Below are 60948 nucleotides of genomic sequence, written 5' to 3'. Positions count from 1 at the left end.
AAATCGGTGCTCCCGAGAAATGAAGAGAGAGAGGGAGGGTGGAGGAGAAAGAGGGGGGGGGTGGAGAGAGGGGTGAGTGAGGGGCAGAGGGGTGAGTGGGGAGGAGGAGGGGGAGAGTTGGGGGGAGAGTGAAGGAGGAGGAAGAGAGGAATGAGTTTTGGGGGGGGAATGGAAAGATGGGTGGGTGGGAGAGAGGGGTGAGTTGGGGGGGGGGTGAGAGAGAAAGAGGGGTGAGTTGGGGGGAGAGGGGTGAGTGGGTGGGGGGTGTTCACGGAGGGACGGCAGGGAGATTTAATATTAGGCTTAGTAGCGGTTACACTTATCCATATTTAAACACCAGAGCGTGGTGAGTGAGAAATGCGTCTGTGTGTGTTGTGCATGCGCCGTGCGTGCCGCGTGACATCCGCCCATCAGCGCAGCCATGTGCATATCAATTATGTACAGTCGAGGTCACGTACACATACAAAGATCCCCCGTATAGCCCTCTTCACTTTCAACTGTTGGGTCAAGTGCCCTTTTGAGAGCACCCATAAAGGCCGGCACGAGTGGGGTGGGTGGCCAACACCACGCCCGGCCGCCTTTGTCTCCCCAGTGCTCGCCTAGTCGGTAGCGCAGTGCGCTAACCACTGCGCCACCGCTCCAATCCAATAAATCCAATAGCGGCCAAGCACCACGAAGTGACGGGTGACGTCACCACGGCGCTTGTGCCAGGCCAGGTGCACTTTCAGGCCACGTGATGTTGTCGAAAGCTCCCTGACAGCAGGTCACGGGGCAGAGCCCAGGTGTTCGGGTTGACTGAGATGACTGGCAGATGCACCACCACACACACACAAGACAAAGATCCCCCGTGTAGCCTCAACAGACTTTTGTGGGCAAGTGCTGTTCGCGAGCACCTATGAAGGCCGGAACGGCACACGAGGGGGTGTGGGTGGTCAGCACCACGCCCGGCCGCCTTTGTCTCCCGAGTTTGCGATGTTTTTAAACATCACACCAGATACTCAATTGAAGCTGAGTCGACCTAGGGGAGTCCCAGGACCGGTTCATTTAATCGTCAATGGATGTTGGTGGCCGTGAGCGGGCATCGAACTCGGGTCTCCGGGGTTCGTGGCGCAGCGTAGCGCTAACCGCTACGCTACCGCTCCAGCAAAGACAAAGATCCCCCGTATAGCCTCAACAGCCTGTAGGGGCAAGTGCTGTTAGCGAGCACCTATGTAGTGTAGACACACCGCTCCCCACACGTACACTCACAACACCGAGTTCTCGGCTGGGTGGCTGAACTGATGACCGTGAGGCTTAGCCCGGATTGGAGTCACTCTCTGAGTGGATTCCTCTGGGAAGAGGAGACCGGAAATTGGTTCCACTTTCAATTTATTTACAGGGCAGAGCAGCGGAGATGACTGATGTGGCAGCACTTCGAATCTTCGCTCTCTCTCACACACACACATGCACTCACTCGGATAACACACGTGCACACACATACGCACGTGCTCACACACACACACATACACTCACTCGGATCACACACATGCACACGTACGCACGTGCATACACCCTACTCACACACACACTCGGATGGATCAACAACAACAATCGCCGTTCACCACGAAGTGGCGGTGACGTCACCACGGCGCTTGTGCCATGCTAGGTGCACTCTGAGGCCACGTTTAAGTGTCGAAGACCTGCTGGCAGGAGGTCACGGAACAGACCTAGATGGCAAGGGTTGACTGAGATGACTGGCAGATTCTGCGTTTTAGATGCCCGGCGCTCTGCTCGTTGTTGTGAGCGTTCATCCTCTCCGCCCTCCGTTGTTGCTGGAGGGCGACTGCCTCCAACTCCCCACTCCAGTAAGCGTCCTTCACGAACCTCCTCCACAGAGGCCGATCTTGACACCGCTGATTCCAGTCGTCGGCGAGTCCACTCAGCTCCACGTCCTCCTGTACCGCATCAGTCCATCTCTTCTTCTCTAGCCCCGTGCGTGACACAATATACACTCACGCAGATCACGCACGCTCATTGATGTCACACCGATTCAAAGGGAACGGCAGAGACCTCCCGTGAACAGCACGGCACACAAGGGAGCGGGGGGGGGGTGATGTGGCTAGCACCACGGCCGACCGCCTTTGTCTCCCCACTGGTTAATTTACATACTGCAGCAAGTACTAATTTGAGGCTGAGTAGACCCAGGGTAGACCCAGAACCAGTTCAGATATTCGTCACTAATGTTGGCCGTGAGTGGGAATCGAAGTGACATCGTCAGCGCGCTAACTGGTGATTACACGCCGCACCAGGTACTCATCATGTAAGACATTTGTGTGACTCTGAACTCGAACTCCGGAAACCTCTCTGGCCGTGCGCAACCTCGACTCCGATCTGAGCATCCCCACGTCCACACAAGTCACCCCGGCTGCTGCTGGGATCCTGGCCCATGCTTTTGTGACACCCACGCAGGATTTCTCCAATGCCCTCCTCTCCTCCCTGCCACACTGGGATCGCAACCGCCCCTCACCCTTCGTCCTGCGGATGGTGGACCACAGGACGGCGCCACGTTGGGCTGGGCCCCACAGGGTTACGTGGGGGGTCACCCAGCCACCAGGCGCTTGCCGGCGAACACCACTCCCAGGCCTGGTTCCAGGGGTGTGTCCCGGTATCCCTTGTCCGGGCGAGATTCTCTGATTTTTTTTTACTTATCACGAGGGGGCTTCTTTAGACCGTTATTTGTCTGGAACTTCCCCCCAGACCTATTTGCCAAGGGAGACCCTACCAGGAGTACAAGACTCCAGGCGACATAGCTCTGAGGGTCATTGGAACCCACAAACCCAACCACCACGATATGGTCTCAGACGGACTGGACCTTGGCGATGGACACTCGCTATTGGGACGTGGAATGTCACGTCACTGGAGGCGGGGGGAGAGGAGCCAGAGCTGGTGGAGGAGATGGAAAGGTACCGACTAGATGTAGTTGGTCTCACCTCCACACACAGCATTGACACTGGAACCAAACTTCTCGCTCGGGGGTGGTCTCTCTCCTATTCCAGAGTAGCTCCTGGAGAGAGGCCTCAGGCGGGTGTGGGGATACTCACAAGCCCCCGACTGGGTGCTGTTCATGTGGAGTTTGTCCCAGTGGATGAGAGGGTCGCCTCAATGAGACTTGGGGTTTCAGAAATGAAAACTCTGACTGTTGTCTGTGCTCATGCACCAAACAGCAGTTAGATTATTTGGCCTTCTTGGAGACGGTGGGGTGCAGGGCTCGACAGAGTGCCGCCTACCGACTCCACAGTCTTACTGGGCGACTTCAATGCTCACGTGGAAAACGATGGAGATAACTGGAGAGACGTGATTGGTAGGAATGGCCCCCCAGATCTGAACTGCTAGTCACGGAATGTCATTAACAAACACCATTTTCGAACACAAGGATGCCCATAAGTATACTTGGTACGAGAGCACCATAGGCCGAATGTTAATGATTGACTTTATAGTTGTATCATCAGATCTAAGGCCGTATGTTCTGGACACTCGGGTGAAGAGAGGGGCAGAGCTGTCAAACTGATCACCACCTGGTGGTAAGTTGGATCGGATGCTTGGGGCACCGACCAGATAGATGTGGAAAGCCCCAACGAATAGTGTGGGAATTCTGGGAACGTCTGGTGGAAGACCCAGTGCAGAAAGATTTCAACTTCAACCTCTGGGAAAACTTCTCCAACACTCCAGGAGAGTCCGAGTGGACGATGTTCAGGACCTCGAATGTGGATGTAGCTGCGAAAATCTGTGGCCTGAAGGCAGTTAGAGCCTGTCTTGGCAGCAACCCGAGGACCTGCTGGTGGACACCAGTGGTGAATGAAACTATCAAGTTGAAGAAGGAAGCTTTCTAAGCTATGCTCAGAAACAAATTCTCTCGACTAGATTGAGAGGTACCGGCTTGCCAAGAGGGTGGTAACTGCAGCAGTTGCTGAATCGAAAGCCCGGGCATGGGAAGAGTTTGAAGAGGCCGTGGAGAGAGACTACCAGGCGGCCTCAAAAATGGTCTGGCAATCTTAATTTTAGAACTTTCGTGACTGCAGGAATTATTATTTGGTTCTTTCGGTTAAGTCACGTCTAAAGATAAAATAATAAATTAAATTAAATAATAGAATACGACGTTTCGATTGCAACACAAGCAATCATCATCAGGTAGAATGAAATAGCGACATAAAATCTAACCAGAAAACTATAGACAGACATATTAGCAGACAGATATCACCAAGATACATGGTCTGGCAAACCACTTGCACATGCGTCTCATCCAATCACAACCTACTCTTCCTGATTGTACATCTAGGCTTCTATTCCCACTGTCCTATTCGGAACCTCCAGGATGCTAATACCCTACAGTGTTGATTGTGTTCGCAAATCTGTCAAAACATACGCACATATGATGAAACAAAAATTAAACTTTATTTAATAGTAATTATTAATGGAATAGTGTCATTTATTTTTAATTCATAGTATAAACATTGTCTTTAAGAGGCATACAATTAACGCAAAACATCATCACGCGTTATATTTTTATATTTTTGTTTTAATAATAGTATAACATGAAGGGTTGCATAAGGAATTTAACTCTACTGTACAGTGGACTCTTTCATCCATTTAACTGTACAGTTGTACAGTGTGTAATACAGTGCATCGTGCAGTGCGTTGTGCGGTATTGTGCAGAGTACAGTTAACCGTTCAATGTGTACAGTGCATCATTCGGTGTGGTATTTCGCACTTTATAGTGCAATGCACAGTGAATTGTACAAACCACTATCTCATGTTGTAGCCAGTGCGTCATACAGTGGGATGTAGAGTGCAGCGGGCCATGTTTTTTTCCAATAAAACGAAGGAAAATGTCTCATCACGACTGATATGGGACCGAACTCCACACACGATTGGGCTTAGGATGGGTGTCACCGATTTAGATCGTGCTCATGTTAAGAGTTACGGTTAGTTCTAGTTATCGAGTTGTAACCTTCCACATGGCCTAGCCTGGACATATTTTCCAGTCAGCCTACGTCTAGCAAACCTGTGCAAAAAACACTGTTGGGCAATTCAACTCAATACCACCACCAGATCTCGGTACAAATCAATTCTTGCCACATGAACACGGATGCCAATATTTGGACCGTCCAGGTGAAAACCCGGACAGATGGCGACCCGAGTTAGGGATAGCGATAGGAGATTGGCGCTAGTGTTATAATTTTGACCAACGTTCATGCTGTTGTGGATGGTGTTAAGTCGTGGTCCGCGTAGCTCTCGAGTGTACACGTGTTGAACTTCTTTCACACCGTATGCTGTGCTAACCGTGCTTACCGGAGGTGCGGGAGGAAGAACAACAAACTAAACACACCAACAAACTAAACATAGAGCCAGTGGTACAACTGCATCTTGGCCCAAGGGATGAAGGGACCCAAGTGGTGGACTTCAAAGAAGGGGAAATTGGACAGGGGGTCCCCATTTAATTTCGTGCACCAGGGTCCATACCCATCTACTCTATCTCATTGTGTAGCTTAGTGTAAGGGTAGCATAATAGGTTTTTGTCTAGGCTTGAGCTATAAATAGGGTATTGATTAGGCTTACAATACAGTAGTTTTATGGTTCGGTTTAGTGACAGCTTCAGGTAATGAGACAGAATCAATGTATTGTTTGTTATAAGACTCAATTTAGAATTCGTTTTACGGATAGTTTTGATTGTATCTATGGGACCTTTTTTCCAGTATTCAAAATTATGAAAAATAAGATTAGGTTTTACCCTTGTTTGTGTTTACGTTATACGGTTGGTGCTGTTATACAATACTACAGTAAGTGTATTGGCAGTGACAAGGTTAGAGTTAGTATACAGGTAGCTGGCCTTAAAACTAGGCACCAACCCTAACAAACCCAACTGCAAAACATTTTCAGTGCGGAGTTCAAATCTCATCGCGGTAGTTGGAGCAAGTGGATCCATGAACACATCTACAAGGCCCTCTCAGTGTTAAGTCATCTTACGTGTATGTTCTTCAGTTTTCTCTTATTACCCCCCCCAAAGCATTTTTTTGAAAATAGAAATGGCCAAAAATCCCGGTATAGAACCCTTTCAAAAAGAGTCTTGAGATTCAGAGAAGCATTCCAGGAGAAACAAATGTGCCTTATCGTTACCGTTGTATTAGTATTTGATATGCACGTATCGATTCAACTTCCCAGCGATTCGTTGAGTTGTCAAAAAATGGGGGCCAGAATTCGAATCTAATCTAATCTTTTCCTTTGTCTCAAAATCTTGTTAGTATCGTCTTTTACGTACGTCCCGTCCCATTTGTCTTGTCTCGTTTGTTTTGTCTCGTTTGTTTTGTTAGCCTGAAGCAGAGGGGTGGGGAAACTTCTACTTCCCGTGTGTGGGATTGGACTTTGAGATACCATTGGCGGCCCACACGTTAACACGCCTCAATGTTATCGAAAAATAATAATATAGAAAGAAAAAAAATACTTATCGGCTCACCTTCACGGAGGGCGCGTATTTTTAACGCAACGTTGCCAGGTCTGACATTCACCCCGAGTACCCGATTGGTCCGGCCAAGACGCTTGCGGCGATGGATCAATGTCTTTTTAAGGCCGTTTAGAAGTGAACGGGCCTAATGTTGCCGTGAGCCATATGATGTGAAGTTGCGGGCCAGATGCTGCCCATGCGCCATAAGTTCCCTACCCCTGGCCTAAAGGTAACACAAATTACAAAAACACAATGTTCAAGATGCAGCCGTCCAATTGCTTATCACACCACTTGCTGGTAGAAGGGTCTCCACTACGGTGGAGCTCAAGAGAGCAATGTAGATATTTTTTCTTTGTTTCCTACACTCTTCCATGCTGGGCAGACGTCCTCAGGAGGTGGTAGAACCCACAACTCATCCCACCAGGCCCGGGTCGACTAACTGTGGTGTACCGGTTTATACTGCTGGACCGTCAGAGGTGGAGTTAGCGGGGGGTGGGGCGATTAAAAGAAACACTTGGCCATTGTTTCATCTGCCACGCCGGGAGATTGAATCGGATCGAACCGGGGACCTCTGGATTGCTATTCCAGCGCAACTAACTTTAACGCCACGGCAGCATTCAATTTACAAGTCATTTGACAAAAAAAAACGATCTCGAACAACAGCGACGCGATTCCGCACACGCGTGCGTCGAGATCCTATAAGAACCGACATCGCTCCACGCCGATTATTCTCCTTTGAAACCACGGGGACCACCACCGCCGCCGCCACCACCGCCGCCACTTTTGGATGAAGCGGTAGGTGGGGGGGGGGAAGAGGTACCGTTTGGCACAGCGCGTCCCGCACGATCATGCACGACCGAGTCTCCACTCGGGTTTGCCACCTGTCCTGCTCGCCACAGGATCTTCCTCTATTTCAGGTTTTCATTTTGTGTCAGTCCCGTAATAATACCACCCCTCGATATAACGCATTCATTCATATGTAGTTTTTGCACCCCCTTTCGGTATTGAGACATCCTTCCTTCCATGACATTTGGCCGTTTTTTTTGTTCTTTTTGAAAATGTGTAGCTCAGGTGACAATCCCAGTCTACGCAATGGACAGCAAATGATGAATGTGAACCGTGAGCCTCCCCCGCATTACACCAAACTCCACAAACACCCCCATCCCGCCCCCCATTGTCTCCGTGACACCACGGCAAAGATCGTGGTCCATTAGATGAAGACAGGTGATTGGGTGAAAGGATGGACTGATGGATGGACTGACAGTATCGGCTCAAGGGGTGGCTGCTACATGGACACCGTTGTCTAGGAGAAAGGCTAACGTTCAGGAGAACATGTCCTCGACGTGAGTCTTATGAAATGCGTCTCTGGCCTATGAAGGGCATGTCCTCCGACGGTTACATACGCTGCGTGTGTACAAATATAGCGTGCAGTCGTTTCACTGGGGAGACTGATCCCCAATCCCCTTCACCGCTTCCCACCATAGGAAAGCGGAATTTCCACCTCCGGCCCAAGGGCTGCACAAGGACGTGAGCGTTCGTCCGACAATTGTCTGACTGAGCTCGGAGGCGCAGTCGGCTCTTGTGCAAGTGGCGACGATCTTCAAGCGAGGGGTGCAGTAACGGCAGTTCAGTCGGCGGAGCCGCGGGGCCCCAATTCATGTCGCGGGTTCATAACCCGAGGGCGGTCGACTCGGTCCTCTCATCGTTGCCATCATCGTGACCACCGCCGCCACCATCATCATCGTCGTCGTCGTTGTCATCATCGTTACCATCCTTCTGGGGTCGGTAAAATATTCACATTCTGGTGAAGGCTGCACCGAGCACCGCGCAAAGCTCGCCAGAAGTGATCGTTGTTATGACAAGGGGAGCTGCCATAGCGATGTGGACATTCTCACCAGCTCGGTAACAATCAACTCATCGCTCGCTTTACGGAACGCGAGGAATCCGTGACATCGCATTTTCGACATCTCGATAATCACCTCCGAAAACCCCGCGCAGCCTTGCGGTTTCGTCGCAATTCGCAATCACAGCACGTACAGCCGTCTCTCCCTCCTCCTGCTGCTTCCACCCCCCCACCTCCACCACGGATACCCCCAGAGAGAGTCGAGCAGTGAGACGAGAGAGAGAGAGATATGTGGGGGTTGTGGGGGTTGCACCGAGCCAAAATCAATGCAACGCTTTCGGGCTGCAATCATTACACGAGGCATGCGGCAAAGTGTGGAGCGGATAAAGAGGGGTTAGCCCGAGCCAAACTGCCCTTGCCGGCCAGAGGTTCCAGTTGGGTCCACGATGAGGATTTAGCGGTGGTGGGGGGGGGGGCTGCGTGAGATAAGGCCAGAGCAAATGTTAGTCTTAAAACAAGGGGTTACGGATTAAAGGTTCAGGACGGGAATGATGTGCGGGATTATGGTTGAGAGCAGCGCTAGGCGGAGGCTGTTAGGGGAAGAGGTTTAATTGGATTAGGGGTGGAGGGACCGTGGTTATTGATGGAATAAACGGTGAAGTTACGGCCGACGTTTTGGTGCACGCGAACGTGGCTTTCGCGTTTGAGGTGGCCGATGATCGTGGTGTTAATTACATTACTGTGAAACGTGTTTATATGGTTGTACACCTTTCGTGTTAGTGGAGAGGAGGGGGGGGCAAAAGGTTAAGAAATAAAAAAAACGCAACTTTCCTGCAGGTCGTGTGATGTGTTATTTAAAATGTTGCAGAAGATCCACATTGGTGGGGTTTTGTTTGTTTAAACGAAAAATTGCAGATAAACCAAGCCACTGAAATCAGTCAAGGATGATGACTTTAATAAAGTAGAGGCTATCAAGTCCAAAGTACTGACTCCCATGCCCTCAACTCTCACCTAGATGGCCTAGCCCACTGGAACCTGGCAGAGGATCGAGGCGATGAAGGATGCCTTACTTGTCCTATGAATAAAACCAATCACAAATGTACATTGAACTTATTTTGCACCGTACGTATCCAGCCATTTTGGATACAGCATAGTCACAATCCACGTGTCCCTATCCCACCAATCAGAGCACTGTTCCGTGTGTAAATGAAAGGTCGTTTTGAATAAAGTTGCATATCAATGCAAAACAAAATTTATCAAACTGTTGTATCCCATGTTAAGAGGACCAACGCGGACAAAAAACATTTTTTTGGTTCGTAACGCAGATACACGATCGGGCTATTTTTCTTGGACCGTCTAACAACAACTTTGAAGCATCATCGTTTCATTGATAACTGTGAACTTTCTCAACCGGCATCGTAACTTTTTGTGAGGAGTCAGTTTTTTGTTTTGTGTTCAGCGCTGTCAAGTGTTTGGGAGCTCCTCTGAGTGCGCGACTTGACACAGCGCCTTTGGTGAAATGCGACGCAGACGTTTTATGGGAGAAGGAATATAATGTATGGCTTAGGATTGGCATTTACACCCACGCATTTGAATCACTTTGCAGTTGGCCCACATTTTACAACTTAGCGCAGTGGTCCATAGCCTGGCAACCTGAGTTCGATTCCCAGCCACGGCTAACATCGATCAATGGCGAGAGTTATTTCTGAACCTGTCCTGCGCTTTCCCCCTTCACCACATCCACACCGAGCAGCAATTGTGATGGCTTCATCCGGCAGTGGAATGACAATGGCAATTGTTTTTTTTATAAACCATTGTTTTTTTTATACACCACTTGACTCACGGTCCAACCCAAACAACCAATCAGAGCAGCACGAGAAGCCATCCCTCCAGTCATCGTCATCTGCCCCCCCCCTCCCATTCTGAGCCCTTCGTTCGAGTTCAAGGAAGCACAATTGTCGAGTTAATTAAGTGACCTAATTAAAAAAGAAAATCACTCGCCTTGATTTTCGTCGCGGTATCAAGGTGGGTTCACGCGGGATACCCTAACGCACGTGACATAAACGGTCACTTAGGCTTCGCTTGAGTGGCGCTACCTGGGTGTAACGTCGACGGGTTGAACTATACAACGTTAAATTAAACACCGAGTGAACTATACAACGTTAAATTAAACACCGAGTGAACTATACAACGTTAAATTAAACACCGAGTGAACCGACATCAAGGCCAAGGGTTAGGGCGAAGCCTAATAAGGTCTCCGAACTATCATCACACAACCGTCTGACCCGAACGCGAGGTTCCAATTCAGCTGCGGTGGCGTGAACACGTTTTCACTTAACGTAACGGCAGATATTCAGTGTGAACCCAGCCTGATAGCGGATGTACACAGATACGACCGTGGAGTCAGGGCCAGATGCCTTCACTTTGTCGGTACCACCTGAGGTGGCAAATCTTTATCGGCGGTTCCAATGTCCTCACGTGGCCAATGACAACCGCTTGACTTGAGTGTGGTTTAGGAAGTAATTCACTCTTCTTAGCCGTATAAATAAATCAGCAGGACTAAAGATTTTGCTCACCAGAGGCGGTACCGATGTCTGCTCTGGCCCGTGGACTAAGGGAGAGCTGGTGGGTTATATACACAGTGCATCCACGTGGTGGTGGTGGAGGATGCGGGAGACGCCAGCGACATATTTCAAGCAAACGACGCTTAACTTTGGTCGGAAACGAGGAGAAGAGGATAGCAGTGACCCAGATCACTTTGCGTGTGACGGATTTCCACACCACCAAAAGTCCAGCCAGCCCTCCGACAGATACAGCTGTCTATTGGCCCTTTTCATACGTAAACTAAAAAAAACACGAATTACTCTCGATAATTATTTAAAACGTTCATCGCATGGCCGCAATTGTTGCTGCACGGCTTGAGTTCACGTGACAGGGAACAAAGGGGGGTCCGGGCGCGTGAACGTGCGGCTCTCACCCCCACCCCCTGTCATCACCACTCAACAGCGCGCCGCGTGGGTTACGCTTTGGAATAAGTAAAACGGGAATTGTGTTATTTATTAATTTTTTTGCAAAAAAAAAAAACCTCATTAAACGATTTTCATTGAGACACATTTCTCCGGCCTCTGAAGGGCCGAGCCGTCGTGCGTTGGTTCGGAGTAACGCTGCGGTTAAAATGTAATGCCGCGGTTATTAGATTGCCTCTAGATACCGTAACGGGTAACCGAGCATTGAAATGACTCTCCTCTTGAAGCGCAAATATCGAAGATACGTTCCGCCAACAGTGTCGACATTTGGAGGGTGAATTTCTCAACGATTCCAAAAAAGAAAACCCCTTATCCGGAGCTCCGTCTGCCGCGTGGAATACGCGAGCGACACCGCTGCTCTTTGCCGGCTGCATTGGTGGCACTGCGTTTCGCGCACGGTGCCGTGACCCCGGCCATGGCTAACATCACGTGGCAAGTGACAATCTGTGCATACCCGTTATAGATTTAAAGTTTTCGTGACTGCAAGGATTCATACTCTTTGTTTTTTTCGGTAAAGTCACGTAGGTAAATTTTTTAAATAAATTCAATCACGACGTTTCGGGTGAAATACAAGCATCCTTCTTCAGGTGGGGACGACTTAGTGAAAGCACACCGCTTAAATGTGTCACACAATGTAGCGAAACCGCGTAAGTGTGACACACTTAAGTGTGACACACTTAAGCGGTTGTGCTTTCGCTACGAAAAAGGACGCTTGTGTTGCGCCCGAAACGTCGTGATTTAATTTATTTAAAAACATTTACTTACGTCACTTTACCGAAAAAACCAACGAATATGTGCATACCCGCTTCACCAAAACCGAAGCGTGAAGTACGGCTAAGGCAGCGCTTGCACATAATTGCACAAGTCATCTGGCCAAGGTGGCTCTGCTGTGGTCGCGATTTATCATCCTGCTCAGGAGGCAACTCGTTTTATGCGCTCGGCGGGTGAATAAAATAATGAAACGTTTTTGTGATAGGTCAACAGCTGTCTCCCCTGCTTGTGGAAAAGACAGGTACTCGGCGTGACAATGTGGAATTTCCATCACTGGTTCAAGGGCACCCAACAATATACTGCATCGCGCGCTTTCAAATGCACTTCTACGGCTGTCTGGAACGCTCTTTCTTCCGATATTAGGAAGCCACTGGAGCAATGCACGTTTAAATCATCGAGACTGAAAGCTAATTTCTTTAGAACTGCTGTTTGTGTTTAGTTTGTTGACCTATCCCCGCACCCACGATTAGCACGGTTGGACACGTACGGTGTGAAAGAAGTTCAACATACATACGTACAATCGGAGACCTGGCCCCAGGACTTGAACCGAGGTCCCAACATTGCCGGCGCAGTGTCTCCGACACGGCCACTCTGAGCCAACTGGGTGCATCAATGTACATCGATGCTGCCGACAAATCGGTGATTTACCAGCGACCATGAACCACAGTTGATTACTCTTTCAATTTTAGGTCAGATAATTAAACAAATTAAATATTGTCGAATGCAGGGCGTCCATAAAGATATCATCATCTATCGTTAAATAACTAGAATTCAACAGCGGGTGGATCGGCGGTGCAGTGGTTAAGCCCACTGTGTTATGAAGCCATGTGGCCTCGGTTGGATTTCCGGCCACGGCGAGCATGAGACGCGCGTGATATTCGAGAGCTCCTTACTGTGGGGAGCGGTGGTGCCGCAGTTAACGCGCTGCGCTACAAACCCGACGACCCGAGTTCGATTCTCGCTCACGGCCATCACCAGTGACGATTACCTCAACTGCTTCCTGGACCTGCCCCTAGTTGGACTCTGGTGCGGTGTGTAAACATCGCCACTTAAGGAGACAAAGGCGGTCGGGCGTGTTGCTGGCCGCCCACCCCCCTCGTGTGCCGTGCCGGACTTCATAGCTGCTCGCTAACAGCACTTGCCCCAACAGTCCGTTTAGGCTACACGGGGGATCTTTGTCTTTTGCCCTGGCTGCCCTCCACCCCCCCCCCCCTTCATCAACATGCACCGGTGAAATATGGCCACGTAATCCCCTATGACAGACACGTTAATGGGGGGGGGGGGGGCTCCCTTCACCTAGCAGTAGGTGGACAAACGGCTGCATGTTAACAACACGCGAGGTGGCGAAAAGAAGTGCACGCACGCGCACGCGACGGGGTTTGAAAGGTTTCACTGCGCGAGTTCCACGTGCACCTCGACGCGTCTGCCGCGTGGCAGGTGCCCCACACGATGCGTTCGTCTCGAGCTTGTGAGGCTTCGTGCACACGAAGCCGACGCCTCTGTTTCTTCTATGAGACATCTCCTTTACCAGTGGCAAAATATATTAATAGGTTTTTACCCTTTCAACTGGTACAAAAACTGACACCTTTATACAAGGCATCATGTTTGCAATAACCACAACACAAGCAGTCAAAATGCCAAAAAAAAGAAACAACTCTGATAATGATAATGATATGCACTGTCCTTGAAGTTGATTGGTCCACACACGGGACAGCTTTTCTTAGAGCCTAGTCTCTGTTTCTTGTTTATATTTCCAAGTTTGGATGACCGACGGATCTGCCGTCCTTCAAAAACGAAACAAACCCAGCGGCGTGGGTGAAGTGTGGCAATGCAGGCGACATCGGCGTGGGGAGGGGGGTGAGTGAAACTTTCGTTTATCCAGCAGTGGATTGGCAAAACAAAGGTAGCCTTACGAAATTAAATTTAATAAAACGCATAATACCTTCTTTACGGTCACCGTGTGTGTATGAAACGCGGGTTGGTAAAAAAAAAGAAAACCGTGAATTTACGTACCGCGGTCAGTGTTAGTCAAGGTTGTCGGCTTATTTAGAGAACGGGGGGGGGGGGGTGTTGGGGAAATTGGGTATTCACCGTTAAATTATTTACACACCTCGCGACATATTTATGTACACTTAACGTGTATTCATTATTCATTACAGCCGGAGAGGGCCGGGAGAGGGGGAGGAGGGTGGGGGGGATGACAAAGCGTGGCTGGGTTGGAGGTATGGCACCGATGGTACGGTCCGGTGACTTTTTGTAATTATCTGCAGATCGTACCATTATATTTCGTAGGGGTTTGGCGTATATATGCATATACATTTAATTTACAATTTCAATTACAGCGCGTATTATAATTCGCAAATGGGTAAGTTTGGTAATTAATCGGATCTTAAATCTGCAGATTCTGCAAAAAACGCATTCGAAATTAAAAGTAATTCGTCTGCGATTAAAGGGAACAATATATTTCGAAGATATTATTAACATATGTTTGCACATGAATGATGTTGCGTAGGAAATGGGTTATCTGCAATCGTGCAAGTGTGGGGCGCAGTGGTGGCGCAGTGGTTAGCGCACTGCCCTACAAACAGCCGTGAACTCAATTCGATTCCACACCAAATGTGAGAACTGGTTCCGGGCCTCCTCTAGATCCACTCAGCCTTAAAATGAGTCCCAAGCGTTGCAAGCGTTGTCAACATCACCACTGGGATGAGAGCGGTGGCTCCTATGCCACGCCTGCCTTAATAGGTGCTCACTTTTCTAAGGGTTTTTCGGTAAAGTCACGTAGGTAAAATATTAAAATTAATAAAAGTAAAATAAAAATAAAATACAATTTTTTATTTTATTTTATTTTTATTTTACTTTTATAAATTTTTAATTTTTTACCTACGTGACTTTACCGAAAAAACCTTAGAATATGAATCCTTGCAGTCACGAAAGCTTCAAATCTAGAATTAGATGCTCACTAACAGCACCTGCCCTCAACACGTCTGTGTAGCTATATAGGGAGGGGAAGGGCGGTGGGGGGGTGACAGTAATTCACACACTGCACTACAATCCCCGAGTTTGACTCCTATACGTGTTGGGCCACTTGGTATTTATCTGAACCTGACCTGCCCCTCCACTCTAGGTCGACTCAGCCTAAAGTGAGTTGTACAGTTTAAGTATGGCTTCACGGCTGGGATTATGGTGGGATTAGGGTGATATTTTTAGGGGCTTTGCGATGAAGGATGTGTTTTTGCTTATTCCAAAATCTTCGTTGTCAATTGCAATCATAGTTGTGCGTTCGCGTCACCGGGCGAAGAACAGGGCACCCACTCTGTGTGCGAAAACATCTCCCGCGGGGAGACGACATCAAAGAACTACTCATCCTCACGGTAGACACTTTGCCCCCCCTGGCTAACGTGCCAAAGTAATAGGATTACCCCGGCTAACGTAATTTGACGGTTACCACTTCGGGTTACACCGCTATTATATCGCGGAAGGATTCAGAGGGATTAGACTGGCTCATGCAATCCAACGCCATAGTTAACCTACTTAACACGACCGACGGTTTTCAGCCTGGCTTACACAATCCCCCAGTATTTAAATGCAATAGGATTCAATATTAACACCTCGAAGCAAGTAATCTGGCTCCAGAGTTCACTAATTCAACCCTGCGGCGTTACCCTAACATCGTCCGCTTTCTCTGAACACAATAGGATCCAACGGGATTAGACCAGTTAGCACATATAATCTCACTCCGAAGATCCAGTCTTTGAATACAATAGGATTTAATAGGATTACACTGGTTAGCACATAATCTGACTGCATGAATCCGGAATTTAAATACAATAGGATTGAAAGGGATTAATCCCACCGGTGGGAAAATGTTGGGGTGCTGTTGGCAAGCCGACCTTGGTGTGTAAAGTCACACAACACGTACATCCTAAGCAGAAAAGCAATTCATCAATGTGCACTCTGCCTACGAAAACAAAGAGTTCAGAAGCATGGTCATTGTGGTTTTTTTTGTTCCGAAAACTTGAAAGTGCAACGAGAAGTGTGGAGATGTGCATGTTTGAACTCACGTTGAGACATAGAAACAGGAACACTTGGATGTGTCAGGTGATGATATCATTCAAACCAGGGCTGGACATTGGAAGACATGATTGGGGGAACTCATAAGTGATTCCTACAAAAGTAACTCATAAATAACCCCCTCACCACCACCGCTACTAGATCTGGGACCATACACTAGATTTGAGGGGGGGGAGGAGAACGAGGAAGGGGGGGGCTTTGCTCTGCGTGTCTGTGCTCGTCTGTGGATATCTATATGTGGGTCTATGGGTCTCTATGCATCTGTGGGTACCTGTGTGTGTCTGTGGGTCCCTGTGTGTCTCTGTGGGTGCCTGTGTCTGTGGGTATCTGTCTGTGGGTCTATGGGTCTCTATGCGTGCCTGTGGGTCTCTGTGCATCTATGGGTTGTGTGTGTGTCTGTGGGTCCCTGTGTGTGTCTGTGCGTGTCCGTAGGTATCTGTATGTCTGTGGAGCTGTGTCTGTGAGTCCCTGTGCGTGTCTGTGGGTATCTGAGTGTGTCTGTTGGTTTCTGTGCATGTCTGTAAGTTTCTCTTCGTGTCTGTGGATTTCTGTGCATATCCGTGGGACTTTGTACGTGTCTGTGGGTTTCTGTGCGTGTCGGTGGGTCTCTGTTAGTCTAGGGGGTCTATCTGTGAGTCATATAAAACAAGATGAATCCTTGATTCATTCTGGAACGCAGTTGAGGTTCAAATGTTCACTCCCAACCACGACGTCCCATTCCCACAACTCATTCAAACTGTAAAGATAAGATGGCTTGGGCAGGACATGTCACAGCTTGAAGGGATGATAGCCGAAAGATCACGACGGAGTGACGACAATGGAACAGAACGTGTGCGATGGCACGCCCACGGAGGAGATGAAGCAACTAAATCACCTCGTGTTCAGGTGCTCGGCGGATCGTTACATTTCAGGATCTTGAGAGATGGAGGTGGCTTGGGTAGGCCTCCATCCAGCAGTGGCTTGACCATGGCTGATGATAACAATAATGATGATGATGACTATTATCCTTGAGTGAACACCCAATCTCGGCCTTGGCATTGGGAATGTGGAATTAACACCGCAGCCTCGGGGGCCAGAAAGGGAAATGCGCAGGGAGACGTTGTGATTCTTTATCCCCTGCGTGTATGTAACGTACGTTGAACTTCTTTCGCGCCGTACATAGCCAACCGCGCTAATCGGATAAATGGGAAGAACCTCCATTTGACAGAGACACGTGCTGTGAGCGAGCGCCTGTCAAGGCAAGGAACAGCACCAAAAAACCGACCACCGTGGTGCATCGCCCAGCTGGCTTCATCGCGCGCAGGGCAGCCCGATGTTCATTCCCGGCCCACACCACCCACCCACCCAGTGTGTGTGGGGTGCTTCAGCTCTTCACGAGCGAATGAATGCATTAGCCGGGCAAAAGTGAACTATTTGTTCCAGTGTTAACAGCACTTAAAAAAAACATTAGTCTTGACCATTTCTTTTCTTTCCGAACTTACTTTTTGTACGAGTAACACTTTCCCCGCTCATCGGACAACTGCTACTTTTTTAAAGAGTTACGCGTGCGGCTAACGAGTCAGTCGACGACGAGTGAACTTTGTAAACGTTTCGTTCGGTGCTGATGAAAGGTCAAGGGTCAGATTGCAAACGTTCAGTTGATCGCTGTGGTCGTAAAAAGTCGCATCAACACGTCAGTTGTCACCTTGCAAAATAATCAATTCTAAATAGTTATTTGGTGTGGTTACTAAGCGGTAACTAGTCAAAACACCAGTTATTATGTTAATGGTTTAGCATTAAACTGTAGAGTACGATTACATTCTGCTTTGTGTATATTTGTTTATGTACTCACACACAGGACATCAATACTGCATATGTGTGTATGTATGTACGTGTGCGTGTTGTGTGTTAATTCGATTTTTGCTAAAGGAACATTGTAATATTGGGGACTGCAAATTTTACCTACATTTTTGATAGAGAGTTGACACAATTGTTGAGGGGGGGGGGGTGTAACTTAACATTTTATATTTTAACCTTTTTAAACTTCTGCAACCACACCCCAGGTGAGATATCCATGTTCCTATCGAGTTAACCAACGTTAGGCCCAAATTAAAACTGTCCGCTGCTGGTTGTTATAACAGCGACGATGGCAACAATGACGGTGATGGTGATACGGCATCACGAGCAAGAGTGAAAATCAGATTGCTATGGATCGTCGCGTGTTACGCTTGCCACTGCACCAGTGCCCAAACACAATCACAGTTGCCACCTACCTAGGGTTAGTTAGGCCTGGCCGTACCTGGACCTCTACTATTCTGGCCCATTTGCAATACAATTAAATGTCCCCCACTTCTCTGGGACCATTGGGAGAGTCTGGTTCTCTTTTCTCAAAGATCAACGCCACGCACTCGGTCAATGGGCCAGAGCACAAACTGGCACCACCCATGGTATCAAAGCATCAGTCATGCCGATTTATGTATACAGCAGATAGGAGTGAATTTTTGTAATAATTCCACATTTCACGTAATTTACTTGACCACATCGAGCAATTAGAAAGCGATGCCACTGCAGGCTATGGTACCAAACAAGTAAAATATCTGGACCTAGCTCATGGACTGTACCCAAACATGACCAGATGTCCAAAAGCAGCCATTTTGTTTGTTTGTTTAGGCCTGTGTGGTTAAACAAAAACTTGGAAAACCTGCCTCGTCTTACCTACACTCCTTGCCGTTACATTATTGGAACTCTTTACCCTTCACTGTGTCCTCCCGCCTGGTTTCCACCTGCAATATTTATATAGGGGTAAAGCTCTTTTCCACACCTTACTTAAAAATCGGGCCTTTAGACGAGATGGCAAACCGTGCACCACACACCCTCCACATCCGTCACCAGCTTGGGTTGCCACCTGTCCTGGTTTTCCCAGGACATCCTTTGTTTGAAGTTGCTGTCCTGGGAAATATGTAAGTCTTCCCAGGACATTTAAAAGACCCAGCTTTTGTAATAATACAGCACGCAAGACAATCCATTTACATGTAGTTTGCCCCTCCTATGGCATCGTGAGATATCCTTGATCCTATGATATGTTCTGGTTTTTATACCTCAAAGGTGGCAACCCTACCACTACCTGCAGCCTCCACCAGTACCGCCACTTCCATAACCACCGCCCACCACCATAATCACCCCCAAACCGCCACGATCATTACAACCGCCAGCCTCCACCACCACCACCACATCCGCCACCACCACCACCACCACAGCCCTCACACTCAACAATGGCGGACTTTGTGCTGCTCCCCAAACCCGCCTGGCAAAGCCTGCCCGACCGGGCCGTGCTGGTACTGGAGGCCCTGCTGGCCCTGTTGACCCTGCTGGGCCAGGCCGCCAGGTCCCTGGGCCACGTTGGCCGCGTGCGGCGCCAGTCCCTGATGGTGATGAAGGTGGTGGTGCCCGTGGCCCCCCTGGTGGTTGAGCCCTAGACCCAGGCCGAGGCCCAGGCCCAGCGTGAGAGGTAGGTCCTCGGGCGACCGGCGTAGCGTGAGCGCGTAGTCGCGCGGGCACTCGAACGTGTCCGGCACGGCCACCACGGCCACCTCGTCGGGGAAGTAGTCCACCACGCTCTGTGGCGTCATCGTGGTGGTGGTCGTCAGCGACCTCCTCTTCCTCATCATGGCTGCCGCTTTGCGCCGTGGCTGACGCTGCTGCTGCTGCGGCTGGTGCTGCTGCTGCTGGTTGTTGTTGTGGTGGTGATGGTGGAAGAGCAGCGAGGAGGTGGCGCCGGCGCCGTTGCGGAATTCCTCGTCGTACTCGTACTCCTCGTAGTCGTCCTCCTCGTTGTTGTCGGCGACGCCGCCGTTGTCGACGATGACATCGTCATCGTCGTGGATGAGCACCCGGCATGCGCTGGCACTGTAGCCACCGACGCACAAGCCGCCGCCGCCGCTGCCTTCGACGTCGAGCGGCGAGGGCAACACCCCCTCATCGTCGCTGTCGCCCCACAGCGCTCGCCGGTGCTGCTGCTGCTCCTGCAGATGGTGCTGATCGTCTCCCAGATTCGGCTCACTCTGGTGGCGATGAAGGTGCTGGTGGTGCGGGTCCACCATCATCTGCTGCTGGTGCTGTGGCTGCCGGTGGTGGCGGTGTAGGTTGCTGCCGCCGCCGTGATGATTGTGCTGCTGGGTGCGGTGGCTGCCCACGCTACTCACGCTGCTAGCGAGGCTGCCCCCTCGCTGGTGGCCGTGCCGGCATGGGTAGAGGCCCGCCTCCTCGCGCCGCCGCTTCTCGCGCTTGTAGCAGAGCGCGGCAAAGGCCAGCACGTTGAGCAGCAGCATCGACGTACCCACCGCGATGGTGACGCTCAGCTCCGTCGAGTAGTCACGCCGTTGGCTCGCGTCACCGTCCCGCCCAGCCTCGTTGCCGCCTTCGATCCCGCCGCCGGTGCCACCCTCCTGCCGCCGAGTCGAGCCTCCACCACCGCCCGGTGCGTCCACACTTCCCTTGTCCTTGCGGCTGGCGCGGTCCGGCCCCTTGGGCCTCCTCGTCGTGCCGTGGCCCGTGCCCGAGGGGCCCCGGCGGCCAATGGCCCCCGGCGGCCTCCGCGTGGCACCGAAGCCCGTGAAGTGGCGGCCCTCGTACGAGGTGGACGAGGAGGAGGCCATGTACTGCAGGTGCGGCACCAGCTCAAGCCAGAAAGCGACCTTGTTGGCGCGGTAGTGTTCGCGCAGGCGCGGCCGTGGGCCCAGGTGGAGGTAGTGCTGCTCGCGGGGGCTGTAGCGGCGCCAGGGGACCTCGACGAAGACGCTGGAGCGGGCGCCACCGTCGACGCCGTCCTCGCCGCCGGCGCCACCGCCGCCGCCATCGATGTCATCATCGTCGTCATCCGTGATCTCAGGGCGGTTGGGGTCGCTGCATTAGGAGGGAGAAAATGGGGCACGTAGGCATCTGGGTGTCAAGGTCTGTTAAGCTGCTCTTACAACAGCCAGCGTGACGCAGCAAGAGTAAAGTTGTCCATAGTGATGTGTGTGTGTGCGTGTGACCTCGATGAAAAGCTTCAAAGGCAAAACGATTCGTCACGCTCAAATCCTTGCCCTGGCTGCCCTCATCATCAGTCAGTCTACAGCAGTGTTCCCCATTGCAAGGCCTGCGGGCCACTGGCAGACCCTGGTGGCCTTAACTGCGCCCCCCCCCCGACGCACCCCCATCATGCTGTCAAACCCCAATGGTTTCAAATGTGTGGCGGGCGTCACACTGATGATGTCTTATCAGCGAAAGCGCCCCCACCCCCCTCCCTCTGGTCTTCAGATTCAGTTCAAGATGGTCGCCCTTCGTCACTGTTTTCTACAGCCTTCCACATTATCTGGCCGCCCCCTCCTCAAAACACAGTCAAGCCCCGGACACTACTATAGACCTCATCCCTCAGCCCGCTTGTTGTTCCCCTCCCTCAAACCAAAACTGTGCTATTCACAGAGCAGCATTCCCAGAAGCAGCAACAACAGCAACAGCAGCAGCCGCGTCCAATCCAGCACCACTTTTAAGAGGCAGATGAAGGCTGCCTCTCACCTGTTCTTTTCGGTCGTATGAGGAAGAACCCCAAGCCTGGCTGCACAGAGTCTCTGAAACTGTCCTTTTCGTGAAAATGTGCTCGTTATAAATATTTCTTTGTTCATTAATGTGTAAATGCACTTCCATTCTTTTTGGCTAACCATCGGACACAAATGTGCTCCTGCGGCCGCCTAGAACGCTCTTCCTTCCACTATTAGGAAGTCACTGAAAGCTATGCACTTTAAATTCTACTTTGAATACTAATTTATTTAGAACTCATTGTTGTGTTTCGTTTGTTGTTCTTTCCCCGTACCTCCAATTGGCACAGTTGGCTACGTACGGGGCGAAAGAAGTTCAACGTTCATACATACATACACAGGTACATCAGACGGTTGTGTGCGGGTGCGTGCGATGCAGGTCAGTGGTGCAAGGGTGCATGAAGCCTGGTCACGTGACCACTTCACATTACTACTTAAGTGCGCCTAGGGCAAGCGCTAGAATGACACGGGTTGTCAGGGCCAGTGCCAATATGGCAAGCGTTGGCGCTGGAGTAGAGGTCGGCAACCAAAATAACAAGAAGAGTGATGTTTTTTCCCAATTCGGTATTCCCAGGGCCACAAAGCGCTGTGAGCACTAAGGCGGCGATCCTAAATGAATAACGTCACGAAGCAGTCCTGCACAGCCCCAGGTTGCTGACCCCCGTGCGAGAGCTATTGTGGCTGGGGTTAGAATCGGGGCTAATTCGCAAGCGGAGCCGAAGCTGCCGGCGAGGCGCCTGCTCACCCGCTCTTAGCGAAGTTGCTCCAGTAGGCGATGACGGTGGCGCTGAGCGCCGCGTCGCCCCGCGAGAAGTTGCACGCGAACATGCGGGAGAATCGCGAGGACGGGCGCAGGAAGGGCGCGCCCAGCACGTAAGGCAGCTCATCGCCGTGCGCCGCGTCCGCCCAGGCCGGCCTCGCCGCCGCCGACGACGCCGCCGCTCCTCCTCCCCCCGCCGGCGCCGGCGGCGCCAGCACGGCTCCTCCCGCCCGCGTCGACGGCGCCGACGCTGCCGTCAAAGTCTTCGAGGCCACCGAATCCCCCCCGCCTTTGATCAACGGCGAGAGAACGACAACAACGACCGCGGGAGGCGCTGAGCGAGTAAAGTGCGAAACAAGTTAAGGGCTGCGATTGGATGGAGGTGTATGGGGGGGCAGCAGTCACTCCCCTTAGCCAATGGTGAAGGGGGACAAAAGCAGTCACGACAAGGAGGGCATGTATGTTGATGCACCGTACGTTGAACTTCTTTCACACCGTACGTAGCCAACCGTGCTCATCGGCATGAGGAAAGAAGGCCACAGTTTAGAGTTGGGATATCCCTTTATTTAAGTAATCGATTACTCTACCGACTATGGGTTCGATTCAGCAACAATTAGTTGAGTGAAAGAAAAATCACTTCGGGTGACGGGAGGCGATGGGCGGGGCTTTGGTGGCGACGTCATCGGCATCATCAGCACGTGTCATGCTTGGCGTGGCATTTTAGGGGGTTTCCTGCCTTCGTGAGGCAGGGTGCCAACCGCCACGTTTAATGGGGCCCCATGTAATCGATCACATAGGAAGCAGTCCATTAGCAAACGTGAACGATTAATCGTGTCCCCTGCTCTAGCTCAGTTCAGGATCAGAATCTGTATTAACACCCGAGGAATCTGATGAGCTACGAAGTGCTTTTTACACAGTAGTTACCACGAGGGCTCAAGCACACGCTCATGAGCACATCGGGATCAGCGTTTTCATCACGTACAGTACTCTACTAATCCCCGTACTAATGTAACATTCAACATTTATTCTTATTACTCTTAATCAGAGTCAATGACTCGTTAATAATAACAACACAAAAAAACAATCCTAAATATAGCGCTTATCTTTGCAGATAAGCGCTCTTTGCAGATAAGCGCTCAGGGCGAATGTTCCCCTAGAAGTCTGGAGATGCATCTTAGGCTTCGTTGAGAGAGAGAGAGAGCGAGACAAAAAACAAACCTTGCAATTGCCTGTCAGGTGTGGGCCCTTACTGGCTACACCGCAGTGGCATAACGTTGATTGCGACGTCCTGAATGTACCACTGCTACTTGAGTGACGTCCCCGGAATCTAGAGTGTTCGCAAAGCTTTTCCTTTTATTGCCCGTCACTGACCGTCACTGTTCTCACCTCTATCCTTCACACCGGTCGTGCCGCCGCTGCTGGTGCTGCCGCCGCTGGTGCTACCGCCGGCACCGACGGACGGGGTGGGTTCCCCGTCGCACCGCTGGTAGAGCGTGTAGAAGTAGGTCGGTGAGCCGAACTGACTGCGCAGGTCGGCCGTGGCCACCGCCGGCGCCACCCACTGATGGTCCGTGAGCAGCGCCAGCAGGGTCTTGCGCCGCATCTCCGCATTGTCCCGGTCAGCCCAGTCCGTGTACATGAAGCGCACCGTCTCGCGCAGCGCCTCCGTCCCCGGCGACTCCGAATCCTGGTCGTCGCTGTCGTCGTCGTCGTCGTCGTCGTCGCCACCGTCGCCCACGACCTCCGCCGCATACAGCCCGTCCACCAGCTCGTCGACGGCACGTGAGAATGCCGCCGAGAAGGCGCCGCCTCCGGCCGGGTTGCGGTCCTCGTAGGGGCCCGGGACGGCCGGAGCGGCTCCCGGGATGGCGGGGGGAGCCCCCGGAAGTGCAGGCCGCCGCGACTCCACCGCGGCTACCTTCGCTCCGGGCTTTGCCACCGCTGCGCTCCGCCCGTCAAGGCCGCCCTGCATCTCGGCGCCGCCGCCAAAACCGCCGCCGCCGCCAAGGCCGAGGCTGAAGGCTGGCCGCTCGTCGGGCTCCAGGAAGGCCTCGGCGAGGCGGAGGCCCTCGGCCTGCGCGACGCCCAGCATCGTGTTGTAGTTGAGGAACTCTCCCTGCTCGAGCAGCGCGCGCGGGTCGTCCGGGATAACCTCCCCGTCCACCGTGGGCGCGAAAACAGAGCGGAAGTGCGAGGGCGAGAACGAGAAGGGAGAAAGCGGTGGCGGCGAGGACGACGACGACGATGGCGGCGACGACGACGACGACAAAGAAAACTCAGAGAGCGAGGCCGACGCCTCGACAAGCTCCTCCGTGGACTTGCGCCGCAGGCACGCCATGGCAGCCGGGCCCACCACCGTCACGTCCCGCTGACGCTGCTGCTGCTGCTGCTGGCGGTGGGGCGCAGAGCTGCGGTGCCGCGGGGGCGGTGGAAGGGGCCGCAGGCAGCCAACGGAGCGCGCCAGGGCAGCCGCCGACAGCTCAGGGCGATGGTTGAGGGCCCAGCTGGACAGGGCCGTGCCGCTCTGAGCAATCACGCGCTGGAAGAGGCCTAGGGGCGGGGTGGGGCGATGGGATGAGACTAGCCCTAAACCAAGGATGGTTTTGAAAAACTGCTAACTTCGTGTAAATGAGGGGTGTTTGAACCCAGTAAACAAAACTAACACGATGTTTTATTTTACCACCAGGTAAGGCCCACTGAGCTATGGAGCTCTTTTTCAGAAGCGACCTGGCCTACAAATGATTGCTCAACGAAGTGGCTTATCACGTGGAAATTTATAGCAGCAGCCAAATACTTTAAATGCGTGTTGATTCTAAATATCGAGAGAAAAACTGGAGGACAAGGAGAAACATCCACACGACCACGGGGAGAGAGACATGCAAACTCCAAACATACAGGCATCAATGTTGGGATCGAACCCACGGCCTTCTGTGTATACCAGCTGAGACAGTTAACATCTCGCCACTGTGGCACCCTCAGATTAGAAGGTCCTTGGAATCTGATTAGTAAAGGCCATAATGCACGATGTAAATTTTGGGGGCAAACTGTTACCGCAAACTCTCACCTGTAACCATTGCCGCAACACTTTCTACTGTAAAACCGTGGTGATGGTGGTGGTGGCGGTGGCTGTCAAAACGGGGTGGCTGGTGTTGGCTACGGCAGCGACTTTGGCGGTAGCGGCGGCTGAGAGAACGCCCGTTGAATTGACGGTGATGACCGAGGTGGCGATAGCGATGGTGGTGGTGATGTCAGTGGGTGGGGGGGGTGGTGGCGATGCTGCCCGCGATGACGGTGGCGGCTGAGTGAACGGCAGTGGCGCTGGCGGTGTTGACCGAGGTGGCGATAGCGCCGGTGGTGAAGTTGTCGGTGGGATGGAGGGGGTGGAGGGGCGATGCTGCCCGCGGTGACGGTGGCGGTGTCGGTGTCCGTACCCTCAGCGTGGTGCGACAGCGCGAGGAGGCTGGCGCACGCGGCCCCCGTGCCGGCGCCCACGAGCGTCACGCGCCCCTGGTCACCCCCAAAGTGGCCGACGTTTTCCCGGACCCAGCGCAGCGCCATCACCTGGTCCAGCAAGCCGTAGTTTCCGCGCGCCAGCGAGTCCCCCGTGCTGAAGAAACCTGCGGGCCGGCGGGAGTTGGACTTCAGCGAGGGGTCACGCAGTACGGGGTCAACATTCAATTCAAGAAAGTGATTTTTTTTAGGTCGTTTTGCGCCGCCGCGTTTAGTATCGTCTGCCTCGTCTGTTGTTTTGTTGTCCGTTTCATTTGTACCACACGCCCTCATTCTTTTTCATAGAATCCTTCATAACGTCCATCTCGTATATATATTCTGTGTCATCCGTGTTGGTCGGGGGGAGGCGGTGGTGCGATAGGGCGATGATAAGGACGATGATGAGGTGGTGAGTACCGAGCACGCCGAGGCGGTAGGTGACGATCACCACGATCACGTCCCCGTGCGCGGCGAGGGCGCTGCCATCGTAGAGGCCACCCGCTCCGTCCAGAAACGAGCCGCCATGGAGAAACACCATCACGGCCAGGGGCGGCCTCTCACCGGGGACTGACGACGACATCGACATCAACGTGAGGAGCATCGGCGTTAGCGTCTATGTTAGCGTCAGTGTCTATGTTAGCGTCAGTGTCTATGTTAGCGTCAGCGTCAACGTTAGCATCAGCGTGATTGACACCAACGTTATTGGCATCAGCTTTAGCATCAACGTTAACATCAACGTTAACATCAATGTTAGCATCACACATAGGATTGCCACCTACTCCACAGACCAAGCCTGGACAAAGGGGCACCGCTTGTACCTCGCCTGGTATGCAGAGAGTGCTCTTAGTGAGCTTTCTAGCTGTTTTTTCAGAAGCAACCTGGCCACAGATTATAGCTCAACGCAATTGGCTTAGCATGTGGAAATTCATAGCAGCCAAATAATCTAAGCGCACCAGGAGAAAAATCCACGCAACCACGGGGAGAGCATGCAAACTTCCATTATACAGCCGTCAGGGTCAGGATCGAACCCACGACCTCCTGTATACCAGGCGAGGTAGTTAACTTCTCGTCACCATGGCACCCCTCATCATGATGTTATGATAAGGACCGCAGAGCTTGGGCAATTGTTTTGTGCCAGCTGACTACGTGGTTGCTGTCTTCCCACTTGTATGTGGTTCCTCCCACCATTGAGTCGTTCTCTCTCTGTCTCAAGAGTGAGCGGCACGTAACAAGTTGAAACCTTTATTGATGTGCGTACACACGGGTTAGTGCGTATGTGGTGGGAGCGGAAGTGCCGTGGTTAGCGCTCTGTGCTGTGAACCCGACGATTCGAGTTCAACCAATCAATCTTTATTTCATGTGCCAATATCACCCTCAATAAAGTGGGCATCAGTTCGATTCTCGCCCACGGCCAACACAAGTGACGATTATGTAAACCGGTCCTGGGCCTCCCATAGGTCGATTCAGCCTCACAGGAGTCATGTACCTGGTGCGGTATACATGTAAACACCATGGCTGAGCGTGATGCGAAGCCACCCGCCATGCCGGCTCTTATAGGTGCTACTCGCTAACAGCAATTGCCCCAACTCTCTGTTGAAGGCTATATGGGTGATGTTTATCTTTGTATGTCCGTATATGTTTCTGTGTGTGGACTGGTAGCATAACAGTTAGCGCCAGAGGTGGGACAAAGTCATTGTTATGCAAGTCCAAGTCGAGTCGCAAGTCATCAAATTCATGACTCGAGTCTGACTCGAGTCCAAGTCACATGACTCGAGTCCACATCTCATAGGTGGGACAAAGTCATTGTTATGCAAGTCCAAGTCGAGTCGCAAGTCATCAAATTCATGACTCGAGTCTGACTCGAGTCCAAGTCACATGACTCGAGTCCACACCTCTGGTTAGCGCGCTGCGCTCCGAACCCGGAGGCCTGAGTTCGATTCCTGCTCATGGCCAACACTGGTGACGGTTATCTAAACAGGTCCTGGGCCTCTCCTAGATCGAGTCAAATGAGTGCCTGGTGCGACGTGTAAACATCGCCACTGGGGAGACAAAGGTGCTGGCCACCCCACCCACTCGTGTGCCACAGTAAAGGCCTTCATACAGTGCTGCTCGCTAACAGCACTTGCCCCAACAGTGTGTTTGAGGCTATACTGGGGGGTCTTTGTCTCTGTGTGTACTCTCACCATCGCGGCCCGGGATGTAAACGTCCAGGTTGAGGCATTCCTCGCTCTGCTTGGAGCTTAGCCACGTGGCCAGACGCTCATTGCCAGCCTCCCACACGGGCAGCATCCCCCAGCCAGCCCAGTCGGGCCCTGCCATAGGGACGTGGACACATAGACGCAGACGCATTGCGGTGCAGACACAAAAAGCAGTTCTAAAGAAATGAGTTTGTCAATACAGATTATTTCAAAGCGCTTAGCTCCAGTGGCTTCCTAATTTCGGAAGGAAGAAGTGTTCAAGATGGCCGCAGAATCGCATCTGAAACCAGTAGTGCTGGTTGTAATGAGGAGGATGACGGTGGTGGTAAGGATAGTTTTCCCAGGATCGTTCTCATTTTGATGAGCACATTTGGCTACGTACGTTGCGATGGAAGTTCAACATTAACACGCGCAGTTGAGGAATACTACAACCCTCGAAATGATGCGTTGACAAGTCATTCTCCCCTCTCCCGGTATTGAGATACGGTATTCCACTTCCCATATATCCCGGTTTTCTTGTGCCTCGGAGGTTGTCAACCTTGGGGGACGACAAACGTGCTGGGCCAAAATTTACGATCAATGCGACGGTCACTCCGACGGCGTACGGTTCGTATTTACCAAGTACATCGACCGTGAAGGACATCAGTGTCACATCGCAGGTCATGCACAGAATATCGATACATATCTATACGAACCAGGATGCTGACATCACTGGCCCTCGCCTGGTGTGCAGGAAGTCGTGGGTTCGATCCCGATCCTGACGCCTGTATATTCGAAATTTGCAAATCTCTCTCTCTCCCCCCATAGTCGTGTGGATTTTTTTTCTCTCCGGGTCCTCCGGTTTTTCCCTCCACGTTTAGAATCAACATCGTGCGTTTCGAGTATTTGGCTGCTATAAATTTCCACACAATGATGGCTACTTCGTTGAGCTTTCATCTGTGATGGCCAGCTCGCTTCTGAAAAAAAGCTCAGCCAGCTTCACCTAGTAAAATAAAGATAGTTGATTTTTTAAGTAATTTTACTTATTAAAAATATTTTATTACCACTAACGTGTACACTTCATCCCTTATTTACGCTCTCAGTTGGCATCAAAGTTCCCACCTATTCGGCAGCCCCGAATATTCTTCTTCACCGGCCCATTTGTTTCCTTCGGGACCCAGCAGCCAAATGGGGCCAATGAGAGATCGTGACAGCAAAACCACGCTGACACGTCGTCACATCGCAAGTCTCGCTACTGGTTTACGCCGTTTGTCATCGCACAACCATTCAAAAAGAAAATGGCCTATGGCCCGAAATTGGGCCGGTGGGTTCACAAATATCTGCACCAATTTTTATCATTATAATTATTTATTTTTACATTTCATATATTTTTAAATCCCGATCAGTCACCGGGGCCCCACAACGCACCCCTGTGGTTGGGCACCGGCTGGGGGCAGGGGGGGCCCCGCGTCGCCGCCTCCCTCTCCCCGCTCCACACGGCGGGGGGCTCCGCCGCCGAGAAGCGGCGCTCGCCGCGGGGGGCGCGGGCGTACGGCACCCCCAGGAACTGCGTCACGACCAGGGGGCCGCCACCGCCACCGCTGGGGCCTCCACCGCCAGGCGTCCCCGCAGGGCCAGCTCCAGGTCCCTCTGCACCTGGCACGAGAGACGGTCAGCCGTGAAATCACAACGAGAGTGAGAACGTCGTCGATGAGGTAAGGTCACACACTCGTCGCCATCTTCCAAGTTATTTCTGCCGCCGCCCCCCCCGCCCCCCACCTCCTCATGCCTATCATCAGAATCTGAATATTTATTTATACTGGAGGAATCCCGTGAGCTATTAAGGCACTTTTTCACACGTGTCCAGTAGGAGGACCGGGTAAGAATGTTGCAACAACAAGCAATACAAAAACACAACGGGAGTGAAAATTACAAGAAAGGCAAACGAATCACCCCAAACACACAAATTAAACTAAACCATCCCCCATCCTACCAGGCAAAGCCCACTGAGGCATTAACTTATTTTTCAGAAGTGACCCGGCTACCACAAATGATAACTCAACAACATGGCTTATATCATGTGGAAATTTATAGCAGCAAAATAATATAAATAATCTCCATGCATGTTTCTAAATGTGCTAATTGGTATGTATGTTACATATGTTGACCTTCTTTCGCACCGTACGTAGCCAACCGTGCTAATCTGAGGGGCGCGGGAAGGACAAACTAACTTATAAGCAGTTATGAATAAATGAGTTTTCAATCTGGATCATTTGGCTTCCTAATATCGAAAGGAAGAGCATTCCAGATGGCCGCACGAGCGCATCTGATAGCGCACGATGCAGTGACCATCTTTGTTCGATGACGAGGAAAATCAATTCCAGGAGAAACGTTCTAAGCCTAGCTGTGATCTCGTATAGGCATAAACGGGAAATTATTATCCTAATAATAATTTAGGCGTCTAACTTGTAACGTTTACGGGTTACGTGACACCATCACAGAACAAACGCATTTAACTGTTTGTTATCGGACCCTGCATGCTGTGCTCAACACACCGCCGATCTCCCTCGAAAAATTGTCTGGGAAACTGACTGAGCGGATTTATCCACGTAATAAGTAAAATAAACCACAACTCAAACTGCACTCAAAAACGTCCGCCATTAATACCCGTCGGCAGAAAGTTGTTTTTCTTCACTGGTGAACCTGCAGGAATCCATACTCATTGGTTTTTTCGGTAAAGTCACGTAGGTATAAAATCAAATAAATCACGACATTTCGGGGCGCAACACAAGCGTCCGTCATCACAAGCGTCCGTCATCACCTGATGACGGACGCTTGTGTTGCGCCCGAAACGTCGTGATTTATTTGATTTTCTACCTACGTGACTTTACCGAAAGAACCAAAGAGTATGGATCCCTGCAGTCACGAAAGCTTCAAATCAAGACTGCGTGCTTCAATTCAGCTGTCTGGCACTTGTAACTATCTGTCTCCTGGCAGGCGACGATTGTGTCCAAATGTTCATCGGCAGTGATGACACGGGATGAAAAATGCATCACCTTCACGGGGCAAATTTTTACCAACACAAGCCACGGCAAATGTGACTCTTTTAATCTCTGCAATAAGGCACGGCAAACGCGAACCACCCCCCACGTTTGATTTATGGTTTTGCGTTAACATTTTTTGTCACCCAAGGCGGGCTGGGCGGGCAGTCGGGTAGCGGGGCGGTGGTTGTCAGCACACTTTTGGGAAATTCAACTTGTCACAGTTTACTCGATGAACTCTATCCCCACACGTGTATTTCCGTGACCGCCAATATCCGCTTTATTCCTGCTCGCCCGTCATCCAAAAGTAAATCTCTCAACACCAGCTCGACCTTGGCCAGGCTTGAAAGCGTCAGTCCGGCACCGGAGCTTCTGCTTGCCACCGCCTTGCCAAGGTCTTGCCCCGCGTGATGTTTACGGCCGTTCCACCCATTCACAAACGTCGCACGCAAATTCGTGTACACACCTCATTATAAAGTTGTTTTTGGGGGGGGGGTTAGATCGCGTAAGTATACATGTGTCCTTAACCCGCCGCTACCTGACACAGCCAAAGGGTCCCAATTAGTTTACGACTTCAGCCCAACCGGTTGTGCGTTGGAGAGTAAATCCACAACATTCACAATTTGAGTACTGTGACGTTTCGCCGGTAATTACATCCAGCATCATCGGGCTATTTTGCACATTTAAACTTACGCGATCTCACCCCAAAAAAGACCCTTTATTATGAATAACACGGGTCGTGAAAGACCTCAGTGCCGTACACACGCCTGTCACCGTGCCGCGGCCTGATTCGCCGGTACGTTTTCACCCGCCGTAACCGACTTGCGGAAGGCGACAAAGGGGAGAGAAAGAAGCACATGGGCTCGTGTCTTTTAGAATGTGCAATCGTGCAAAGGGGGCCACCGGGCCATCGTTGATCACGTGATGCATCTGCCACCTAGTAGCACAAATCTGAAGGGAGGCGGGAGGAACCACCACCCCCTCACCCCCCGGTATAACAAATAGGGCCGTGCCATCGTTCACTCTTCTTCTTTTGTGTGGCATTTTTTTGGTGGGGGGGGCGGCGGGGCGGATTGCAACAGATTCGTTTTGGACCGGCCTCGAGAGATGATGATCGGGCGGTCGTTCACGACAAGTTGCACCGTGCCGGGATGTCGCGTCGCACGGCCACAAACTGGACTCCCTCGTTCACTGCCGCAATGTCGTCTACCGAATTGATGCGTCAAACGCCTCCGATGTAAGGTGACCGGATGGCTCCAAGAGGCCATACATGCTGATAGCACACTCGACATTTTTTAACATTTGAGGGGTATTTTTTCTATCGAGCGTTTACACTCATTGGAAACCCCTTGCCAAAGACACGGGCCGGATCACATCCCACGTAAACCCCTGGCAGTACGAAGTATGTCCATTCGGTGGCCGTTTCACCCGGGGGAATGCCTTCATTATTCAGTGTGAAGCGCAAATTAAATTAAACCTATGCAATGTTCTTCACGCGCATTTTTTTTCTATTCCCGTGATGCTGCGCAATAACCCGCATTTAGCACGGTTAGCTACGCACCTCCGATTAGAATGGTTGGCTACGTATGGTGCAAAAGAAGTTCAACATACATACGTACACATACATACGTGTTTTAACACTGCAAAGTTGTTGATACAGATTGATCGATCAATTCTGTTTGGCTACAAAGTTGCACATCACATCCCCGTCACGTTTTTTTTTCTCCCCTGGATCCTCCTCCTTTTGAATGCAGCAGGGACTGTCCGTGGGAAATCTGTAATAAATTCGAAGTCCCAGTTTTTTTGTCAGTTGCACGATGGCACACCGGACAATGCATTTACGTGAAGGTCTCCCCATCAATCCTGTACTTTTCCTCTGCAATATAGACTTTTTTTATTGTCCCTGTGCTCGCGTGCACCGCGGATCTCCCTTCATAATATAGCCGGGGCAACTGGATGAACGGGATCATCATCCGTGTAACAAATAAAAGTAAAATACAAAACTAATCTTCTGGTAATATGAGATATTTCTTGTATGTATGTATATATGTTGAACTCCTTTCGCACCGTACGTAAGCCATGCTACTAGGAGGTGCGGGGGAAGGACAACAAAAGAAACACAACAATCAGTTCTAAATGAGTGTTCAATCTAGACGATTTAAAAGTGCATAGCTCCGGTGGCTTCTTAATATTGGAAGGAAGAGCGTTCTAGTCTTTGTTCGACTGCTAGCCACGTCCCGAAGTTTTGTACCTCACAGGTTTGCAACCATACTAGTCCATGGTCCGCATGCTCCTCCAAACCTTCACCCCTTCACCAACTCGCACTGAACCAGCGTGGTGAAGCAAGATCGAATAACCTCCGAGGCCCTTAGATCCAGCAGCGGATTGACAAGCGGGTTGTTCATGCACACGAATGTATGCAGACACACGCACTGTCCCTCCGCACGCACATTCAATTATATCGGAGGGGGAGTGGTGACACGCTGGTTCGAACGCCCAGTTACCCAAGTTGGAATCCCGGACGCTGCTAACATTGGTGTGAAGCGATAAATCTCATCCCACATTGACCCACGTGGCGAAACATGGTTACACGATCGACATATGACATAACAAGGCCTTCATCCACGAGTTGGATTGATGAATGCCATTAATTATTTGCAGTAAAGAACTGTATTTTACACATTTTAATATACCGTAGGTTACAATGAAATATGAATATTGTAATAGGTTGGTAATAGTGTACAGTACTGAACCAGCAGGTAAAATGGCGTCCTAATTTACATAACAACATGGCGTCGTGTTCTATCCCTCGACAGGACCTCCATGGTGATCCACGCAAATTTATTTAACCTCAAATATGAGAGTCCACCCCGACAATCGATGAGGCAAGTGAATAGCCTTCAGGGTCAAGAGGTCATCACTGCCAACGATGTTAATACCCATGTGTCATGACCATACATAGCCAAACGTGCTAATCGGAGGTTGCGAACATTTGAATGCAAAAAAAAGTGACGTCACGCGATAGAAAAAAACGGCACTGTTTAACCTTCAGCATGAGCATCGAATAACTTGACTGACTGCACAATCAACCAACTGACCAATGATTTGGCCACAGCTAAGTTGCCTCACCAACTGACAGAGTGAACAATAGCCTGACTAAGGAACTGTCAAAGTTATCATTATCTACCTGTGTAAGTGACTGACTTTAACAACTATCTTACTGGTTATCTAGCCATCCTGCCTGATTGACTAATGAGCTTATCACCTGACCCAACCATTGATTTACTGGCTTATTAGGTTACCACTCGATTGGATAAATTATTAATTGCTCGACTGGCCAGGTAAATTGATTTGCTGAGGACCAGTTTCCATGTCTGCACGAATAATTAAACCACCGATTGTCCGAATGTATCGACTGCCTCACTCACTGGCCACTCCGCACAGCGGCTATCAGAGCACTTGGCCACGGTCGTATGGGGTTGTGAGTGTCTACTTATTTTGCACCGTACGTAGCCAACCGTGCAATTCAGAGCTGTGGGGGAACAATAACAAACAAAACACAAAAAGCAGTTCTAAAGAAATTCGTTTTCAATCTCGATGATTTAAAAGTGCATAGCTCCCAGTGACTTCCTAATATCAGAAGTAAGAATGTTCCAGACGGCCACAAGAGTGCATCTGAAAGTGCATGATGAGGTGACTGTCTTTGTTCGATGGCCAGCCAGAAGCCGCCGCTGCGAGGACGTTCGGAGTTGGGAGGATGCATTTCTGTCAACTCGTCGATTCGGCCCATCATACAATCATCGTCATTCTGCCAGGTTTGATTGGAAAAAAATGCATACCACTTTGTTGGAAATCACAATGAGTGACCAATAGTCTTACCGCACGACTTCACTTACCCAACTAAATACCCGCCTGCCTGTTTCTCCACCCGTTTGACAACCGCATTACGTGACTTACTGTTTAACCTACTGTCTTCCCTTTGCTGAATCGTCTACCCGACTGCCTGGATAAAAACGGTTTCTCGACTGTCCACCTGCTTGACTGACTGACTCACCCGAGTGCCCATTTGACTGCTGAACTAGCTACTCAACTGACTCGCTGACTTTTATTACTGCTGCCTGACTGACTGCCTAAATGCCTACCTGGGTGCCTGCCCCTTTTCCTGGCTGCCCCCCTCTTTGCAGAGTTTAGACACCTTTATTATTTATTTCCAGTAGTTTCAAATTAGAGAAGTCAAACTCTGCCTATGCTGCCCCCCCCCGTCCGACCCCCTGCAGCCTGGGATGGACCCTCACCTCTCCCGTCGGAGCGCAGCACCGCGTCGGGCGAGGGCAGGGAGACGCGGATTCCCCGCAGCTTGCCGTAGTTGGTGGCCACGACGGGGCGATTCGGCTCGTTCAGGCGACGGCGTCCACCGCCGCCGCCGCCCTTCCCGCCGCCTCCCTTGCCGTCGTCGTCACCTTCATCATCGTCGTCATCGTCGTCTTCATCGTCATCGTCACCGCCGAAGATGCCCCCGCCGCCGCCTCCGCCAACACCGCCCTTCTTCGGGAGCCCGAAGTCGTCGCCGAAGTTTCCCCCCTGGCCGTGCCTCGTCTTCTCCTCGTTGATGCGCTGCACGTTGTAGTTGAGCTCCTCGTCGACGATGCTGCCGATGCCTCCGCCGATGCCGCCGTCGTCGCCGTCGTCGTCGTCGTCGCTGTAGAAGGTGCGGCGGCGGCCCGGGTCCCGGGCGCGCGGGACGCCGGCCGCGCACACCCCCACGGCGAGGAGGCCCACGGCCATGCGGACCCACGGGCCCGCGCCCATCCCCGCTCCGCCACGCACGCGCACGACACCACCACCCCCCTCTCGCTGTGCTTACCTCCGCCTAGTCCTCCTCCTCCCTCCTCCTACTCCCTCCTCCTTCTCCTCGTTCCTCCCTCCTCCTACTCCTCAACAAGTCCTCTCTTCTCTTCTGATGCCTCTCTCTCCCTGCTCTTTGTGGTTGTCTCCCTGATCTTTGTCGCCTGGCTCTCGTTCGCTCTCACTCGCTCTGCATTTCTTCTTTCTCGTGTCGATCTGTCTCTTGGAGTTTTCCTCCCTCCTCTAGACCACCATCTTCTACTCCTTTGTGTCCATTCCTTCCTCCTTGCCTGGTTGAGTTATTTATGTTCTACTTGGTTTCTTCCCGTTCTCGAACCTGCTCTTCTTTCACCTATTGCTCTTCTTCCTCCACCTCGTCGTCTCGTCTACCTCCTCCTCTGCAGAATCTCCTCCCTCCGCTTCTGCTGAATTCTCGTTTCTCCCTCTCTCTCACTCCGTTTTCTCTATTTTCCTCTTCCCCACTCTCGATTCCTTCCCTCGTTTGATTTCATCCAGCCTCTCACTCTCCGTGATCTCTCTCTCCCCCCTCACCCGTTGTCGTTTCGCTCGCCACTCTCGTTCCTACCGGCTCACTCAATGCCGGTCGTTATTTGGCTCTTGTACCTCTCCCTCTGTCTCCTCTTCCCTGTTGACTCCTCTTTTTACCGCTCTTCCCTATACTATGTTCCTCTTCTTGAGCTGATCCTTTGTGTGTGTCTTTCTCTCTCTATATTTCCTACTCCTCCTGATCTTCCGTTGGTCCTCCCCTCCCTATTCCTCTTCTATCTCCTTGTTTTGGTTCTTCCAGTTTTCTCCCTCTTCCTGCTCCTCTTTTTCTGTCCGTTCGTTCCCCTCTTTATGATTCCCGACCTCGTTTTTATATTCCCTTCGTGTCCTCCTGTACAATTTTATTTTCAACCGATTTCTATTGCCTCTTCCTCCGCTATTGCCTTTTCCTCCTCTTGTCCCCCACCCCCACCTACTCCCCCCCCCCCCCTGCTCCTTAGCTTCTCTGTCTTTGCGTTCCCTCCGCTCCGTTCCTTCCTCCCGTCTCTCCGCTACTCCCGCCTCTGCTCACCGCCCCTTCTGTCGTCTCACTCCTCCTCCTTCTTCTTCCTCCTCCTCTTCCTCTTCGCCGGCCACCTCCTTCTCCCGATCTCTCCTGCCCTCTGACCTCCTCGACGTCTTTCCTCGCCGCCGCGACCTCGTCGTCTGCCCAACCCAGTCGAGGCAGCACGCGGGGTCTCTGAACAACGGCGGGATGGGAGAAAACGTGTCAACAGCGACATCATCATCATCATCAACAGAGTCGGTGGGAAACATCATCAGCAGCACATAAACACCGCAATATATACACACAAAACACGTCGTTATATATAACAAAATGGATTATCGTCGTCGATATAGCCGCTGCCATCATTACCATAACCTGAGATTGTCACCGGTTACCGTTGCCACCGACAACGTAATCAGTCATCAAAATCATCAACATTTACATCACAGCCCACAAGATGCGCCGGGCTGCGATGCAGCAAGGATCACGCGCAATGCCGGTGGCGGTGCCTGTGCAAGTCGTGCCGGGCACCTGTCCCCCCACAAGGCCATGTGGATGGACGTGAGTCCGTGGGGTGGACGTGGGGCCATTAGGGTGGACGTGGGTCAGTTGGGTATGATCACTCACCACACACTCACCCGCTCACTCGCACACTCACCCGCTCGCTCACACACTCACCCGCTCACTCACACACTAACACACTCACACACTCACACACTCACTCGCACACTCACCCGCTCGCTCACACACTCACCCGCTCACTCACACACTAACACACTCACTCACTCGCACACTCACCCGCTCACTCACGCGCTCATCCGCTCACTCACACACTCACTCGCACACTCACCCACTCACTCACACACTCACCCACTCACTCACACACTCACCCGCTCACCCGCTCACTCACCTGTCCACTCACACACTCACTCACACAGTCACCTGCTCACTCACACACTCACCCGCTCACTCACCTTTCCACTCGCACACTCACCTGTCCACTCACACACTCGCCCGCTCACTCACACACTCACCCGCTCACTCACACACTCACCCGCTCACTCGCACACTCACCCGCTCACTCACGCGCTCATCCACTCACTCACACACTCACTCGCACACTCACTCACCCACACACACTCGATCACACATCCACTCGTTAATTCACTCCCCCCACTCCCTCGCTCATTCACGCATTCACCCACGCGCTCATTTACTCTCTCACTCAGTCACTCGCACTCCCACTCGCTCACTCACGTGTGCACCGACACACAAATCCATAACTCACCCCGGATTTTTTTCATTCATTGCTTCTCTCTCTCCCCCACGTCGCATACAGTGCATGAGCGCATCTCTCCCACTCTCTCCCACTCTCCCTCATCTCTCCCCCCCCGACTCTCTCCGGGAATCTCTCCCCTTCGAACCCTCTCCCCCAATCTCTCTCTACCACTCTCTTTTTTGTACGATCAGAGGAAACAAGAAGATGCTCGGTGTAGTCGGCACTTTGCTTCGTTCATCATTTAGTTTGTTTTTTAATGCTTTGCTTTATGTGCCCCCCCTCCCTTTTTAAATTGAAGATTTCACAAAAGATTTCACGCTCTGCTCTCCTCCTTCTTACCCCTTTCCTCTCTCTCTACCCCCCCCCTCTCTCCCTATGTGTTCTATGTACATATTTATATTTTTTACGACAAGTGCTGCATCTGCACCCAGCCCTTCTCGCAGTCTCTCTCCCTCCCAGCGCTCACCCACTCTCTTCCCCCATCGTTCTCCCTCTTCAACTCTCTTCGCCTCCCACCATCTCTCCCCCTCTGTCTGCGAGCGTCTCCCGCACTCCGCGTCCCCGATTCGCACGGTTGGCTACGTACGGTGCGAAAGAAGTTCAAATTACATAAATACAACTATAGAAAAGCCATATACACAGCTGTATACAGAGCTACACACAAATACCTCCGTATACACACATAGCTACTAAGCAACATGCGTAGCTACACACAGCGACATGCCCCCCCCTTATCAGTGCCCTACCTTATTACAGACCAATTCAGACATTATTGGTCACCCCGTGCCCTTTATAAATCTCAACGTTCATCCTGCAAAGCCCCATCGCAAGGGAGAAACACAAACAAATAGACAAAAAAATGTATTGAAACGGCTGTACGCCGTATGGATCTGAAAACTCAATTACCCCGCACAAGAATACGGGGTAAAGCGCATGGGTTGACAGGTGTGACATACACACCTAGACTCGGCTATATTGTACACAGCTACACACAAACACCTCCGTACACACACACACACAGCTACCAAGCAAATGACGTAGCGAACCCACAGCGACATACACACCGAGACAAAGACACGCATACATCCATCGCTCCTCATAACCTTCAGCTCTTCCCCTACATCTCTTCTCAGACTCGCTCTCTCAAAACCATCTCTCATGCGGAGGTGCGGGCCAGATGCCAATCGCAGGTTCAGGCCGCTGAGTTGGCACTGCTGAGATCCCTGGGGCTAGAATCCAAGGCGCCACGATGTCGCCTACCTCGCCTGGGACACAAGAGGTCGCGTGGGGTCGATCCCACGACCCTGACGATGTTTCCTGCATATTCTGAGTTTGCGTGTCTGCCTCTCCTCGTGGTCGCGTGGAGTTGTCTCCCTCTCTCCCCTGTCTCTCGGCATTGTCCAATCAACTTGCACTGGAACGTCTCTGACTAACCACCTCTCCGACTCTCTCCCTAAATTCTAGATTTGAAGTTTTCGTGACTGCAAGGATTCATGCTTTTTGGGTTTTTTCGGTAAAGTCACGTAGGCAAAAATTAAAATCAATTAAAATGAAAACAACTAAATTTAGTTATTTTCATTTAAATTAAAATGAATTGAAAACAACTAAATTTTAGCTGTTTTAATTTATTTTATTTTTTACCTACGTAACTTTACCGAAAAAAACAAAAAATAACTCTCCCTAAACCCCTTCAAAATCTCCATCACGTTTATTAATTTTCAAGGTCACACACACACACCACCAACTTCCACTTCTATTAATTCCCGTCCCCTCTCCCCGCTAAACTGAAGCCACTGCGAGTCCACAGGCAACCCTCTCCATCTTCTTGGTTCTTTCGGTAAAGTCACGTAGAAGGGAAGTAATAAAATAATAAAAATAAAACATAATAAATAATATTATTTTATTATGTTTTTTTTATTTTATTACTTCCCTTCTACGTGACTTTACCGAAAGAACCAAGAAGATGAATCCCTGCAGTCACGAAAGCTTTAAATCGAAACCCCCTCCATGTACAGCGGCATTCATTTACTGGGCGATCACCGCATTTGGGGCCAGACCCATCGCGGTCAACACACAGCGAGTCATCGCGTAGGGCTGTGGTTTTCCTTTTTCATCTTCTTGTTGACCTGGGGGGCATGCACCCCCCTGGGCGTGCGAGATGCCCTTGCTGTGTGCTGCGTGACGTGGCCAGAAAACACAAAATTAAGCACGGGCACTTTTTTGTTTAAATAATTGAGAATCAAAGGAGTGCAAAGCTGCAGGAAAGGTTAAGAACCACTGACGTGGAGGGACAGGACACAGAGGACAAGAGGTGGTGGTGGGGTGGGGTTTGGGGAATCCTGAGCAACCTGTAAATATGAACGGATTTCAATGACATCTATCAGCAGTTTGACCTTTACACCAAAGGTGTGTGTCTGTACGTTGAACCTCCTTCGCACCGTACGTAACCAACCGTGCTGATCGGAGGTAACACGTCGAGACGAGGGTGTGGTCCAAGTCAAACGGAAACGTCGCTTTCCCATACGCATGTCGAGCGGCACCCGAGTGCGGCATGTTCCGTGAATCGGAGGCAATGTTCGATGAAAACCTCGGAGGCTTGGAGCCGGAGCTCAAAGTCCCCCTCGCATGCCAGCCTGACCAGGTGAGAACATGAACAGGTGAGAACCTGAATGGGTTAGGCCTAGGCAGGTGAGAGCCTGACCAGGTAAGTGCCTGACCAGGTGAGAACCTGAATGGGTTAGGCCTAGGCAGGTAAAAGCCTGAATAGGTGAGAGCCGGAATGGGCCAGGTGTAGACAGGTGAGAGCCTGATCAGGTGAGAGCCTGAATGGGCCAGGTGTAGACAGGTGAGAGCCTGAATGAGCCAGGTGTAGACAGGTGAGAGCCTGAATGGGCCAGGCCTAGACAAGTGAGAGACTGACCAGGTGAGAGCCTGAATGAGCTAGGTGTAGACAAGTGAGAGACTGACCAGGTGAGAGCATAAATGGGCCAGGTGTAGACAGGTAAAAGCCTGACCAGGTGAGAGCCTGAATGGGCCAGGTGTAGACAAGTGAGAGACTGACCAGGTGACAACCTGAATGAGCCAGGCCTAGACAAGTGAGAGACTGACCAGGTGAGAGCATAAATGGGCCAGGTGTAGACAGGTAAAAGCCTGACCAGGTGAGAGCCTGAATGGGCCAGGTGTAGACAAGTGAGAGACTGACCAGGTGAGAGCCTGAATGGGCCAGGTGTAGACAGGTGAGGGCCTGGCCAGGTGAGAGCCTGAATGAGCCAGGTGTAGACAGGTAAAAGCCTGACCAGGTGAGAGCCTGAATGGGCCAGGTGTAGACAAGTGAGAGACTGACCAGGTGAGAGCCTGAATGAGCCAGATGTAGACAGGTAAAAGCCTGGCCAGGTGACAGCTTGGACAGGTGAGCCCTGACTGCTTGAAGGGTGGATGATGGTGCCTGGATGCTAACGTCCCCAAACCATCTCACGCTTGGTTCAATCTGCAGTATTTCCCAGAGGCTCAATGAGGACACGCGGTTTTTTTTAGCACTGTCCCCCCCCACCCCTCTGTGACCCACGCCCACTTTGACGAGGCCACACCCACTCACCTACTAGCCCCGCCCTTGCCTCCCCGCTAGCCCCCCCCCCTCGTCTTCACCCACGCGTACCATGAGTTGAGCACGTGGGCTGAAGTCTTTGAATCCGCACTGACAAAATGTCCCAGAACACCGCGAGAGGATTTAAGAAACCACCGGGACTGTCCCGGGCCGAGCCACGACGTTTGGTAACTGGAATGTGACAATACGTCTCCGCAGCCATATCGTCTCACCCCCTCTCATCTGTACTCTCTCTCTCTCTCTTCGCTCTCCCCACTCTCCTCCCTTTCCTGGCCTCTCTCGATCTGTCTCTCTCTCTCTCTCTTGTTTTTTTACGATCAGAGGAAACAAGAAGATGCTCGGTGTAGTCGGCACTTTGCTTCGTTCATCATTTCGGTTTTTTTTTTCAATGCTTTGCTTTATGTAAATCCCCCCCTTCCCATTTTTAAATGAAAGATTTCACGCTCTGCTCTCCTCCTTCTTACCCCTTCCCCCCTCTCTCTCTCTCTACCCCCTCTCTCTCCCTCCCGCTCTCTCTCTCCCCGTGGTCTCTTCCCCGTGCAGAGTTGGTTACGTGAGTGAAATCACAAGAGCGACGCAGCCCGCGCCTCCAGTAGCCCAGCCCCACGTGTAACGGGACAAAGACAAAGAACCCCGTATAGCCTTGCCAGACTGTTGGGGCAAGTGCTGTTAGCGAGTACCATGACAAGGGGAGGGGAACGGGTGACCAGCACCACACCCGGCCGCCTTTGTCTCCCCAGTGGCGATGTTTTCTACGCATCGCACCAGGTACTCGTTTTAGGCTGAGTCGACCTAGGGGATGTCCAGAACCGATTCGGATAATCGTCACCGGTGTTGGCCGTGAGCGCGAATCAAACTCGGGTTCACAGGGTTGGGAGCGCAGCGCGCTAACCACTACACCACCGCTCCCCCACCCCACGTGTAACGGACACACACACACACACACATGCACACACCAAAAACAAAGATCACCCGTATAGCCTGCACAGGCTCTAAGGGGCAAGTGCTGTCAGTGAGCACCAATGAAGGCCGGGTCACACACACACACACATATATTAATATGAATATTTATTTATACACGAATAATTTACAGGCCTTTGTCAATCCGCTATTGGATGACGGCATTGCCCATGCCGTGCCATATTAGCGATAGGTCGTTTTGTATGTATATATTTACATTACGCATCGTATAGATGTTTAATATAGATACACGCGTACTTATATTCATTCGTGCGGTAGGTATTGTGCTCGTCTGCCCCAAGGGTCTGGCTAAGTTGTTTTTTTTTTCCGCGGGAGGGTAGCGATGCCTCTGCTTCCTTGCTGCGTGAAATCCCAATTGGGTAATTTTGCAGATAATTTTTCGGCATTTGGATATTTGACCAATTACAAAGCAATTACCAATACCACACAGTAGCAATTACATTGTGTTGTTTTTAGCCATCTGTAAGACGCATGTACGTAGATGTACATGCACAAACCCCTCGATTAGCACAGGTTGGCTACGTACGATGGGAAAGACGTTCAACATACATACACATACAAAGATCCCCTGTATAGCCTCAACAGACTGTTGGGGCAAGTGCTGTTAGCGAGTAGCACCTATGAAGGCCGGCATGGCACAAGAGGGGGTGGGTGGCCAGCACCACGCTGGCCGCCTTTGTCTCCCCAGTAGCCATGCTTACACACCTTGCACCAGGTACTCATTTAAGGCTGAGTCGACCTATATTCATACGTATAAATATACACACACACATACCAATGGTACCAATCGTGGGAAAAGTCAACTCAGCTCCTCATCATCTCCTACAGCATAAGCCCACGTCTTCTGTAACCCGTGCCGCACCCGTTCAGCCCCCTTCTATCCGGCCAAACAGAAGCTGCTTGGGCAATGCGGTGGCTGGGCATGCGGTGGCTGGGCATGCGGTGGCTGGGCAATGCTGTGGCTGGGCAATGCGGTGGCTGGGCATGCGGTGGCTGGACCTGCGGTGACTGGGCATGCGGTGGCTGGGCATGCGGTGGCTGGGCAATGCTGTGGCTGGGCAATGCGGTGGCTGGGCATGCGGTGGCTGGGCATGCGGTGGCTGGGCAAGCGGTGGCTGGGCATGCGGTGGCTGGGCATGCGGTGACTGGGCAAGCGGTGGCTGGGGCATGCGGTGGCTGGGCATGCGGTGGCTGGGCATGCGGTGGCTGGACCTGCGGTGACTGGGCATGCGGTGGCTGGGCATGCGGTGGCTGGGCAATGCTGTGGCTGGGCAATGCGGTGGCTGGGCATGCGGTGGCTGGGCATGCGGTGGCTGGGCATGCGGTGGCTGGGCAAGCGGTGGCTGGGCATGCGGTGGCTGGGCATGCGGTGACTGGGCAAGCGGTGGCTGGGGCATGCGGTGGCTGGGCATGCGGTAGCTGGGGCATGCGGTGGCTGGGGCATGCGGTGGCCACATGACCCCAGCCAAACGCAGCCTCCTCGCCTGCCGGACGAGCTCGATGATGATGGGACCGTGTCTAGATCTTTCAAGAGTCTGCGAGCTCCTCACACCTTGATCCAGTCTGCTCAAATCCAGGACGGATCGTTCGGCAGGCCAGCCGTGAACGTTCCAAGCCGGTGGCGAGGTGTCCCAGAAAAATAGTCCAAGCGTCGAAATTAAAGGAGCCGAAAACTGTGAACCGAGAAGACCCAGAAAGAGCCCCGTGTGGAGTGACAGGCCAGGCAAGCTTTCGTTCAGTGTCGTACAGCTGATGAAAAATATTATCTCTGCTGTAGCAGGCGAGGAAAATTGCGTCTGTGCAGGACCGCCCCTGCCTAAAACCACATTTGGTGGGGGGGGCGGTGGGGGGGGGTCTCCGCAAAGCTCCTCAGGCAACGAGGCCGCGGCTAAAGCGCTGCTAAATAAATCCTCTCCGGAACATTTCCTACCGTACACAAGTGAGGGACGATTCCCCCCCCCAGTAATTATTGCGCCCCCCCCCCCTTCTTGTAGAATGTAGGAGGACCACACTGGGGTGGTTGCATCCCCTTTGTTTTTATTTATCCTGCAGAAACCTGTTTTGTTCTGCGCAAGTAACGAATTTGCACGTTCTGTTTACGTGACAAACTTTACGAATTGGCTGTGCCGGATGGTGCCAGGTTTAATGACACATTTATATATTTACGCGATCTAACCCGTAACAAAAACCTGTATTAAGGATGAGATTGGTCGCGAAAGTGTTAAACTTATTAGTTTTGTGATCGCGTTCCAAGCGGCTGTAATATTGCGTGTTGGCAGGGCAGGCACTCGACCGCCACCCTCTGCCCCCGCAGTTTCACCTGGTGAGGTCATCCCCGCCCAGTGAGGTCATCCCCGCCCTGTGAGGTCATCCCCGCCCAGTGAGGTCATCCCTACCCAGTGAGGTCATCCCCGCCCAGTGAGGTCATCCCCGCCCAGTGAGGTCATCCCCGCCCAGTGAGGTCATCCCTACCCAGTGAGGTCATCCCCGCCCAGTGAGGTCACCTCCCCGCCCAGTGAGGTATTCCCCAGTGAGGTCATCCCTACCCAGTGAGGTTATCACCGCCCAGTGAGGTCATCCCTACCCAGTGACGTCATCCCTACCTAGTGACGTCATCCCTGCCCAGTGAGGTCATCCCTACCCAGTGAGGTCATCCCCGCCCAGTGACGTCATCCCTACCTAGTGACGTCATCCCTGCCCAGTGAGGTCATCCCTACCCAGTGAGGTCATCCCCGCCCAGTGACGTCATCCCTGCCCAGTGAGGTCATCCCTACCCAGTGAGGTCATCCCTACGCAGTGAGGTCATCTCTACCCAATGACGTCATCCCCGCCCAATGACGTCATCCCCGCCCAGTGAGGTCATCCCTACCCAGTGAGGTCATCCCTGCCCAGTGACGTCATCCTCGCCCAGTGTTTTACCTGGGCTCAGGATTCCTCAAGATCGCTCTCCTACGCTCATGGCCCCACATCAACCAGGGCGCTCACACAGGGGGTCGCCTCCTTCCTTCGACACGTGATGCTCGCCCCCCCCCCCCTCCACATTTACAAACACGCATTGAGATCTTTCGATTTAAAGCTTTCGTGACTGCAGACGCATTGAGATCGTTTTGATTATTTTCGTTGCTCATAAATTCTCCAAAGCGATGGGCCTCTTTGTTGAGCGGCGATCAGTGGTGATGTCCAGGTCGCTTCTGCCAAAGGAGTTCAATACCCTACCTCGGTGGGGCTTTGCCTGGTAGGGTGCGGGGCTGATTTAGTGGTTGTATTTGTTTGTGTTTGGGTGATTTCTTTACCTTTCTTGTACTTTGCACTGCTGTCGTGTTTTTTGTACTGTTTGTTGTTGTAATGTTCTTGCACGCCCCGACTGGACATCTGTGAAAAAGAGCTTTAATGCTCATCAGATTCCTCCTCCAGTATAAATGCATCAGCTTGATTCTGAGGTCCCCACTGTTGTGGCTGAAGGGTTCTCACTCACTCTAGAACGTAGACATATGTCGACATATGCCCAGCCGAACTGCAGGCCTGCTCCACACGGAGCACACACACATCGAGCACACAGATAAAGAGCAAAGATCCCCCTTAACAGACTTTTGGGCAAGTGCTGTTAGCGAGCACCCTATGAAGGCCGACACGGCACATACACACACAGCTACACACAGCTACACACACACAGCTACACACAGCTACACACACACAGCCACACACAGCTACACACACAGCCACACACAGCTACACACACACAGCCACACACAGCTACACACACACAGCCACACACAGCCACACACACACAGCTACACACACACACAGCTACACACAGCCACACACACACAGCTACACACAGCCACACACACAGCTACACACAGCTACACACAGCCACACACAGCTACACACACAGCTACACACACACAGCCACAGCTTACCGATGTGTATAATATGTAAAATATGCGTATACACAACAAAGACAAAGATCCCCTGTATAGCCTTAACAGACTGTAGGGGCAAGTGCTGTTAGCTAGCACCTATGAAGGCCGGAACGGTACACGACGGGGTGGGTGGCCAGCACCACGCCCGACCGCCTTTGTCTCTCTAGTGGCGATGTTTACACATCGCACCAGGTACTCATTTGAGGCTGAGTCGACCTAGGGGAGGCCCATGATCGGTTCAGATAATCGTCACTGTGGTGTTGGCCGTGAGCGGCAATCGAACCCGGGTCGCCGGGTTCATAGCGCAGCGCACGAACCGCTACGTGTGCGTACGCACACACACACGCATACACAAACGTCAAACACTTAATATATAATACGATTATAAAAACATATACGGACTATTATACAAACATATGCAGTACATCCAATTAGCACGGTTGCCTGCGTACGGTGCGAGAGGAGTTCAACACACGTACATGACGAATGTGTTGAGCATTTTTGTTCCTAACTGCTTTGTGCACCGCTGCCAACTCAGCGGCAGCAGCAGCATCACCAGGTAACGGGTAAATATTGAATCACCTGTACGAGAGACAATATCCACCACACCACCACCACCCAGGTTACAGACAGACAGGGCAACATGCATTAATGCTTTCAACCTTCGTTGTAAAAATTTTAAAATAATGTATCTTTATATATATGCTGTATATGCGTACTTTTTTTTTTATGTACATCCATCTGTAAATCCACTGCTGGATGAAGGCCTGCAAAGTTGGTCAAGGGGGGTTGTTTCACCATACTTCACGACGCCCCTCAGTTTGGGTTGGTGAAAGTCTCGGACTGGATTAGCCGTGACTGGAATCGAACTCAGGTTTAAAGGCTCGTGTGCTAACCAATGCCCCCCATACCCATCAATACATGAAATATAACACAAGTCTATTTCATAAAAAAAGAGTGAAATATGACAGTGGTTGAATAAGTAAAGATAGAAGCGCACAACTTTATCTATCTGTGATGAATGCTGCGCTTTCCGTCGTTTTCATGCAGGGGGCGCTGCAAACCTACGCGCCCCCTGCATGAACGACAGAGGCGCAGGGACAGACGTTCAATGACGTTGGAATCGATCTGCAGACGGCGGTCTTCTTGCACGGCCAGCAGCTCTATGTCGCCTTAACTCGATCCCTCAATCCCAAACAGGTGACAGTCCGCATCGAACCGAACCCCCCGGCAAGGCCATCTACTTAACGACAAGCGAAAATTCACGCGAAATGTCCTGTTCAATTAAGTCTTCCAGATGTAAAATGATATCAGCTTTTAATGAAGAAATAAAATTATCTAATTCAAAACATAATACAATTCAAAGATGTTTAATTTTAAAACTTAAAAACGGAGCGTCGAGTGCTTGCGTGGACGCGTCGTTCGTGTGCAATTTTCGTTCGTGACTTTCCTGGCCGAAGTCCGTAAATGGTTGTGAGGGATGACCGCAGGTGCCCCCGAACAACCCCTGGTAAGTAAAGATCGCGTTAATAATTCTGTAACCTATACCTGTAAAAGCGTTGCAGTGACTGGTCCATGACCCTGGTAACTCACGTGCAACATATTCATCCCCCCCCGCTCCCCCCAGATGCTGCCACTAGATGGCAGACGACGCACGTGTTCAAGAGACAGCGGCGCCCTTGCACAATTGCACATCAGAAGATCGCTTCGCCCCTGAAAATGTAAAGTGAAATTATCTTTGACAGAATAAAGTTGCGATACATACCTATATATGCACACACACGCACGTACTTCTGAATCATGACAATTTACCAAGACGTGGGCCGGCTAAATTAATGCCAAAAAATAATACATTGCCTTCCGATCGAAATGTAGCTGATGAGGCACGACAATTCTATTTGACGTACTGCCTTACCGTTAACAATTTTGGCAAACAACAGGGTCACACCTGTGGCATAATTCAATTTGTCACGGATTATTGAATGAAGTGTTCCCACACTTATCCCTATGACCGCTGATATCTGCTTAATTCCCGGTCGCCTGTCACGCGAAATAAATCTCTCAACATCAGCACGACCTTGTCCGGAGTTTCTGCTATAAGCACAAACTCGCCGTCAGGTACGGGTCGTATGCACGCACGCATATTAAACTTCGCACCGCACGCAGCCAACCGTGATAATCAGAGGTGCGGGGGAAGGACGCCAAACTCAAAGCAAAAAAAGCTGTTATGCCCAGAGATGGGATGATGATGATGACGAGGTGATGGTCCGGCAGTCGAGACTAGCGACGGCCTCGCTGATCACAGCCGTCGCACCCAATTAGCACGGTTGGCAACGTATGGTGCGAATGAAGTTCAACATACGTACACCCATACGCAAATGCTCCCAACATTCAAAACAATTACCACCATTTCCACAGCTCCATTCTTCGAACAAAAAGTCTACTTGACCTTGCACTTTCAGAAGACAACCAAAAAACAATAAACCAAAAAACGAACAACACCTCGCCGCTCTCCTCATATGCATCTGCCACCTAAGTGCGCAACCTTCTGGGCAAAAACGAGTGGCCTAGCCTGGTTGGCATGGCCCATGGTCTCACAAACTAAACGAGGTCCCACCGAGTTCCTGCCCCTCGCTCTTCGTAGTCGCGCTATCAGTCCCCCGGTGAAGTTGCACTGCCCGAAAACTCGATGGCTACACCGCTGTGACTTTGTTGTTGTTGTTGTGTACAAAAGCTGCTTTGACGTGTCACAGCACACACACACACACTGCTCGCAAGTCAATTGGAGCATTGCCTCGTAATCCACCAGCCTGGCAGCCTTCCGTGAACCTCCCCAACTTATCGTTTGTGTAAAGTCTCGACCGGTTTCAGCTTCTCAGATCATGTCGTCAGCAAATCAATGCGTGTTGTCGCTCGAACGATGCCTTGCGCGTGGAGCGCCACAATATTCGGTCGGAGACCGCGACCAAAAGCGCCCGCAGGGACGCGTCCCAATCTCGTCAGATCTCAGTAGCTGAGAGCCGGGTCGAGCCCGGATGAAGTTGACTGCATTGGGTGACCACCGTGCACCCAGCCGCGCGAGCCTACGTCGTGGGCCGCAGAGAGGACGGTTGCACAGCTAAACCCACTGGACTGTATTTCTATGGTTCCACTTCTACTCTCTCCGCCTTCCAAGTAACCGTCGCGCTGAGCAGGCCTGGTGAGTGAAGTATGATCCAATACCCCCCCCCACCCACCGCCCCCCCCCCCCCGCAACGAACCCGCACGGCGTGGGGAGATCCTCATCCAGCACGGGATTTACAAATGGGGCCACAGGGAATTGTGAGAGGAGATACGAACTCAGCGCATCGGTCGGGGAGCCAATGCACACACAGCGCCGCTATCTTCTCCCACCGCGCCACCGCTCCATCAAGACCACACCGTGCGTATTTTATCAAACCTGTAAAAAAAAAAAGGCCGACAGGATCTACCCACAACCGAATGAACGTCTCCGCCGCCCCGTCGCCATCACTCGCCGGACCGGCGCGCCGCTGCGGCGCGATCCATCTCGCTCGCGCACGATCGAGCCGACGACCCCATCGCTCCCATCCCTCCACGGCGAGGCCTCTACATCCACGTGGGCCACCACGTGGACTCGCTCCTTCCTTTGGCCGACACTCCCGTTAACAGTCTCGTCCCATCGGACATCCTCCCGCGCACGGCTGTGACACCTCCCGCCCAAGTACGAATTATTTTCATTTTCACCATTGGAACCTCATTTGCCAGTAAAAAAATATGATAATAGTTTTTTTACCCTTCTATCTGGCAACAAAACTGACACCTTTTTACAAGGAGTCATGTTTGCATAGACCACAATACCTCCAGCCATAATGCAAACAAAAAACATAACTCTGATAATATATACACAATCAACTTCAAGGACAGTGCACATATTATCAGAGTTATGTTTTTTTGTTTGCATTATGGCTGCAGGTATTGTGGTCTATGCAAACATGACTCCTTGTAAAAAAGGTGTCAGTTTTGTTGCCAGATAGAAGGGTAAAAAACCAATTATCATATTTTAATTTTGTTGCCCTAATCGACGTCGCTCCGATTTGTGTTTGTACCCCGATCTGAGTTCCTCGTCCCGTCTCCCGGGCCGTGCGTGCATGTCCCTGCGAGCTTCCCGTGGGGCACGTTTAACATTCCCTGCCATTTCCCCTGCGGGCTTCGATGTTTCTCGTCCGTACATCAGAGCTGCAGCGGTGTCCACGGCAGTTTGCGTTCCCCGCGTGGGGTCCGTTAGGGAGGGAGATGGAGCGATGATATGAGCTCGTGCGCAGATGCCGCGTGGATTGTTGCGATGTGGCAAATGTCGAGGTGGGAGGGGGGTGTGGCAGCGGCTCAAGATGATACTCGGGGAGGCCTTTATCCAGCAGTGGATTGACCATGGCTGCTGCTGATGCCGATGATCAATGGCTACAACTTTAGATAGGAAACCGCCAATGATGTTTTTCTGCTATGGGGCGCGGTGGCGAGATGTTAGCTACCTCGCCCGGTATACAGGAGGTCGTGGGTTCAATCCCGACCCTGACTACCTGCTGTATATTGGGAGTCTGCGTGTCTCTCTCCATCCACGTTTAGAATGAACATGCGTTTAGAGCAGTGGTTCTTCACCTGGGGTGCACGCTCCCAGCTGGGGGTGCGAGATACACCAGATTTGTTGAAAAAGTAAATCATGGAATCACAAATTAAGCACTGGAACCTAACTACAACTACTTTGTTCCATCCTATGTTCTTATTCACATTATGTTCTTATTCACATTACATTTAATTTGTTTACGATTGAGAAACAAAAGGGGTGCAAGGCTGCAGTCAAGGTTAAGTGGCTTATTGTATTTGCCCGCTACACATTTGTGATCGCCAGGTCGCTTCTGAACAAGAGCTGTACAGCCCAGTGGGGCCTTCTTGCCTGGCACAATAGTTTAGTTCATAGGCACGGAGCGCTACGAGGCCTGCCGAACTATGACAGCGGAGCGGTGGATCCTTAAATCTGTCTGTGCAGTGATCTCCTCTAATGTCCACGCGTGGAGGGTTTTCTGCAAAGTCTCGTCACCGTTTGAATTTCTCAACATGTCCCAATGCAGCACGACTCTGCTGCAAACCCAGCGTGGCCGTCTCGCGGAAGCAATTTCGCATCAATATTCCATCACCGTCATCGATCAGCCGTGATCTGTCCACTGCTGAATGAAGGCTTCGCGCACAAACGCCGCCGTGATCTCGCCCCACGGTCTCGCGACGCTGCAAAGATTCGTCCACCCATCATCGCCTTGTGCACGGGAGTCGATTTGCATCGCTCCCACATCTGTTCGAGCCCCTCGTACCGAGGTGCAATCCTTTGGCTGGCATTCCGTCGCTAGCCTCGACTGCCAGGCCGTCACCATCATCATCATCCCATCTCTAGTCATGCCAGTGTCAATATCGCCTCCAGCGTAATATGCAACGCACTTCCCTATAACAATAGACAATATCCCTCGGAACGTGCGCTCACGCACACGCGAGCTTATGTAACGTGAGGACATTTATAGGCACACATGTTGTATGTGATGTTATTAAATTATTAATGTACGAACAAGACTAATATTTCGTGACATTTCTGGGGCTGGGAAACGTAGAAGGGAGATTTGACCTTTTTCCGTTTTAGGATTTGCGTGAAGTTTTTGTTTATTTGTTATATCTATAGACTGTTGCAGCAGCAGCAGCTATACCTGTCACAAGAGCCAATGGTGTGAGAACGCAATACAGCCAAAGTAGCATCGGCTATGCATTGGTTATTAGCGGATGCATGTACGCACGTACGCAAGCAATTGAACTCACGATTTACAGACACACAGACACACACGTGGGTGGTGTACACAGAGGAAGATTGCCCCCCGAACAGCCTGAACAGACACGTTGGGGGCAAGTGCTGTGAGCGAGCACACTCACGCACGGACATAGACGGACGTGCATGCATTCACAAAAGACAAAGGTTCCTCCGCATAGCCTGCACAAATTGTAAGGGCAAGTGCTGTGAGCGAGAACCCTACGTACGTATGGAAATGTGTACGAATGCACATACGTACAAAGATGCCCCGTATAGCCTGAACACTGTTGGGGCAAGTGCTGTGAGCGTGTATACGGCACATACATACGCAAACGTGCATAATAAATAAAAACACAAGCAATGTAACACAGATGCATTGCAGCACATAAGACAGACACACACATGCATCGGCACATCCACGCACACAATCCCAGGCACACAAACCCGGGCATCACAACATGTACAAACAAAGATCCCACTATAAGCCTTGGGGCAAGTGGTATTCGTGAGCATTTATGAAGGCCGGAACGGCACACGTGGGGGTGGGTGGCCAACACCACGCCCGGCTGCCTTTGTCTCCCCTGCGGCGATGTTTACACACCGCTCCAGATACATATTTTGGGCCGAATCTACCTAGGGGGGGGGAGGCCGGGACCGGTGCAAGAAATTCGTCACCGGTGTTGGCCGTAAGCGGAAATCGAACTCGGGCCGCCGGGTTTATAATTCACACACTCACACACAACCAGTTTGACAAACCGTCTGGCATGCATTTTAATGGCAATCACATGACGCATAAAGCGTTACGTTAAATGTTCTTCATTTCATCATTCGGAGGTGGCTACACACAGCCTCGTGAAACCGCCCAGGCGTGTCGACTGATCGAAACATGGATTCGTCACGAATCGGGCTGCCCACACTTCGCCAAATATCCCGAGGCAGGAGGAGGGAGCCTCGCTACAATTAGTCTCGAGACTCCGCGTGGCCTTGCTGGGGTAAAGGGGTGAAAACAGAAATGCGGCACTTACGATTGAAATTCAGTCACGTGTCAAACGCTAATCAACACACGGTCGTACACGTGCGGTAACACACAGCACACACAGCACGCGCACGTATGTGCACAAAGACAAATATCCCCCGTATAGCTGTCGAGGCAAGTGCTGTGTTTTTTTTTTATTAAGCATGTATTAATACCAGCAGCACTCCCGGCCGCCTTTGTCTCCCCAGAGCTGACGTTTTCGCACCGCACCGTGTACACCGAGTGGACCCAGTGCAGGGTCCGGAGCGGTTTCAGAGATTCGCCGCTGATGTTGGGCCGTGAGTAGGATTCTAATTCTGGTCGCCGGGGTTTTTAACGCAGTGCGCTAACCACTACGCCACCGCTCGTACCACACACACACACATACTAAAGAATTACAAACACACACACACATCTGCAGTGCATATACACACACGGACTACATACACACTCGCAGTACACACGGAGTTGATATAGATGCAGTACACACACACGCACGTGCAATACACACGTACATTTGCATGCAGTACAGACACACGGACGTGAACACATACAAACAACCCCCCTCCCATATACCCTTGAACAGACTATTAGGTCGTGCTGTTAGCGAGCACCTATTAAAGCCGGCAGTGCGCAGGACAGCTGTCATGTGGCTATCCCCACACTCCGAGATGTCTTTATCTCTCCAATCGACAACGGCCATGAACACGGGTGCACCACCAATGTAGTGTTGTTGTTGTTGTTGTTTAAAAGAGGCTGGCTCGACCTAGTGGAGGAGTAGGCCCACGACGCACATTGATCAGCCCCGTGGCTTTGGGACTCGGCTACGAGCAGAGGCACCGTGAGCGCCGCTGAAAATCCCACCACCACCACCCCCCCAACCCACCTTCTCTCAAGCCTCGCGCCGACAATTCCAGCCCATCGCCAGCGTCTCCATCGCCGCCGTCTCCATCACGGCCGTCATCGCGTCCACCGCGATCTTCATCCCAAGCTCGCGCGATGACGACGACGACGATGGTGGTGATGGTGGTGGTGGTGCATCACGCGACATATGCGTTGTTGCTGGCTCTCCTTGTTGCAGGCAACATCCAGCAGCGGCGGTTGACACGTCACGTATCTAGCAATTAATTTGCCGTCAACCCCAAAGGAGACGCGTCCATTAGACGCATCGTAACAGGTATGCGAGCGAGCGAGAGAGCGTCCGTTTAAATCCAATCGCCGCACACACCCTCCCCCCCTCCCGCCTAAAATGATAATAAAAATGAATACAAATGAAAAAGAATGAAATCTCAATGTGATTTACTCATTCCGGGCAGCCACGGCGCCGACGACAAAAAAAAATGCCGATTGTGAAGAGGTGACAGTAGAGGAGGATGATGCTGCTGCTGATGATGCTGCTGCTGCTGATGATTCTGCTGCTGATGATGATGCTGCTACTGCTGATGATGCTGCTGCTGGTGATGATGCTGCTACTGCTTATGCTGCTGCTACTACTGATGATGCTGATGATGATGCTGCTACTGCTGATGATGATGATGATGCGCTTCTCCGTGATTCTTCATAGCGAAGGGCGCCGATGGCTGCTCACGGCTGCGCGGGTGAATTGAGAAGCGATGTGGTGGGTCTCTCTCTCTCGCTGTGTCTCCATCTCTCCCTCGCTGTGTGTCTCTCTCTCTACCTCTCTTCTCGCTCCCTTCCTCTCACCCCTCGCTCCCTCCCCCTCGTCGCTGCCCCCCCCCTCTCTCTTCTCTCTCCCTCCCCTCTTGCCCGTCCGCTGCTTCTCTCTCACCCCCCCCCGTGCCTCTCTCCCCAGTGATTGTCTCTCTCTTTTCTCTCCCTCCCTTCTCCCTGTATTTCTCCTCGCGCTCTCCCACCGCTCTCTCTCCCCGTGTCTCTCTCTCTCTCTTCCCTTGCTTATATCTCCCCCTTCTCTCTCATTTTTTTTTACGATCACAGGAAACAAGAAGATGCTCGGTTTAGTCGGCACTTTGCTCCGTTCATGTCGGTTTTTTGGGGGGGGGGGGTTCCTTTGCTTTATGTGCTCCCCCCCTTTTAAATTAAATATTTTCCGTGTTTTCCCTCTCTCGCGATGCTTAAACTCCCCCCACCTCGCTCTCTCTCTCCTCTTTATGCACTCGCTCCCTCTCCCGTGACCCTCTCACCTCGTCTCCCACTGCCTCGCGATCTTTCGGTCTCCCAGATCTCTCCACTCTCCCCACTTGTTCACTCTCGCACGCACTCCCTCATCCCGAGCTCTCATCTCCCTCTCCCGTATCGCCCTCTCGGCTCTCTCCCATCGCTCTCGACTCACCGTAAATCTGACTTTCTCTCCTATATCTCCTCCACTCGCTCGCCTCTCTTCCTCCTCTCCAGCGCCTCCCCACTCTCTCTCTGTGTGTGCATCCTCTCCCTCCAGTCTCACACTCCGCTCTTTCGCCTGTCTTGATTTATCTCTCTCTCTCTCTCTCCATCCCTTTTTTTTGGCTCCCCAAAGACTCAAATTTTAACTCTTTCCCCAATTCTTCCTATTCGATCACCTCTCTTTTTTTTACGATCAGAGGAAACAAGAAGATGCTCGGTGTAGTCGGCACTTTGCTTCGTTCATCATTTAGGTTTTTTGTTTTTTGTTCAATGCTTTGCTTTATGTGCCCCCCCCCTCTTTTTAAATGAAAAAATTCACGAAAGATGTCACGCTCTGTTCTCCTCCTTCTTACCCCTTCTCTCTCTCTACCCCCTCTCTCTACCCCCCCCCCCCCTCTCTCTACCCCTCCTCTCTCTCTACCCCCCCCTCTCTCTCTACCCCCTCTCTCTACCCCCCCTCTCTCTACCCCCCCTCTCTCTCTACCCCCCCCCTCTCTCTCTACCCCCTCTCTCTACCCCCCCCCTCTCTCTCTACCCCCCCTCTCTCTCTACCCCCTCTCTCTCTCTACCCCCTCTCTTCCTCCTCCATGTCTATGTTCCCCCTGTTTTCTATGTAATATTTGTAAAAATATAAATTAACTACGACAAGTGCTGCATCTGCACGCAGCCCTTCTCGCAGTCCTACGGCCTCCGACGGGTAGCTCATATCAGCATGCAGAGCTCCCCGTCATCTGCCACCGAGCACACGGTCTCCTCCATCGCCCACTGCTCCTTGAAGGCCGGCACGGCGTGGGTCAGCCGCGCCGCATGGCGGAACTCCAGCCCACACACCCTGGCACCGACCAGAGCGCGGAAGATGCCCAGGCTGCTGGCTGGACGTTTCCCCTCCAGGGCCACCTTCCTCGCCCTGTAAATGGCGAGCTTGGCGTAGCCGACGCGCACGTTGACCGGCCCCTGAAGATGTTGGGATCCGTCGCCCTTGGGGTCTCCCTTATTCACTGCCTCTCATCCGTTTCCTCCTCCTTCTCCTCCCGCTCCCCACTCTCTCCCCCCTCCCCAACTCTCTCCCCACGGTGGCGAGGAGATGTTAACTCCCTCGCCCGGTATGCAGGAGGTCGTGGGTTCCAGCTCGACTCTGGTCGCGTGGATTGTTTCTTCGGGTCGTCCGGTGTTTCCCTCCACATTGTGGAATCGTCAACACGCGTTTAGAGACTTTGCGTTGAGAGTGTTTGGCTGCCATGAATGTCCGCACAGTGACCACGAGCCACTTCGTTGGGCTGTCATTTGTGTCAGCCAGGTCGCTTCTGACAAAAGATCTGCACGGCTCAGTGGGACCTTACCTGGCAAAATAAAACAAGTTTAGTTTCATGATGACGATGAGCAATCGTTATCTCTCTCCACTCTCCCCTTCTCTCTCTCCTCCCTCTGCTCCCTTTCCACTCCTTCACTCCCCCCATCTTTATTCCTTTCCTCCCCTCCTCTCCCTCCCCTCCCTCCCTCCCTCCCTCCCCCTCCCTCCCCTCTCTCCCCCTGTCCCCCCCCCTCCCTCCCCTCTCCCTCCCCCCTCTCCCCCTGTCCCTCCCCCTCCCTCCCCTCTCCCTCCCCTCCCTCCCCTCTCCCTCCCCCCTCTCCCTCCCCTCCCTCCCCTCTCCCTCCCCCTCTTACCCCCCTCTCCCCCTGTCCTGCCCCCTCTCTCCCCCGCGTCCTCGCTTCAATGCGACCACGTGGTTGCACGCCCGCAGTGCTTTTGCATTTGGGGGGGTGGTAGGGGGGGGTAGGGATTTTGGGGGGGTGGGGGTGTAGAGTGGGGGGTGGGGTATGAATGGTTGTGGATGGTGGTGGGGGTGGTGATGGGGTGACGGTGGTGCAAAGTGCGGGCGGTTTGGCGTGTGGCGGGGCGGGGGGTGGAAATGTGGGGGGGGGGGAGGGTTTCGGGGGGGGCGGTGGCTGTGGGGTGAAGTTGGGGGGGGGGTCTGGGGCGTGGGTGAGCAGTGGGGCATTTTGAGGGTGAAGTGGTCGAGCGAGATGGAGGTGGTGGGAGGGGTGGTGGTGCTGGTGGGGGCTTTGGGCGGAGAGGAGTGTGGTGTGTGGTGTGGGTGTGTGTTGTGTGGTGTGTGTCTGGTGTGTTGTGTGTGTGGTGTTATTCTGTGTGTGCAGTGTGTGTGTGGGGTCGTGTTGTGTGTGTTGTGTGTGTGGGGTCATGTTGTGTGTGTGTTGTGTGTGTGGTGTGTGGGGTCATGTTGTGTGTGTGTTGTGTGTGTGTTGTGTGTGGTGTCGTGTTGTGTGTGTTGTGTGTGTGTTGTGTGTGTGTTGTCGTGTTGTGTGTGTTGTGTGTGTTGTCGTGTTGTGTGTGTGGGGTCGTGTTGTGTGTGTGTTGTGTGTGTTGTCGTGTTGTGTGTGTGTGTTGTGTGTGTGTTGTGTGTGTTGTGTGTGTGTGGTGTGTGGGGTCGTGTTGTGTGTGTGTTGTGTGTGTGTTGTGTGTGTGGTGTCGTATTGTGTGTGTTGTGTGTGTGTTGTGTTGTTGTGTGTGTTGTGTGTGTGGGGTCGTGTTGTGTGTGTGTTGTGTGTGTGTGTGGTGTCGTATTGTGTGTGTTGTGTGTGTGTTGTGTGTGTTGTGTGTGTGGTGTCGTGTTGTGCGTGTGGTGTCGTGTGTGTGTGTGTTGTGCGTGTGGTGTCATGTGTGTGTGTTGTGTGTGTGTTGTGTGTGTTGTGTGTGTGGTGTCGTGTTGTGCGTGTGGTGTCGTGTGTGTGTGTGTTGTGCGTGTGGGGCCGTGTGTGTGTGTGTGGTGGGGGTGAACGGTTGAGTGATAGAGAGCGGTGGACGTGGAGGGGGAGGGGTGGACGCTTATGGCTGTGGTGATGATCAATTCCCTGCACGTCCATGAGAGACATCATTTACTAAGAGCCAACACAGTGCCCCCCCCCACCCGTCTACTCGCCCCCCGGCAAATACAGACGCCCCCCCCGCCCCCCGATAATAATGATGATGACGATGATTACCGTCTCCCAACCGCATGGACCCTAGAACATCGAACGTCGATAGCTTAGGGAAACCTTCGTCCAGCAGCGGGTTCATCGTAGCTGACGACGACGATGATGACGACGACGATGACGACGATGATAACGATGATCACGACGTCGATGATGCCGATGACGTTGATGATGATGATGATGCCGATGATGATGACGACGACGATGATGATGACGACGACGATGACGACGACGATGATGATGATGACGATGATGATGACGACGACGATGATGATGATGACGATGATGATGACGATGACGACGATGATGATGCCGATGATGACGACGCCGATGACGATGATGACGACGACGATGATTATGACGATGATGATGATGACGACGACGACGGCTGTAGCAGAGTATCAGGACTGAAGGGAGTGTTGTATTGTAACAAATACGTTACCTTTACAAGTGTCTCCGGAACCCATTACACATGCACACACACAGTAGTAGGCTGCTTTCATTGTCCACGTGATGACGATCCACATCGTTGAGCTGTCATTCGTGGTGGCCAGGTCGCTTCTGGGAAAAAGCGAGCGACTGTTTAGCTCCGTGGGCCTTACCGGGTAAACATTTTAAAATAAATATTTATAAATCTGTGGTATACGATATCTTACTTATCTTAGAAATTCGTTTTGCTCGCTGGCTGGCTAGCGAGCTGGAGGGAGGGGAGGGGAGTCTCATTGTAATCGGCAGAAACTCTTTGCTGTTGCTGCTGTCTGCTGTCGGAGTCGCCTTTGGCACAAAGCTGCACAACTCAATGAATGGCCCTCAGTCGGTAAATAGACACACACACACACCAGTACACACACACACTAATACACACACACACTAATACACACACACACACCAGTACACACACACACACACTAATACACACACACACCAGTACACACACACACTAATACACACACACACACCAGTACACACACACACTAATACACACACACACACACCAGTATACACACACACCCCAGTACACACACACACCAGTACACACACACCAGTATACACATACACCAGTACACACACACCAGTACACTAACATACACACACACACCAGTACACACACACACCCCAGTACACACACACACACCAGTACACACACACACTAATACACCAGTACACACACACCAGTACACACATACACCAGTACACACACACCAGTACACTAACATACACACACACACCAGTACACACACACACACCAGTACACACACACCAGTACACACACACCAGTACATACACACACACACCAGTACATACACACACACACAGCAGTACACACACACACACCAGTACACACACACACCCCAGTACACACACACCAGTACACACACACCAGTGCCCACACACACACACCAGTACATACACACACCAGTACACTAACATACACACACACACATCAGTACACACACACACCCCAGTACACACACACACCAGTACATACATACACACACCAGTACATACACACACCAGTACATACACACACACACACCAGTACACACACACACCAGTACACACACACACACACCAGTACATACACACACACCAGTGCATTAACACACACACCAGTGCACACACACCAGTGCATACACACACACACGCGCGAGTGCATAAAGACCAAGACAAAGATCCCCTGTGTAGCCTTAACAGACTGTAGGGGCAAGTGCTGTTATCGAGCACCTATGAGGTCGGCACGGCGCACGAGGCTGTGGGTGACCAGCACCACGCCCGACCACCTTTGTCTCCCTAGTGGAGACGTTTACACACCGCACCAGATACTTATTTTGAGGC

At 51.7% G+C, this 60948-nt stretch overlaps 1 protein-coding gene and 1 long non-coding RNA gene across 2 annotated transcripts; both read right to left on the bottom strand.

The window, feature by feature from the left end:
• Positions 1–16386: 16386 nt before the first annotated feature.
• Positions 16387–36499, bottom strand: LOC144942272 (neuroligin 4-like). Its single transcript, XM_078869031.1, has 8 exons — positions 35510–36499; positions 29602–29829; positions 28180–28308; positions 26414–26563; positions 25939–26124; positions 23894–25057; positions 22493–22796; positions 16387–21073 (listed from the first exon to the last, which is right to left on the bottom strand). Exons 1-8 carry the CDS (start codon positions 36021–36023, stop codon positions 19438–19440), a joined length of 4311 nt encoding a protein of 1436 aa, XP_078725157.1. The 5' UTR covers positions 36024–36499; the 3' UTR covers positions 16387–19437.
• A 350-nt stretch (positions 36500–36849) lies between these two features.
• LOC144942273 (uncharacterized) lies at positions 36850–55473 on the bottom strand. The gene is made up of 2 exons (XR_013639353.1): positions 54647–55473; positions 36850–37305 (listed from the first exon to the last, which is right to left on the bottom strand). It is a non-coding gene; the product is annotated as an uncharacterized LOC144942273 (long non-coding RNA).
• Positions 55474–60948: the final 5475 nt, after the last annotated feature.

Source organism: Lampetra fluviatilis, chromosome 27 (assembly GCF_964198595.1).
Source record: "Lampetra fluviatilis chromosome 27, kcLamFluv1.1, whole genome shotgun sequence".
NCBI classification, from domain to species: Eukaryota; Metazoa; Chordata; class Hyperoartia; order Petromyzontiformes; family Petromyzontidae; genus Lampetra; species Lampetra fluviatilis.
This window is presented reverse-complemented; position numbering and strand designations above follow the sequence as displayed.

Bases quoted from the DNA above. Each gene is read 5' to 3' on its own strand.
- LOC144942272 (XM_078869031.1), bottom strand. From the start codon at position 36,023: ATGGGCGCGGGCCCGTGGGTCCGCATGGCCGTGGGCCTCCTCGCCGTG. The intron at 28,309-29,601 runs GTGCGTTGTGGG...TCCCTATGGCAG, and splicing joins GCCGGTGCCCAACCACAGGG to GGCCCGACTGGGCTGGCTGG. The intron at 25,058-25,938 runs GTACGGACACCG...CCCCGCCCCTAG, and splicing joins GCTGTCGCACCACGCTGAGG to GCCTCTTCCAGCGCGTGATT.